This window comes from Anopheles ziemanni, chromosome 2 (assembly GCF_943734765.1).
Source record: "Anopheles ziemanni chromosome 2, idAnoZiCoDA_A2_x.2, whole genome shotgun sequence".
Lineage (NCBI taxonomy): Eukaryota > Metazoa > Arthropoda > Insecta > Diptera > Culicidae > Anopheles > Anopheles ziemanni.
In genome coordinates, this window is record NC_080705.1 from 49,823,284 (window position 1) to 49,895,372 (window position 72,089).

General features: G+C 43.8%; 2 protein-coding genes across 2 annotated transcripts; both read left to right on the plus strand.

The window, feature by feature from the left end:
• The first annotated feature begins 2,803 nt into the window (after positions 1-2,803).
• LOC131293767 (uncharacterized) lies at positions 2,804-3,310 on the plus strand. The gene has a single exon (XM_058321827.1). The coding sequence runs from the start codon at positions 2,804-2,806 to the stop codon at positions 3,308-3,310; it is 507 nt and encodes a 168-aa protein (XP_058177810.1).
• Positions 3,311-24,213: 20,903 nt separating this feature from the next.
• LOC131293768 (ATP-dependent DNA helicase PIF1-like) lies at positions 24,214-59,717 on the plus strand. The gene is made up of 4 exons (XM_058321828.1): positions 24,214-24,459; positions 24,537-24,933; positions 25,026-25,468; positions 59,532-59,717. The coding sequence occupies exons 1-4, from the start codon at positions 24,214-24,216 to the stop codon at positions 59,715-59,717; spliced, it is 1,272 nt and encodes a 423-aa protein (XP_058177811.1).
• The last annotated feature ends 12,372 nt before the right edge of the window (positions 59,718-72,089 follow it).

Below are 72,089 nucleotides of genomic sequence, written 5' to 3' on the forward strand. Positions count from 1 at the left end.
AAAATGTCAAACTTTACGATAAAATTGTTAATTAACAGATTGCATCAACAGTTCTTCCAATTCCCGAAACATAAAAGGCAACCCTCGTAGATTGCTCTGATTTAGAAGGCAATCACACCGGTGCTCATTCGGCGAACTGTATTGAAACCACATTAAAAAAATTCGAAATTGACGAAAAGATAATTAGTATTACAACGGATAACGCGCGCAACATAAAACTTGCCGCATCTATTTTAGAACGGAAACACTTCCCATGTTTCCCTCATACACTTATTTTGTGGTAAAACAAGCCATTAAAGTAAGTATTAATGATTTAGTAGAAGAAGTAAAACAGATGGTTACTCATTTAAAAAAAAGTTGCCTGGCAACGCAAGACTTTACGAAGTCCAAAAAAGTTTAAATATGGAGGAACTGAAACTTAAACAGGATGTACCAACTCGTTGGAATTCTAGTTAGACTATGCTGGAAAGGTTTCTGAAAAATAGAATTACGTTAGGAGTTTGTATAGACACGTTAAAACTGAAATGTAGTTTAAAAAACGATGATTGGGAAACAATGACCCAAGCTATTACAATTTAAAAATACTAGGTATAACGGCCCGGTTACACGGGCCCATGTTGATGATAGAATTTGCATTAGAATCTAGTAAAATTGTGGTAAATTGAGTTTCTCAAAGCTTCAGCCCAGTTAGAAGATTGAACCTGTATCAAACTGTGAGATGCCAAATTCAAATTCCCAGTTATTCTGATATGATAATGGCTCACTGGCTGCAGTATGGCATTCTCATGGCTGAATGGTAATGAAAAGTTTATCGGACCAAACAGAAGAATTGTTGATTACTGAAGACTTTACCTGAGGAATGTGTTTTACATTGTCCGGATAGAATAATTTCCTGATTATCATAATGCCAAATTCAGCCAAAGAAAAATAACAGGGCCAATACCAAAATAACAGGAAAAATGTGGCCAACTTTAGAATCACGCAAGAAATATGATTTTCTCCTGTGATTTTCTGAATCCCGTTGATAATCAAATGGTCAAGCCATAGGGACTGAATGGCTGAAGCTGTGCAATTGTGCTCTTCTCACCATCTTAATTTAAAAACCGTTAAATTTAAAAATACAATGCAATAGGTATAGTCTCCGGTGAATTACCATACAAAGACGTACATTTTGCACCATTTTAAGTGCATCGCCTTGTTCAAGTAAGGACATCAGCCGGAAAATATCACACATATCAATCATTTCAAACACTACTTTTTTCGAGTGCTCGTTTTATGAATTTTGCTATCAAAGTATCCTTTCGTTTTCTCAAGCGAGCTGATTGCCATGGTGATCAAAGTACAGAGAAACGTAGACGATAGGCTCTGTAAGCAGACAGCCGTAGACTTTGTAAGTTAATAGGTACGGTCACACGAGACGAACCTTTGATGGCGAACCTTTCGCACACTATTACAAACGAATGCCAAAAAAAGATCTCGAACCTTTTAGCGTTCACACGTAACGAATCTTTGATGTAGTTTCATTGATAGTTGGTAAGAATAAATCAAAGTAAGCATTGTAAACAAATGGGGAAATCGAACGGAACGTCAAAAAGGTTCGCGGCAAAGGTTCGTGCTATCCACCAAAATCGGTGAACCTTTTCTGCTCGAAAAAGGTTCGCGAACTCTGCTCGATTCACTAACACATTCAAGAAAAGGTTCGACCGTACCTAATGCTTAAGGTTCCGCAAAATTGGCTGTGGATTGTTTAGGAAATTTTCTAATTGTGTTTTTTAGAGGCGCGTGTGTGTTTTCGTGTGATAGACGGTTCAGAAATGTGTGTTTTGGGAACTGACCTGTAGTGCGTTTTTGTAAGAAATTTTTTGTGATTGTGTTTTTGTTTCGGTGGTAGTGTTTTGTGTCGAAAACTGTGATATATGTGCTTGTCTTTAATTGTTTTTTATATTATTTGTGTTTGAACCTCTCGAAGAATTGTTCGTGCATTTCCGGTATTAGAAAATACACAGCAAAAGTGATTTAATTAAGCTGAGCCACCTTGGTTGCGATCGGCCAGTCGACGAGAGCAGACGTGCTTTTGGATGCTCCGCAGCTAACAAGTGGGAACTTGCGTGTGTGTGTGCGTGTGAGTGTGAGCACTGGTGGAGTGATCTACAGAAGGTGCAGAGCGAGAGCAACGTATACCGGCAAGTGACAGTAGCGCATTGGGACAAGAGAGTAGAGATTTGGGACGAGACGACGGGAGGCCGAGATACGGAGGTACCTAACGGTAAAGTAACGGTGAAATAACGGCTTTTGACTCCTGTGTAGCAGCGTGGGCCAGAGCGCGTCGGTGCGGGTGAGCTTGGTACCACGAACCAGAAGATGCGAGCTTCGACCCGTTTGGCCGAAAAGCGACAGGGGACAGCAGCAGAAGCAGCAGCAGCAACAGCAGCATCCGGACCAGCAGCAGCAGCAACCGGAGCAGCAGCAGCAGCATCCGGACCAGCAGCAGCAGCATCCGGAGCAGCAGACGGCCCCCAAGCGCGGCCAACATGCCTGGCAGCTGGTTGAAAACCGAAAAAATGGAAGTGCTAAAAACAAAGGGGAGAAAATAAAGGTTCCCCGCGTTCACGCTAGACCAGATGCCATCCTGGTCAAGATCGCCGAAGGAAGAAGCTACAAGGAGGTGCTAACAGCCCTTCGCACTGACCCCAGGCTAAAACAGGTAGGAGAGGCCAGCAAGCGAGTTCGGCGGACGGGCGAGCACATGCTAGTGGAACTGACCAGGGAGAGCTCGAGGGACTCCACGGTATTGGCGGAGAGAATGGAAGCTTCGCTTGAGGGAAAGGCGACTGTGACCACCCTTAGACAAACCGTCACGGTCGTAATCCGCAACGTAGACGAGGTGGCAACGCGTGAGGAGATCCGCGATGCACTCGAAGAGCAACAGCGCGTCAACATCAGCGCGTCGGCGGTTCGTTTGGGAGCGGTACACCGGGGTCTTCGCAAGGCGTTTATCCGGGTGGCAGCAACCGAGGCGACCACCTTACTAGAGAAAAGGCTGCGTATCGGATGGACGTCCTGCACGATAGCAGAGAACACCGAGTCCAAGAAGTGCTTTAGATGCTTCCACAGTGGACACATCCAACGTCACTGCGAAGGACCGGACCGCTCGGGTCTTTGCATGATCTGTGGCAACGAGGGTCACAAAGCAGCCCAGTGCTCGAGCGAGCGTCGCTGCTTGGATTGCGGGGTCGAGTCGGGATCGGATCATGTTACCGGCCACGTTCGATGCCCTAAGCGCTCCAGTTTCAACAAAAAACGAGTATGAAACACCTGCAGATTAATATCAACCATTGCCAAGCCGCCCAGCAACTAATTTATCAGACGGCTCTGCAGAAAAACTGTGAGGTTATATTAGTGTCGGATCCATACAAAGTCCCGCGCGAAAATGCCAACTGGGTGGTTGATGTGGGTGACAGAGCTGCAATCCTCGTACTGGGAAGATACCCAGTCCAAGAAGTAATATCCACACAACACCAAGGATGCGCTGCAGCAGTGATAAACGGCACTCTCTACGTGAGTTGCTACGCACCACCCAGTTTTTCTCCGGAGGATTATGAGGCCTTGATTGCTCACGTTGAGGCGTTGGTCGTCGGGCGCAGCAGGGTAGTAGTTGCGGGTGACTTCAACGCATGGTCCACCAGCTGAGGAAGCAGAGCAACCAATAGAAGAGGAGAAAAGCTAGAAGAGGCAATGGAGAGTGCGGGGATGCTGTTGCTGAATGTCGGAACTAGTCCCACCTTCAGCAGGAACGGAGGGGAGTCGGTAATCGATGTAACCTTTTGCAGTCCATCCATGATACGCGGGGCAAAATGGGAAGTTGGAGACGACCACATGCAGAGTGACCACTTCCCAGTGTTCTTCGAAGTGGGAATGATTTCCAACAATGGACAGCGACGACCGCAGCACCTAACAAGAGAACGCTCACTACTGCCAGCTAGGGCATGGAAAACCACCTTCTTCGAAAAGGAAGTCTTTGCAGAGGCACTACATGCAGAGGACATCTACGGCCAGGACCTGCGGGCAGAGCAATTAACCAGAGCGGTATCTAATGCCTGTGACGCGACCATGCCACGTCGCTCTACGGCAAGGGGTCCCAGGAAGGCTTTTTGGTGGAACGAGGACCTAGACAACAAAAGGGACCGTTGCAACAGAGCTCGCAGGGTACTAAAAAGAGCTGGAACTCTCGATCGGATGGACCCCAGGTTGGTGGAATACCGGACAGCAAAGAAGGAGCTAGCGATAGCAATCGAGGCGACCAGACAACAATGCTTCGAAGAACTATGCGCAGAGGCCGATGTAAACCCGTGGGGATCTGCCTATCAGGTCGTAATGCGTCGGATGAGATGCCCACGAACTGCTCCAGAGAGGTGTCCCGAAAAACTCCGCCGGATAGTGGACACACTCTTTCCACATCATCAACAGCAAACATGGCCGCTCCCTCGACTGGAACCGGTCGCTGAGGTGGCGGAGATTCCTACAATCACGGAACAGGAACTCTTGTCGATCGTAGACCGATGGGTGTCGCGCAAGGCGCCGGGACTCGACGGCATCCCAAATGTTGCTGCAGCTGAGACAGTACGATCCCAACCGGCAGCGGTGAGAGCTATGCTTCAAAAATACCTGGAAGAGGGTCGGTTTCCGGACATTTGGAAACAGCAAAGGTTGGTTCTCATACCAAAAGCAGGCAAACCACCGAACGACCCAAGCGCATATAGACCAATATGTTTGCTGGACGCGTTCGGAAAGCTCTACGAACGAGTTATCACCAACAGGCTCACGGAGTATTCGGAAGGGGCGAACGGACTGTCGGGACTGCAGTACGGGTTTCGTCGAAAGCGTTCCACAATCGACGCCATCCGTTACGTCATCGAACAGGCGAGACCACACCGCAATCGGTACCGGTATGGCGGACGCTTCTTTGGGCTTATAACTCTGGACGTACGAAACGCCTTTAATAGCGCCAGCTGGGAAGCGATAGCCTCGGCGTTGAGGAGATTGCAAGTCCCCGGCTACCTCTACAGAGTCATCGGAGACTACTTCTCCAACAGGCTCCTCCTCTATGAGACCAACGAGGGAGTAGAGAGACGCGGCATCACGGCGGGGGTTCCACAGGGTTCTGTCTTAGGACCAATACTGTGGAATATAATGTATGATGGCGTTCTTCGGCTGGACCTTCCTCAAGGTTGCGGCATCGTGGGTTTTGCGGACGACATAGTACTTACGGTCGTAGCAGATAACATCCCGATGCTAAACACTACGGCAGAAGTGGCAGTCCATGCAATACAACAGTGGATGTCAAGTGTAAAGCTTCGATTGGCGCTACAAAAGACGGAGCTCCTGGTCTTCCACAGCCAGCACAGGAGCTTGCATGAGCTGGCCAAAATATCCGTCGAGGGTGTTGATGTCCTAGAGCAGCCTGCGATTCGGTATCTTGGAGTTACCTTGGACACCAAGATAACGTTCAAACAACATCTAGAAACCGCAGCAAAGAAAGCAACCTCGGCCTTCCAGTCTCTCAACAGAATCATCAGCAGCAGATGAGCCCCACGCAGCAGCATTAAGAGAATCCTGGTCAGCGTGGTAGAGAGTATCATCCGATACGGCGCCCCGGTGTGGCAAGAATGCTTAAGATACGACTCGTACCGAGCAATACTGCAGAGAGCGCACAAGCCTGCGGTAAACAAGGTCGCGTGTGCCTTCAGCAACGTTTCTTACGAGGCAGCATGCGTCATTGCGGGGGTGGTGCCAATACATCTGGTAATCCGCGAGGATGCCCGTTGCTACGAACTGCGGAACAGCGGGAGAGATCCGAAGGAAGTTCGGAGAGAAATGAAGGCGGAGACGATGATACTCTGGCAGGAACAATGGGAGGCTGCCGGGCACGGACATCATACCCGCGAATGCATCCCAGATATCTCCAGATGGACAACAAGGAAGCACGGAGAGATCAACCGACACCTAACGCAGGTGCTGACGGGGTTTGGTTTTCTCCGCGCCTACCAACACCGGGTCGATAACGCTGAGTCACCAACATGCCCAGCATGCCCAGCAGAACAAGAGACAGCAGACCACGTGCTTCGCATCTGCCCTCGGTTCAACGCGGAAAGACGACCTCTCCAACGGCCCGATGGATCATATCCAACACTACGAGAATTATGCGACGACATGTGTGCGAGTGAGGATGTGTGGCAGGCAGCCTGCTCCACCAGTAAAAGCATTATGACGAATCTACAGCGGATGTGGAACTACGAAAGCCCCATGCCAGCCAGGAGACGACAGCGACAACGATAAAGAGATGCACGTTAAAACGAGCCATGATGCCATGCATCACCCAAGGCGAGATGTACCAACATCACCCCCACCCATGCCATATCAGTTAAGACGGGATCTGGGTGGAGCCAGGGTTTAGAGGCCGGGGTTAGGTTTTAGTCCGTAGAAATCAGACACTCCCCACCTGTCGTGCCAGGTGGGCGCCTTTTGAAGGTTTCCTCCCAGAAAACCAAAAAAAAAAAAAAAAAAAAAAAAGCTGAGCCACCTTGCCCGCGCCCTTTGAACACGGATTAGGTGCACATTTTTGTTTTTACCATGTTGAACAATTAATTATCAATCAAGTGTTCCCTTAATACATCTGATCAACCGAACACATAGTGCCCGGGAACGGAATTTTACAACATTTAGAACCATTTTGCAAAACCAGTTTTCCTTTTTTCCAATCGAGTTGGTTTCCCCAGGTCAACTGTGATTGCTATAGTGATCCTTCAGTTTTTCCCCAACGAAGCTGATTGCTATGGTGATCAATGCAATGCAATGGGATGAGCGTTTTGAGAATTTCCATAAAAAGATGAGGTGTTGCAACGATTTTAGTGCGTTACTTTATCCAAGTAGGAGCGTTATCCTTGGAGCGTGACGTTAAGGATTTTTTATAATAAGATTTTGATGAAGCTACGCAACATGCGTCTGCTGAAAAGGTTGCCACATTGTCCAAAATGGACCTTTTAATTCGTGTTTAAAAAAAAAATCAATGATTATAAGGAGAAAACAAAACTCATTCAAGAGCAAGTAAGTTTACTTATTACATCGCTAATTGAGGGCATATCAAGTAGATTTGAGTCGATAGAAGGAAGATACGTATGTCACTAAATCAATGATACTAGATCCTAGACTGAAAAAGAATTCGTTAGCAAATGAACCGGAACGTTTTGAAGAAGCCTACGAAGCAATCAAACATGAAATAACACCTCTATTTGAAAATACCACTACCCGAAGCCACACAACCACAACAGAAAGAAGTACCAGCAGACTCAATATTCTTCGATTTTTTATCGAATGTGAATTATACTGACGTAAATGTAAGCCCTCAGATAGCTGCAAAAAAGGAATTAGACAGTTATTTAAAATTAAACAATACTAGATTTAACGATGATCCGATTGCATGGTGGAAAACTGAAGGAAAACAATTCTCAAAATTAGATGATTTATTTTTAAGGCGATTTTGTATACCTGCAACATCCGCGCCCAGTGAGCGCGTAAAAGCAGGCAGTATATATACGAAGAAGCGCAACAGGTGCACCAAAACGGCTGCAAGAAATCTTATTCATAAAACGAATTTATTCAAGCATCAATTAACACGTTCTGTACCGCGTCACCCAAATATGGGTGAAGGCTATGTTTCCTGGGGGCCCGCATCACCCAAATATGGGTGACGCGTTTGCTTTGCGGCATTCGCAATCCTACGAACGATTGCAAAGCAGAATTTGCGTTTTTGGCCCGCAGGAAACTATACCGTTTTGTGCTTGGTACGGAACGTGTTAAATGCTGCTTTGTAAATAGAGATTAGCCTCACGGCCACGACAGCTGAAAAATAATTTTCAACCGAAAAAAACGGTTTTTTTTCGCTTCACTATCGTTTTCACGACGCTTACCGTGGCCGGGCTCTTTATGGTAGGGCACTCTCAACACTGTCTTTTATCTGAAGATTTTAGATGAAATTGATAATTCTTTGATTAATTTATCAAATAAACGTTCAATATTTGGTAGAATCGGTGATAATACGCACAACGGCAGAACAGTTTGCTTAGATTTGAGCTGTCAAAACATTTTCACCCTTTTTTCGCTACCATTTTCGTGGTCCATCCACAGATTTTGAAAAACTTTTTCGGCACTCACAGTCGCGAAAAAGTGAGTGCCGAAAAAGTTTTTCGCCTCTCGTGGCCGTGAGGCTAATGGAGGAAATTTCTTTCTTGTTATTTAATACCTAAACTTAGAAAACCATCAACTTCAGAGAGCAATCCCACTTCACCAGCAGTTGTTGCGGTACAGGAATCAATGGTAATTAGACCCATAATTACTATAGAAAACTTTGTAAGCCTTGATTTTCCTAGCTCTCATCAAGAGCAAATCAATTTTGATTGAAAATTTTGAAATTGATAGTAGAAGAAGAAGGATTCAAAGATTTCGTGAAGACTTTAAATCCTTCTTATAAGCTGCCCTGTAGAAAGAGGAAAGAGTGGTTCGTTGACGAGTGCAGGCGGGCACTATCCGAGAAGAACGCAGCGCGCGCCCGAATGCTGCAGCGCGAAACCCGTCAGGACGTGAAACACTACAAACGATTAAGAAGCGCCGCTTCGAGGAGTCGGATGAACAACTGATGCAGCAGCTGACTCAGTCGAGGGAAACTCGCCAGTTCTACAGGATGTTGAAGGAGACACAAGGCGGCTTCACGCCAAATGTCGCAATGTGTCGTGACGAGTAGGGCAACATTCTTACGGACGAGCGAGAGGTGATCGAAAGGTGGAAGTGCTACTTCAACGGACATCTGAACGGAGCGGAATTAGGGGAGTCCAGCAGCGGCGCAGGCAGAATTGAGCAGCACATTAGCCAGGAGGTAGATGACGATGTGCTCCCACCATCCTTGGACGAAGTCACTAGTGCCATCAAGCAGCTGAAACAGAACAAAGCAGCTGGCAGCGATGGGCTGGTGGCAGAACTATTCAAGATGGGTTTGGTAGAGCTTGCCGTCAGTATGCAACAGCTAATTGTGAAAATCTGGGAGCAGGAAAGGCTACCGGATGACTGGAAGCTGGGTGTCATCCACCCAGTGTACAAGAAGAGTGACAGAATGGACTGTGCCAACTTTCGAGCCATCACAGTTCTCAATGCTGCCTACAAAATCCTATCCCAGATACTCTTCTGCAGACTCGCGGCCCTTGCTACAGATTTCGTGGGAAGCTACCAAGCTGGGGTTGTTGGAGGCAAATCCACCACCGACCAGGTCTTCACTCAACGGCAAATCCTCCAGAAGTGCCGGGAGCACCAGATCCCGACGCACCACCTCTTCATCGACTTCAAAGCGGCCTACGATACCATAGACAGGAAGGAGCTATGGACGACCATGCGGCAATACAGCTTTCCCGAGAAGCTGGTACGTCTGCTGGAGACCACAATTTTTTTTTTTTTTTTGACGAGGGTTCACATTGGCGTGGCCCCGTGAGACAACAACCAACATTACTCCCTCCTCTTGTCTTTCGCCTTCCGTCACGCTATGCACATACACGGTAGAAGCAATGACGGAAGAGGCATCTGTCCTTAGGCTAAAATCTCAGTTTACGGACGCTGTGGCACGCAACTAACTCCTGAAGGGTGAAAGCGCGTGTTACTAAAGGTCTAACAGGTACTACCCTGACTACCAGGGGCTATTTCCCAAGCCTAAAGCAACGGACTCGGTGCAGTGCAACTTAAGCAGCTCAGAAGATCGATCCGACAGCTGACTTATCTGACACCACTACCTACTAAAAACCCGTAGATGGACTTGCTCTCAGGTTCATATACCATACGGATCGTCAGCCCGCAAAACTAGGCTCCTGCCTAGTCTACGTGCTGGGTTTCCGGTACATGACACCTCTGATCTGATGTTGTGATTGTTGGCCCGCAAAACCGAGCTCCTGCTCGGTCTACGTGCCGTCCACGTACTGCACCCGCTGGTGCTATCCTTTGGCCTGGCTGGTCTTGTGCCAGGCCCTTGGCGAGTCTATCGTTTGGCCTGGCTGATGTTCTGCCAGGGCCCTTGGCAAATCTAGTTTCTAGATTGACCTGGTCATAGTTAGATGGGTATCACCTTGGTGCGGCACTTCACCGGTGCATCCCTTACCAACCAGTCTCTGGTCGCCCTATAGCCAGACTTGCCTTCCTCCACACCACGAGCGACCCCAGCGATCTGCTTGCCGGTTAAAAGGGGATTTTCAAATTTGAATCACATTCTACACATCTGTAACCGGCCGCCCCTGGAAAGCAAATCAACAGTTCATTCGTAGCCAGGGTCACTCGCAGCTCGCGCATCAGTCTTGGTCCTGCGCCCCGGGGAGCGACAGAGCACATCGTGACCTCGACTTCTGCGACTTATGTCCTGAATCTTCCAGGAGAGTGAATCCCTTCCGAAACACTCCCTACGTCTTCACGGTCCAGTCCGCTGACATAGGGTCCGTCCATCCTAACCTCCGGAGAGGCTAAACAGACCAGAGGGCTAGATACCTAAAACCAGGATTAAAGGTACCTTACAAGGTACCCGATCCGTCTGCGGCACACTACCAAACCCCATCCCGGCAATTGAAACGCGCGCTATCAATCCCGGATGCAAGGCTGAGAGCTCACCACCTTCGGGAGTGTCACTCTGATAGTGCACGGGAGGTCGGGTAAACCTCCCACCCAGATCTCTGTTCGTCTTCCCCCCCCCCCCCCCCCCCCACCCGTCCCCCCCCCCGTCCCCCCAGCAAGGGGTTCCAGTGGCGCCACGAGGAGGCCAGTATTCCAGGCGTTCACGCCGTCTCACCGTTTGACCGGAATGACCCCGCAATAACTGCGAGCCCGCGGAGGGCCACAATGGAGGGGGTGCTGTGTAAGGTGAGGATTTCGAACATGCTGTCGAACATGACTCTCCTGCCTTCAATTCAACATCGCTCTGAAAGGTGTCATCAGGAGCGCGGGCTTCAACATCCGTGGCACGATTTTCACAAGCTCTCTCCAATTCCTCGGTTTCTCGGATGACATCGACATCATCGGGCGGAACACTAGGACGGTGTGCGAGGCGTACACCCGACTGAAAAGCGAGGCCGCAAGGATTGGATTGATGATCAATGCGACGAAAACAAAGTACCTGCTCGTCGGAGGCTCTGACAGTGACAGAGGGGAAGCAGTGTATCAGAGGACGGCGGCGAACTTGAGGTAGTAGAGGAGTTTTGCTACCTCGGCACTGTCATAACTCCGGACAACAACGTAAGCTGCGAAATCCGGAGGCGCATTGTTCAGGGGAATCGTGCCTACTATGGGCTCCACAAACTCCTGAGTTCCAGATGGCTTCTCCCACGCACTAAGTGTGCCATATACCGCACGCTGATCAGGCCGGTCTTCTCTATGGGCACGAATCTTGGACTCTGCTCACGGAGGACGCTAACGCTCTCGCAGTCTTCGAGCGGCGCGTGCTCCGGTCTATCTTTGGCGGCGTGTGTGAGCAGGGCGTGTGGAGGAGAAGGATGAACCACGAGTTAGCTGAGCTGTATGGCGAGCCGGACATCCTGACGGTGACGAAGGCCGGCAGGATTCGTTGGTTGGGGCATGTCATCAGGATGCCGGACTCATGCCCCACGAAGAAGGTGCTCACCAGCGACCCGCCCGGCACGAGACGACGAGGAGCTCAGCGAGCTCGGTGGATGGACCAAGTGGAGCAGAACCTGCGAGAAATCGGATGCGAGCGGGGTTGGAGGGCTGCAGCCATGGACCGAGCAACCTGGAAAACGATTGGTGACCAGGCCATGTCAGCACGACGTGCTCAACTATGAGCGGGCCAGAAAAGAAGAAGAAGAAGAAGAAGCTGCCCTGTAGGAAAACCTTAACAAACTCACTTACACCGATATTGTATAGTGAAACACTAAAAATAGTGGAAAGTGAAGTCCAGAAAGCAAAACTACAATAAAACGAGTTTTTATGCAGTCACCGCTCATTTTATAAATGAACACAGCAAATTATCGTCTTATTTGCTGCGATGTTCCGAATTTCCTGTAAGCCACACCGGTGAAAATATTGCAGAATGGCTGAGGAACGTCATGGTAGATTTTAAAATCGTCGTAGCAATAGTAACGGACAATGCTGCAAACATGAAGTCAGCCGTCCAGAGTCTTAACATCAGTCAGTTAAGTTGCTTTGCGCACACACTTAATTTAATAGTGCAAAAGAGTTTGAATACCTCTTTTGAAAAAAACCATAGATGAAGTGAAGGTAATAGTGTAAAATTTTAAAAAAAGTTCAAAGGCTACACATAAGTTAGCTCAAATGCAGCAACATTTAAATCTACCAAACTTAAAACTAAACCAGGAAGTGCCAACTCGGTGGAATTCCACCTACGATATGTTAAGTAGATTTATAGATGATAAGGAAGCATTATTGTCCTGCATAGGAGTTCTTAATATAAAAAAAACTTTAGAAGAAAGGAAGTGGAATTTGTTAAAGCAAGCTTTAGACATTCTGCAACTATTTAAATTAGTAACCGAAGATGTTTCAGCTGAAAAAACAATAACCACATCTAAAATGGGAGTGCTTTGTAGGATATTATTGCATGAAATGCAAAAAGAAGTGCAGAAAGAAGGTTTAGAAATGGAGATTAAATAATTAGTTAATGAACTAATAGCAGGTTTAAGAGAAAAATTGTCCAGTTTTATTAGCAATCAACTAGTTTCAAAATCTATTTTACTGGATCCTAGACACAAGCGCGATGGTTTTTTTAAAGACCAACAGAAATACCGCGAGACGTACGATTTAATTTTAATTAACTAGGTTTTTTAGGCCAGGTACCTGGCCCGTCAGCAGTTCCTGGCTCATCTACCGGCCCATTAAAGGTTCCATGTCGTTCCCGTTACAGTTTCTTGGTCTTTCTGCCGAAGGTATATTTTATTGACAATTGCCGAGCAGTTAGTGGGTTCTAATACAAATATGAATTGCGGGATCAAAACTAACGAAATAATCTGACCCGCTCCCTGTTCGACCAGTGCCTGATCTTGGCGCACAGAATTTATCCCTTTAACTGAAGCCCCCATCGACATAAATGTAAAAGCACTGTGTTGTAACTACAACTTTCGGATTTCGAAGAAGTTCGAAGCGAATAATTATTTTAGACTTAGTCAACTCGTCAAAATTAAGTTAATTCATCCGTTTTCCTGATCCTAACCCCCATTTCTTTTCGGATTTATATATCGTCCCGGGCTCCGGTTCAAACATTTGAACTATATAGTTCTAAACTAATATTCCCAGTCCGCAAGAATCAGTCGGGAGCTTTAATATTTGTATGTATTGTCCTATCTGTACACGGGCGAGCAGCTCACTCTGCTTCCCTTTCATTCCTCTCCAACACCCCTCTCCCACAAAGTTGATGAGGCGAGATTCTCACTTGGCTCATTCTGCGTCGTTCTCTGTTCGAAGCGTCGAACGGCGCAATTAAAAATAAGCTTTACTACTTTTGTCTCGTTTTTATTTTTTCCCTCGCTTCCACATCTGCGGAAGGGTACCCCCTGCGATTTACGATGTGTAAATATGTATAGGTTTAGCTTCAACCATTCGCTCGCACCAGCAGACGCACACCAGCAGACGCGTACCGCGTTTCTGGATTTCTCTTCATTCTTTCATTCGTTTTCAGTGCGTTCACATGCGTGCGATATACTCTTCAGTCTATCGCTGCTAGCCGACGCGGTAGCATGCCATAGATGGCAGCGGAATTTCGTTCGTGGACACGCTTTATTAAATGTCCGTATCGACCATGAAAACACGCTGCGGTCTCAATCGTAACCGTAACTTGCCACGCGGTATATGCCTCTTCTTCATGTGTAATTCTTACCTTTCAGAACATTTCAACTAGAACAAAATTACATATGATCTTCGCTCAGGATAAAACTGTTTCCTAAACGTTTCATTATGTTTCTTGCAGTACCTTACAGTCAAGGACAAAGTTTTAGTTAATTTTTTGAATGCAAAAAAAATGACCGTTTTATTAATTTTATTTTTATGGGGTGAAGAAAGCCTCAGAGACGAAAGTGGTGCAAGTAAAAAAGTTGTAATTTATTGTTAACCAAAACTTTGTCGGAGACCTCAATTAGCTATCTTCAACCGTTTGCCCGTTAGAGCCGAAAAACGGTTTCCCTTTGGGTCACGAACAAATCGATTACATCAGCATGTCGTCAAATGATGCACATTCGATTTCTGAAACAAAAAAAATTACTGAAAAATTCTATATTTGGACTTAGAATTTTTTTTCGTGATGCCTGAGCGCATCAAAACCTATTTTATATTGGACGCAAGAACGGTGATTGTTGGAGCCAGCGATGGCCTAACGTGTACAGTTTGCTATTTTCAGAAGGAAGGAACGGAATCGACGCGCGACGACATCGCACCGCATAGAAGACCCCCGCCGCATGCATGCATGGAAGAAAGTGTGCGCAGATCGGACGGAGCACGCACAGCCAGCCGACTGAGACTGCATCGTACCAGCGCTGTGGACATACTGCCGAACAGACACGCGCGATAGATTCGGGAAGTCAAGCTGGCTAAGGAAAGAAAGAAGGAAGAGATGAGACAGAGAAGAGGCGCGAACGGTGACCGAGCCACGGGTGCACGACCACCAACGCAGAAGTCAATGCGAAGCAATCGCGGGGCGTGGCTGGTCAAAGCTTACGCTCCGAGCTTTTTTCCAAAGTTTTGCCAATTCCTACAGGGCATGAAGGCAGAATTTTTCCCACAAACATTTCCCATTTCACATCTAACATCTACCACCTCCCATCTCTCACCTCCCACCATCCAACACCCACCACCCAGCACACCTCCCAAATCTCACCTTTCACCTCCCACCAACATACCTCCCACCTCCCATCACAAACTACATACCTCCTGCCACAAATCACCCATCTCCCATCTCCCATCTCCCATCTCCCATCTCCCATCTCCCATCTCCCATCTCCCATCTCCCATCTCCCATCTCCCATCTCCCATCTCCCATCTCCCATCTCCCATCGCATTCACACTGCCTCTCTTTCTCATAACCTCTCTCCCCTTTTAATCATCTCTCTCTCTCTTTCGCTCTCTGGCTATATCTATCCCTGTCCCTATGCCTCACCTTATCATACTTTCCATTTTTATCTCTCTTTTTCCCACTATGACTGCCTCTATCTTTACTGCTTGCCTCTCTCTTTCTCGTTCTACCTTTTCCTATTTCTTTTTCTCACTCTTACACACACTAACAACTCAAAATTCCAACAATTGCGCACAGAAGGGTCGGTTTTGTTTAGCAGGCCCAGTTTTCTGATTTTGAATTAGTAGCGACATCGAATCAGACTTCGATCGAATAAGGGTTACTTTTCACGTGCGTGTTTATTGGGCCATGGTCGACCCTCGGAAGGAAAATTATTACATAGGATGTAGCAACTTTGAAGGCAAAGCAAAAACGTGCAGAAGATGAATTGGTTAGGGACTTAGTCGAGGAATGCCTAGGCAAAGCGATAGACCGCTTGTGGGGAGAATACGACAAAAAAAAAGAATGTTAAAAGACCAACAAATAACCCCAAAGCAGCAGCCATTTACGAACTAGATAGCTACATGAAGCACGAAGATGCAATGCGGAACGAAGATCCACTGGCGTGGTGGAAAAAAACCAGATGTACTACCCCAACATGTACAATATAATGTTAAAACTAATGTGCATCCCAGCGACGTCGGTTCCCTGTGAACGAATTTTTTCCAATGCGGGAAATCTTATAACAGATAGGCGAAATAGGATGGCGACAAAGAATGTTGAGGAGATTAGTTTTTTGAAGCACAACTATGGTCGCTAAACAAAACTGTTTCTAATGTACCTGTACCAAAACAAAATGGAAATAAACTAACGCATCGAAATTTGAAACAAATGACCTTTGTTTTTGATAATTCAAATAGAGCAACATTATAATAATTTATCCTCCCAAGCAGGTTCTTTGCACCCAGTTCCGCGGAGCTGTTCCGAAGTCTGTGAAGTTCCACTCCGTTCCAGGCCTTTGAAAAAAATCCCATTTCTATGCTAGACTGGTTTGAACTACATGACTATTTAAATTCCCACTATGGAGCTTTCTCCCGTCCATTCGTCTCACCCCCTCTGCCTTGTCCTTCGCGCCCCTCTGGCCTATATACACCAGCCAAACCGGCTATGACAGCCGCGTGTTCGTGCATGTTATCATTTTATTTTTTATTGTAAAATCTGCGCAATATGTTTCTGTGTTTTGCCATCGATCATTTTTAGATAAAATATGCAGCGTTTCAACAACGTTGCAATAATGTGGATAGCATATCATGTGTAGACATATCCTATATAATAATTTTCCTTCCGAGGGTCGGCCATGGCCCAATAAACACGCGCGCGAAAAGTAACCCTTATTCGATCGATGCCTGATTCAATGTCGCTACTAATTCAAAATCAGAAAAATTAGCCTGTTAAGCAAAACCGACCCTTCTGTGCGTTGTTGTTGGAATTTTGTGCTGTTAGTGTGTGTAAGAGTGAGAAAAAGAAATAGGGAGAGGTATAACGAGAAAATGAGAGAGAAAGAGAGAGACATACGGTAAAGATAGAGGCAGACATAGTGGGGAACAGAGAGACAAAAATGGAAAGTATGACAAGGCGAGGCATAGGGATAGGGATAGATATAGCCAGAGAGAGAGAGAGATAAATAGAAAGAGAGAGATAATGAGAAAGAGAAAGAGACAGTGTGAATGCGATGGGAGATGTGGTAGGCAAATTAAGAAAGAGTACGATGGAGAGAAGAGAGATTGTTGATGAGGGATGGAAGATGGGAGATGGAAGATGGGAGATGGAAGATGGGAGATGGGAGATGGGACATGAGAGATGGGAAAGTTGGGGACAAAGAGTGGTAAACAAATAAAGAGCGGGATGAGAAGTGGGAGAGATATAGAGATAGAGCGAAAGAGAGAAAGAGAGAGAGAAAGAGAAAGAGAGGAAGAGAGATGAGATAAGAAAGAGAGAAAGAGAACGAAGTTGAGAAAGCGAAAAAGATAAAGAGAACAAAATTTAGAGAGCGAGAGAGAGAATGAGAGAGAGATAGGGAAAAGAAAGAAAGAGACAGAAAATGAGCGGCATAGGACGGTATGTCTAAGCTGACTTAGCGATTATGTGAGAAGGAGTGAGAACAATTGCGCTCGCATACAGGATTAGCTTACAACGCATCCAGTTGATTCGAACTCGCATCTCTATGCATGTGTTAACGGATCTACCACTACAAGAAAACAAAACAAGAACGTGAGCAGTGGGGATCGCTATCCGCGGCAGAGCATACGGTGGACCGATCCGAGACTGCAGTTGTGCGAGCAGGTAACTTTACCTTCCGCGAAACGAACAAGGCAAGAAAAGGGAGATAGTTCCTTCCGCGAAACACAGAAGGTGGGGGATAGCAAGCGGCAGAGTGTGCCGGCCGTCGAGCTGCTACTTCGCGCCTTTTATGAATCATCACACACATGGAAGGATTCTCCATTAGAAACAAAAGAAAGAAAAAATCGATGGGGGGAATAGTGAGCCACAGAACGTGCAGCGTATGCGGCACTGATGGCACAGGGAGAGAAGGATGTGCCCCTCATCGCATCGCAATAATATGGATTATCATGCGTAGCAGGAGTGTTATGCTCAGTTTACACGGGACGCAAAAGCCTGATAAAACACGAGCAAATGTCAGTTTTGCTGTCATTTTTTTTTCGTTTCGTGTCGCCGCTACTATTCGTGAGCCGATCCAAATGAAAGCGCAATCAGTAATGATTTGAGTGCTTAACTGTAAAACAATAGCAGAGAGGTAATGTGTCCACCGAAATCTTATCAACAAACATTGAACATCATCACAAACAACTATTTTCCATCCACTTGGAATCAATACTAGGTGCACACATTTTAGCCTACTCCTTTTTTAACTCGACGACCGAGAAACAAATTTGCGCAGATTTTGACAACCGTAGTTAGTCAGTTAGTGTCAGACTGACAATATTTTACCGTTTGCAAAGGTTGCTTTGTGGTTCATGTTCGACCCACACTTTAAAAAGTGGCATAACCACAGGACATGCGTAGGCTTGCATGTACTGCGTAGCACAGAAACTGGTACAATATGCTGTAACTCGGTTTAAGTACATGTCTTTGAAAAACCTCCTACTAACCGGGCTGTTTGATAAACACGTTTGATTTGGTATTTGGTAACATTTTTCGATATAACTGTAATTTTACATTTATATCGATGGGGGCTACAGTCAAAGGGAGATATCCTGTGCGCCAAGATCTGGCTCTGGTCGAACAGGGAGATGGTCAGCTTACTTCGTATCTTATCGATGGTCCCGCAATACGTATTTTAAACCCCCTTACCGTTCTGCAATTGCCGATACAATTGAAACCATAACGGGACGACATGGAACCATCAAAAATGCGGTAGGGGAACCAGAGACTGCCGACGGGCCAGGTACCTGGCCTAAAAAACCTAGTTCAAGCTATAAACCACCGTAAACTCAACCTTACGATGGACAATACCGAGTTATCAAACAGAAAAAGAAAGTCTTCATAGTTGAAGTGAACGGCAAAGCAGCAGCCATTTCAATTGACCGTTTGAAAGCAGCTTTTATTATCGAATAATCGACAGCAAACATTTCGAAGGGGGGAGTAATGTAGCGAACATAGTAATATCGAAACAGGTAGGCTAAGTAAAACATTATAAGTCAAGCAAGCTGTGCAACAGCATATTAAGAGCAAACCCGCAGCTTGCAAGCAAGTTTAATCTTGGCTTACAACTGAGAAGCATTAAATAAATATAGAACACACTATAGATTCATCAGAACCACCAACGGTGGCATCCACGCCAGCTTGGATGGCTCGATATGCCACTCCACCGGATGAGACCCCCGATGACAAAAAAAGCGGCTACAACGGAAGCGGAATGCGGAATACAACTATCGCCGACGAGCCGCAGGAACAGTCTCACATCGAAAGCGTAGTGCAGAATCCTACTATCGCTGAAGTGCCGCGGGAACAGTGCCCCCGGCACCTACAGCGGCCTCGATGGGAACGGTAAGTTGCCACAGTGTGGACGTTAGATTTGTGGAACCAGCCACTTCCAATCCAACATCTTGATATCCACCACAGCCACAGCCGCCAGTATAAATATCATCATCGCGCACTGAAGCCCGAGACGTAGAAGCTGCATCCACGCCAGCCCATGTTCCTGAATGTCATCTCCCGATTCGGCAACGCTCGGAGAAGCCATATTGCAGTATAGACTTCAACAGCGGAACTGCAGTGGTAGATTGAAGGTGGCACTTAGCGACCTGGATAGCTACAACCGTCCGGAGAGACATAGGCTGAGTGCTCTCAACGACGACGCATTCATGCGCAACATTCGCAGGTATAATATATATTTTTATGATTCGAACAGCGAGGAACATAGTGATCGAATGGTGGACTCGCGTCTGGCATACACTCCGAAACTCGATCGAGCAGTAGTCCAACGCATCCAAAACATTCTGCAAGGATGCAACCCACTTGCCGCGTAGTTTCACCATGCTTTCGAGCGGATATGCGGATCGGAGAATTTGATGCTGCGGATACACGCACGATTGCCGGGCGCTACAACCAGCACTTGACCAGCGCCGCTACAACCAGCCTATCGTGGTTGAAGTCGCTGGCATTTTTCTCTGCTCCGAGCTAGGCAATCCACGTGATGTTGTGCTGCAAGATCGTGACACCGGATATCTTAACCGGGTATACGAGTCACATCAGCTGTTCGAAGCCATGCAGTATCCGCTCCTGCATCCTGCATGTTTGGCATACCAAAACAGCCAAGATTCGACGTTAGCGCTTCACGACATCCGGGCACCATCGCGGCAAATTTCTCCCCGCGAATATAACGAGTACCGACTGTGTTTTCGGTGAAAGGATATGTCTCTCATTCACCGCTTATGCAGCAATACTGCGTGGACCAATGTTGCAAGATCGAGGAGCAGCGCTTGAAGTTCCAGCGAGAAAATCAGGCGCAGCTACGTGCCGACGCCTACGGTGGTCTTATGGGTTTGGGCGGCCGAGTCACCGTACAGCCAGGACAGGAACCACGCACACTGGATCAGATGGGTACGCGTATCATCCTATCTACCACGTTCCCCGGTGGCGACCGATACATGCGCACTCAGTATCAAGACGCTATGGCCATCGTACGGACGATCGGAAAACCCGACCTCTTCATCACGGTCACGTGTAACCCGAACTGGCCGGAGATTACTAAGGCGTTGCTGCTCCGCCAGAAGGCCACCGATCGACCTGATCTAACGGCGCGTGTGTTTCGGCTAAAGTTGAAATCCCTGCTGGAGGACCTGTTGGCCGGAGTGCTTCGCCTCGAAATAGCTCGAATCCACGTGATAGAGTACCAGAAGCGTGATCTTCCGCACGCTCAAAGCCTTGTGATCCTTGCTGAAACCGACAAGCCACGGTCTGTAAGCTGGAAAACGGCTGCTCCTTGCATGAAAGATGATGTGTGCTCGAAACGGTTTCCCAAGCCGGTTTGCGAAGAAACACGCAAACGGAGGACGAGTATCCGATGTACCGACGTCGAAACGATGGCCGGACCGTTGTCGTCAAAAACGTAGCGCTGGACAACCGCCACGTATTGCCTCACAACCTGTGGCTGTCGCATAAGTATAATTGCCACATAAATGTAGAGGTGTGCGCGACCATCAGCAGCGTTAAGTACCTTTATAAGTACGTGTATAAAGGACACGACCTGGCGTTTCTACTACCGAACCAGTGGACGAGATACAGCAGTATATCCACGCACGGTACATTTCCACATCGCAGGCTGTCTCGACGATCTGCGGATTCGAGGTTCAGGGCAAAACGGTGACAGTTGCAAACCGTTACATTCAAATTTGGTCGCACCCAAATTATGTTGTTTGCAACTTGCAAGCCAGTTGTCGGAACTTAAAAAAGATCGCCGGGTCACCTTTGCCCGGTCAGCTGATAAGCAGGAATGACCGCGATCGGCTAGCGATCGTCAGTCGGGCGCGTGAGAACCATAGGAGAAAGGACATAAATAGGAGCCAAGAAGGAAAAGGGCTACACTCTTGGCTCAGAACGGATGAATAAAGCGAAATTTTTTTTAACTGCCCGCATTTCTGCGTGTTAGAAGAAATCGCTTACTTTTATTGAAGTTATTGAATCCGATATATGCCCAGACACGGTTTTTCCAGCTGACGGCAAACGATTCTTACGCGCGCAGGCTGACATATCAGGACATCCCAGACTACTACCGGTACGCAAAACCGTCAACTACATAGCGGCTGTCGTGGCACGATGGAACGGGCAAACAGTGGATCCGCCGTATCCAACAGAACGGTATCGTTGTTGACCGAATGGTCTATTGCCCTATCTCCTATGGAACGTTACTCCGTATACTGCTTGACGAGTCGGAGTGGGATCGGTCGAACCAGGAAGCCGTATCATTCCAGATGCCATCCCAGCTGCTTCACCTGTCCTAATACTATCGGAAGGTAAGCCACTGAACCTCCACAGCCTGCGGAAAGCATACGCCGATCATCTGTGCGAGGACTACCATCGGCAACATCGAGAGCGCTACTCGCTGGACGATTCCGAACAAAATCACCCTTTGCGTGCGGAGGAACACTTCTGGGCTTTGCGGTCGATTGACCAGTATTTACTAGAGATGAGTCCAACGAGCGGGAACTGTACGGATCGATCCCATCCTAGGCGCGAGCGACGGATCCCGATTCACAAAGCAGCGATCCGGCGGATCAGACGGATCGTCCGTTCAAGCCAAAATCTTGCATGAGACAGTTTTCTCCCTCTCTGACCTCACAAACTCTTTCTTCGTGGTATCAGTGTCCTATGGCAGTTCAAAGAGCCGCGGTAGTTTTACTCACCAATCAACTTACTCACCAAACTCCCAAGGGAAACAAGTCGACGATTTCATTCTCATAATCACGATCTCATTCAATAAAAAACCTGGGCCCCATTCTAGCGGGACGTTAAGTCGACTTAAGTCTCACTCTTTCTCAGTGAATAAAAAAAGGAGAGACAGCTCGATGATTCGTCCACGATCCGTCCACGATCCGCCCACGATTCGTCCACGATCCGTCCAAGATCCGTCGGATCGCCCATACATTCAAAAATCTGGAGAAGTCTATGCCTGTGGGTCGTTTAGTACTACTCTCACTGACTTTGGAAGGGGGACCTGTCGGCGATCCGTCCACGATCCGTACGTTCCGGCATTTATTCAAAAGCCTGGGGGACCTTGAGCGATTCGTTCACGATCCGTCCACGATCCGTCCGATCGCACATACATTCAAACGTCTGGGGGACTCATGCCAAGCGAACATTTTGTCTCTTTGCTCACCATTGTAGCCAAGCTTGGGGAATACGTAGGTTGCCTTTTAAGTTTCGGGATTTGAAAAAACTGGTGATGCAATCTACCAACTAACAATTTTAACGTAAAGTTTGACGTTTAAGAGGTTATACGTTCTCAGAACGTTTTGACATACGAGCGCTATTTGTGTTGTTAAAAAAATGTTAAAAGTTTTATCTCTATCAAGGTCGGAGTCCACTCCGAGGTGAATTTCGTGAAGGCCGACCAAAATCAGTTGTTGTTCCGAAAAACATTGATGCTGTACGTGAACGGATATAGCAAGATTGTCTCTATCTCACGATAAGTCACATGACAAACTTAGGTATTACTGGGACCAGCATATACTTAATATTGCGTGAACATTTCACTGTCAAAAAAAATTTGTCCGCATTGGATCCCAGACAATTGGCCAATCTCTCAAAAAAGACTCGTGTTGATTGAAACTTTAAACATTTTTTTAACAACACAAATAGCGTTCTTATGTCAACACGTTCTGAGAACGTATGACCTCAAAAACGTCAAACTTTACGATAAAATTGTTAATTAACAAATTGCATCACCAGTTTTTCCAAATCCCGAAATTTAAAAGGCAACCCTCGTAGGTGAGGTATTCCTTTCTTTCTTCTATCCTGGTTTGTTATTTTCATTTTCGTCTATCGCTCTTTAATCGACCTTCCTTGGAGCCAATTGATTTGAAATTTTAGGTCAAGTTCATTCATTGACGAATGCGCACGTTATTTTACTGTTATTTTGGTCATTCGTTTTGCGTGTGGTCGCTTCAACCACTGTCGATACATTTTACTCTCCCGCAGGAAAGGGGACAAAGCTACCGAGAAATTAAATGAATGAGTGGAAAACTATGAAAAATTTATCGTCGCCCCGTCCCCCTTCAGGCGTAATGAGTATAATATCAATCAGCTAAACAATCCATTTGCATGGGGTATGCCAGGTTCAGAATGTATGGGTGATCCGACGGATCGTGAATGAATCGCCCAAGGTCCTCCAGGCTTTTGAATACATGCCGGATCCGCACGGATCGTGGACGGATCGCCGACAGGTCCCCCTTCCAAAGTCAGTGAGAGTAGTACCAAACGTCCCACAGGCATAGACTTCTCCACGTTTTGGAATGTATGGGCGATCCCACGGATCTTGGACGGATCTTGGACGGATCTTGGACGGATCGTGGACGGATCGTGGACGGATCGTGGACGAATCATCGAGCCAAGGGAGACTTTTATTCACTGAGAAAGAGACTTAACGTCCCGCTAGGAAGGGGCCCTGGCTTTTATTGAATGAGATCGTGATTATGAGAATAAAATCATCGACTTGTCTCCCTTTGGAGTTTGGTGAGTAAGTTGCTTGATGAGTAAAAATACTACCGTGGCTCTTTGAACTGCCATAGGACACTGATACCACGAAGAAAAAGTTTGTGAGGTGAGAGAAACCTATGTCACTTGGCGGTATTTTAACGTGTTGAGAATGTATTTTTTTTTTCTCACGATCCACGAACCGCCAATGGATCGCGGATCCTCATAGGGATCGATCTAGGATCGCTCAGTTCGTGGAAATGAATCGTCTTGTGCATCTCTAGTATGTACGTGGGACGACGCCCCCCAAGACATTGGAAACGTTTCCCAGTATGCCACAGCTCTTACAGCATGCACAGGATGCAGAACGCTTTTACAGCATCACTGGATTGGATAGAATGCTCCGTAACATGGAAAGGTTGAATGCCGAACAGCGTGCGGTGTACAACACCATCACTGAAACGGTGGATCGGAGCAGTCAAACAGAGCAGAGCGAAGGACGTGCGGCAGACGAGGAAAGTGGAAGCCTATACTTCCTGGATGGACCCGGTGGCACTGGGAAGTCGTTTCTACTCGAGACTATCCTGGCACACACCCCACGTCAGACGAAGATTGCGCATCAGCCTCCAGTGGATTCGACGCATTGCTTCTCACTGGTGGGAAAACAGTGCATTCTACGTTCAACCTCCCTTTAATTTTGGACGAAACTTCCCATTGCAACATACCCGCCTAGTTGCAGCTGGCGGACTTAATGCGACAGGCGACTCTGATCGTGTGGGACGAAGCATCGATGAGCAGCCGGTATGCGCTCGAGGCCGTGGACCGACCGCTTCAAGATATCGTCGGAGTACGTCGTCCGTTCGGTGGGAAGGTTGGGTTGCTGTGTGGAGATTTTCGCCAAATCTTACCGATCGTGCCCAGAGGAACGGATGCGCAGGTGGTGCAGCACTGCATCAAACGGATTCCGCTATGGCACCTCTTCTATGTGTTGCGGTTGTGGGTGAACATGCGCGTCCAAAAGGTTCCGAATGCACAGGATGCTAATGATGTTCAGGAGTTTGCCGATTTTCTGCTTCGCATCGGTGAGGGTCGGCCTCAAACGCTTCAGCGATTAGACACCAGCTTCGCCAGTAAGCAGAGCGACGTTCTATAGTTGATCGGTCACGTCTACCCAGATCTTGGTCTTGAATATAAGCACTCCGGATTTTTTTTACCGACCGAGGCATCCTGTCACCACGGAATGTCGACGTGACCGCAATCAACAACAGCGTGTTGGAAGGGCTAAATGAACAGGAAGAGCTGTATCTGTCCGTCGATACGTTGGTGAATAGCGAGGAACAAGAAACGCTAATGCTGCCGACCGAATTTCTAAACTCGCTGAACATGAGCGGCATTCCGGTGCATAGGTTACGGTTGAAGCGATATTCGCCGGTACTACTTCTCCGTAATCTCAACACCGAGCGTGGATTGTGCAATGGGACGCAGCTGCAGATCGTGTCACTTAGACCGCATTGCCTACATGCACGGATTCTGACTGGCAAGTGGCAGGTTGAAGACGTATCGTTGCCCCGTATCTTCTGCGACAGCAATGATGCGACCTTGCCGTTTCAGATCCGTCGCAAACAGTTTCCAGTGCAAGTGTGCTTTGCGATGACCATCAACAAGGTATAAGGTCAATCGCTTCACCATCTCGGACTCAGGCTGCAATGTGTCATTAGGGTAAGTTCTTACACGCAAAGTGCTTATAAACGTAACACCTAATTTAATTCTATTCTTTTCAAAATAATTAACCAGCAATTGAAGAACACACGATCGAGCGGATGTTAATAGTATTGACGTGATTATCCGATCACAACGCAGCATCCACTACCTGGGCGTGCTGGTGGAGGATCATCTCTCCTGGACGCCACACGTGAAACACGTCGCTGAAAAGGCCACGAGACTGGTTAAAGCACTCCGAATTCTGATGAGGAATCACACGGGACCGTCGAGTGCACGGCGACGAATGCTGGCCAGTGTGGCGACATCGGCTATGCGATACGCAGCACCTGTGTGGCACGGGGCGCTGAAGCGGCAAGTAAACTGTCGGTTGCTGAAGCAAGTTGATCGCACCTCCGCAAAGATGGTGGCAAGCACGTTCAGGACGGTTCGATACGAAGTGGCCAGTGTAGTAGCCAGCATGCCCCCGATATGTGCATTGATAGAAGAGGACCATCGCTGCCACGAGCAGCGGAGAACCACCAACGTTGCTCCTGGCCAGATAAGGAAAGATCAGCGATCGGAGACCATGCGGAGATGGCAGGACGAGTGGGACAACTTAGCCGAGCAGCCTAACGCCAGCAGGTATGTGAGGTGGGCACATCGAGTGATCCCGCAAATAACGCCATGGGTCGCACGGAAACATGGAAGGGTGAACTTCCATTTGTCGCAGGCTCTTACGGGACACGGATTCTTCCGAGAGTACCTGTTCCTTAAGGGGTTCACCCTATCCCCGGACTGCACCCATTGCGTAGGCGTAGTAGAGAACGTGGAGCACGTGCTGTTTTCCTGCCCGCGGTTCGCAGATGTACGGCAACGACTCCTTACTGACCAACAGGACCTCGTACTCACTGCCGAAACGCTGGTGAGCCACCTTCTCAGTAGTCGCCGAAACTGGGACAGAGCAAACGAGGCAGTACACAGCATCACCAGGGAGCTGCAGCGCTCCTGGCGAGCGGAGCAACAGCACCGATCAACGGCAGCAGCAGCGGAAACGAGAGCGGATGCTGCGGCAGCAGAAGCGAGGCGAGTGAGAAACAGGCTGCGTCGACCGGGCGGATACTCGCGCCGTCGCCCGGCACTCACCGCCAGACTCAACGCCATGACGCCCGTGGACAGATCAAACTGGCTTCGGGAGTTGCGCAACATCCGTGAGCGAATCCGTCGCCTGAGGAACAGGACTGTCCAGCGAGCTACGCACCACGCGCTCGAGCGCAGGAACGACGCAATGCTGAGGCGACACGAGGCTACGAACCAGCAGGAACTGCAAGACGCACAGCGAGACCTCGTAGCAGCGGAAGCAGAGCTCGTAGAAATCCGAAGGGACCAACGACCCCTCCACACGTACTTTTCCAAAGCTCTGCTTTTAAAACATTCCCAAAACTGTATACTTTATACAAGCGTCGGATTTGCATCCCGGCTTCGTCGGTTCCATGCCTAAGGATCTACTTTCCAAACCAGGGAACATAATCGTCGAAAAAAGAGAACAGACAAGTGCAAAAACGGCTACAGGAAATAAGGCTCATACAAGAAAACTTTTGGTTCGTAGAGCCAGGCTGGCTATTGATATTTATCTGAACCATGTGAACCATGTGAAAACAACCCATTGAAATATTTGAATGAATCTCTTCGAAAGATTCAAAGTACCCAACATTAATCGAATGATGTCGCAATCGCCCAACAATGGTAATAGCCAAAATAAAGATTGGTAGATGTATCGTAATCTTTATAATTCTAACGTATTCTAATTTCAAACTGCGTGCTAAAAGTGGCGCTTGGAATGAGAAGTAATCTCGAATCCTTACGGGGAGTCGTGAGAAACAAGTGTACAGCAAGTAATTATTGACGAGAAAATCAAGTCTACAGCCCACATTGATAATTTGATTTAAAAAATGGCTAAGCGTTGTGGTCTCTTTCAATTAAGGGGTGGGACCTATGCTTGGTTAGTAGGATTCTGTTATAAAACTCTCTGATTATGCCATACCTTGGCTTTTGTTCGTCAATCCTGTTTCTAGCTTCCCAGACCCAAGTTGACAGGCTACAAGGTTGCAAAATAAAGCCATGAGATATGTATAAGGTTGTATTCGGTTCAATTCGTCTCTATCGACTATGATCAACATCTTGCAATGTGAAACTAAGAAACGTGTACCAAACTGTGATATTCGTTCATAAGCTTCATCAGGGTCATTTACATTAACCGAGAGTGCCGAGCCATACTACGATAAGTAGTATTCAGCGTAGGTTTACTGAATTAGCTCTTTATTACGCACCGTGGTTCAGGCCTACTAATCAGATATGCTATCGTGATCGTTGCTCACTATTAGGTTTGCAACCCCTGTCCTATAGGCGAAATGGGCCCAAGCTACGTTTATAGCCAAACTATTAAATAACGAAATTGACGCACCATCCCTACTAGATAAACTAAATATTTCTGCGCCGGAAAAGGCCCTGAGATTCAAAGACGCTATCAGAGTCCCGCATACAAGTACGGCATATCATATGCAAGTATCCGATTATCGCTATGTCTAAAATGTTTCATATATTCAGCGCCTACCATGATTTTAATGTTAGCACGGCTCGTTTCAAAAATAACATACTGTTAAGATGGACGTCTAGCACTAATTAAAAATGTTCAGTTTATGATTTTGTTTTAAATTGGATGAATTGGAAGATAGTAAACTTAGATTTAATACCAATTTTAATTTCAAACAGACCTAATTGTCCATTGAATAAAACTAATAGTAATAATAATTTATTATTATTATTTATAAACTACCAACCACAATTGTCAATGCGGACACACCACCTGAGTTTAAAAAATTGTGTGCGGCTTATGTTTTTATAGGGTATGTTAGGAATTAGGATAGAATGTATTGTATGTGTACACAGCATTCCACAATCAGATGATGATGATTAAGAATTAAACTTAATGTAATTTTTATTTTAAAACTAGCTGATTAACCCGATTTCATCCGGGTAGAAAGAAATTCCAAACGAAAGAGTGTTTTCATTCAGTATCTTGAGTTTTGCAATCTTAAATTTAGCGTTTTGGGGATTGTGATATTTTTTAGTATTACCTTTAGTCGATGAAACCATGTTAATATACATTTTACATTCGCTATCTAATTGTGCTTCCACCTTGGTTCAACCATTTAAAATTCATCAATTGAAGCAAGTATGAGAAATACCCCAGTTAAGCCCTCACCCCACGATATGTACCGTCGCCCGGCACTCACCGCCAGACTCAACGCCATGACGCCCGTGGACAGATCAAACTGGCTTCGGGAGTTGCGCAACATCCGTGAGCGAATCCGTCGCCTGAGGAACAGGACTGTCCAGCGAGCTACGCACCACGCGCTCGAGCGCAGGAACGACGCAATGCTGAGGCGACACGAGTGTAGCAGAATGTTGTAATCTGCTAACCGAACTCAAGCAACAAAGAAAGAATGAATCAATTCTAAGAAACACAACAATGTCAGGGAAGCAACAAACTAGAGATTCAGATTCAGAACAAAACGTGTCACAACACGTTCACAATAATATGTTGCATTAACTAAACCGAATTATGGATTGATGAATTCACGCACAATCCAATACGATACAACATTGTACGCATAAGACAAATAGCCGAAAACAGCGCGAGCAGGAATCAACATTGTTGATAAGCGTAGCGTGCTGTAAGATGATGTAACCAATCTTCAATTGTTTACACGATCAGCATCAGAACAGAACACACATCTTAGAATCAGAAGCAGGCCAAAATACTACAATGAATCAAATATCGAGATAACTAAGTTCAAATTAAAACATAGTAGTGCAGATCAAGTGTTACGCAACATGTAAAACAAACATACGTCCATCCAGTTACAACAAATAACCATAGCACCATAGCCTTACCAAAACTAACAACAGTGTACACAAAATGTAATAAGTAGGTCACAAAAAGAGGTATAAATAAACTGACCAGACCGAACACGATATTCAGTAAACCAGTCACCATTCAGAAGTTGACCGGTCATCATCATAATCAAATCGGCTGGAAACCAAAAACTTTAGTGCAGTGGATTATTTAAAAGTTATCACACGAGGCTACGAACCAGCAGGAACTGCAAGACGCACAGCGAGACCTCGTAGCAGTGGAAGCAGAGCTCGTAGAAATCCGAAGGGACCAACGGAGACTGTCACAGCAGGAAAATCGGCCCCGACAACGACGTCATCAGCGATGACACCGTAAGGACATCCCGATGACAGCAGAAAGAAGGCAGGGGTAAACTGAGCCAAACATGGGAGCAAGACGCGCACCAAAGCGCACGGAACAACCAGCTCGGAAAGGTTTTTAGGAGGTAGTGGTGGGAGTCAATCAGCGGGGGCAACCCGTCTGCTGTATCTCACAGAGTCCGTTCCCCAGGGCGTGGTACCCCTTACCTTGGTAAGGAGCCCGACAGTCCCTCAGGAACATCCCCTATCAGATCAGACGCTATCAGAGTCCCGCATACAAGTACGGCATATCATATGCAAGTATCCGATTATCGCTATGTCTAAAATGTTTCATATATTCAGCGCCTACCATGATTTTAATGTTAGCACGGCTCGTTTCAAAAATAACATACTGTTAAGATGGACGTCTAGCACTAATTAAAAATGTTCAGTTTATGATTTTGTTTTAAATTGGATGAATTGGAAGATTGTAAACTTAGATTTAATACCAATTTTAATTTCAAACAGACCTAATTGTCCATTGAATAAAACTAATAGTAATAATAATTTATTATTATTATTTATAAACTACCAACCACAATTGTCAATGCGGACACACCACCTGAGTTTAAAAAATTGTGTGCGGCTTATGTTTTTATAGGGTATGTTAGGAATTAGGATAGAATGTATTGTATGTGTACACAGCATTCCACAATCAGATGATGATGATTAAGAATTAAACTTAATGTAATTTTTATTTTAAAACTAGCTGATTAACCCGATTTCATCCGGGTAGAAAGAAATTCCAAACGAAAGAGTGTTTTCATTCATTATCTTGAGTTTTGCAATCTTAAATTTAGCGTTTTGGGGATTGTGGTATTTTTTAGTATTACCTTTAGTCGATGAAACCATGTTAATATACATTTTACATTCGCTATCTAATTGTGCTTCCACCTTGGTTCAACCATTTAAAATTCATCAATTGAAGCAAGTATGAGAAATACCCCAGTTAAGCCCTCACCCCACGATATGTACCGTCGCCCGGCACTCACCGCCAGACTCAACGCCATGACGCCCGTGGACAGATCAAACTGGCTTCGGGAGTTGCGCAACATCCGTGAGCGAATCCGTCGCCTGAGGAACAGGACTGTCCAGCGAGCTACGCACCACGCGCTCGAGCGCAGGAACGACGCAATGCTGAGGCGACACGAGTGTAGCAGAATGTTGTAATCTGCTAACCGAACTCAAGCAACAAAGAAAGAATGAATCAATTCTAAGAAACACAACAATGTCAGGGAAGCAACAAACTAGAGATTCAGATTCAGAACAAAACGTGTCACAACACGTTCACAATAATATGTTGCATTAACTAAACCGAATTATGGATTGATGAATTCACGCACAATCCAATACGATACAACATTGTACGCATAAGACAAATAGCCGAAAACAGCGCGAGCAGGAATCAACATTGTTGATAAGCGTAGCGTGCTGTAAGATGATGTAACCAATCTTCAATTGTTTACACGATCAGCATCAGAACAGAACACACATCTTAGAATCAGAAGCAGGCCAAAATACTACAATGAATCAAATATCGAGATAACTAAGTTCAAATTAAAACATAGTAGTGCAGATCAAGTGTTACGCAACATGTAAAACAAACATACGTCCATCCAGTTACAACAAATAACCATAGCACCATAGCCTTACCAAAACTAACAACAGTGTACACAAAATGTAATAAGTAGGTCACAAAAAGAGGTATAAATAAACTGACCAGACCGAACACGATATTCAGTAAACCAGTCACCATTCAGAAGTTGACCGGTCATCATCATAATCAAATCGGCTGGAAACCAAAAACTTTAGTGCAGTGGATTATTTAAAAGTTATCACACGAGGCTACGAACCAGCAGGAACTGCAAGACGCACAGCGAGACCTCGTAGCAGTGGAAGCAGAGCTCGTAGAAATCCGAAGGGACCAACGGAGACTGTCACAGCAGGAAAATCGGCCCCGACAACGACGTCATCAGCGATGACACCGTAAGGACATCCCGATGACAGCAGAAAGAAGGCAGGGGTAAACTGAGCCAAACATGGGAGCAAGACGCGCACCAAAGCGCACGGAACAACCAGCTCGGAAAGGTTTTTAGGAGGTAGTGGTAGGAGTCAATCAGCGGGGGCAACCCGTCTGCTGTATCTCACAGAGTCCGTTCCCCAGGGCGTGGTACCCCTTACCTTGGTAAGGAGCCCGACAGTCCCTCAGGAACATCCCCTATCAGATCAGACGCTATCAGAGTCCCGCATAGAAGTACGGCATAGCATATGCAAGTATCCGATTATCGCTATGTCTAAAATGTTTCATATATTCAGCGCCTACCATGATTTTAATGTTAGCACGGCTCGTTTCAAAAATAACATACTGTTAAGATGGACGTCTAGCACTAATTAAAAATGTTCAGTTTATGATTTTGTTTTAAATTGGATGAATTGGAAGATTGTAAACTTAGATTTAATACCAATTTTAATTTCAAACAGACCTAATTGTCCATTGAATAAAACTAATAGTAATAATAATTTATTATTATTATTTATAAACTACCAACCACAATTGTCAATGCGGACACACCACCTGAGTTTAAAAAATTGTGTGCGGCTTATGTTTTTATAGGGTATGTTAGGAATTAGGATAGAATGTATTGTATGTGTACACAGCATTCCACAATCAGATGATGATGATTAAGAATTAAACTTAATGTAATTTTTATTTTAAAACTAGCTGATTAACCCGATTTCATCCGGGTAGAAAGAAATTCCAAACGAAAGAGTGTTTTCATTCAGTATCTTGAGTTTTGCAATCTTAAATTTAGCGTTTTGGGGATTGTGGTATTTTTTAGTATTACCTTTAGTCGATGAAACCATGTGATTATACATTTTACATTCGCTATCTAATTGTGCTTCCACCTTGGTTCAACCATTTAAAATTCATCAATTGAAGCAAGTATGAGAAATACCCCAGTTAAGCCCTCACCCCACGATATGTACCGTCGCCCGGCACTCACCGCCAGACTCAACGCCATGACGCCCGTGGACAGATCAAACTGGCTTCGGGAGTTGCGCAACATCCGTGAGCGATTCCGTCGCCTGAGGAACAGGACTGTCCAGCGAGCTACGCACCACGCGCTCGAGCGCAGGAACGACGCAATGCTGAGGCGACACGAGTGTAGCAGAATGTTGTAATCTGCTAACCGAACTCAAGCAACAAAGAAAGAATGAATCAATTCTAAGAAACACAACAATGTCAGGGAAGCAACAAACTAGAGATTCAGATTCAGAACAAAACGTGTCACAACACGTTCACAATAATATGTTGCATTAACTAAACCGAATTATGGATTGATGAATTCACGCACAATCCAATACGATACAACATTGTACGCATAAGACAAATAGCCGAAAACAGCGCGAGCAGGAATCAACATTGTTGATAAGCGTAGCGTGCTGTAAGATGATGTAACCAATCTTCAATTGTTTACACGATCAGCATCAGAACAGAACACACATCTTAGAATCAGAAGCAGGCCAAAATACTACAATGAATCAAATATCGAGATAACTAAGTTCAAATTAAAACATAGTAGTGCAGATCAAGTGTTACGCAACATGTAAAACAAACATACGTCCATCCAGTTACAACAAATAACCATAGCACCATAGCCTTACCAAAACTAACAACAGTGTACACAAAATGTAATAAGTAGGTCACAAAAAGAGGTATAAATAAACTGACCAGACCGAACACGATATTCAGTAAACCAGTCACCATTCAGAAGTTGACCGGTCATCATCATAATCAAATCGGCTGGAAACCAAAAACTTTAGTGCAGTGGATTATTTAAAAGTTATCACACGAGGCTACGAACCAGCAGGAACTGCAAGACGCACAGCGAGACCTCGTAGCAGTGGAAGCAGAGCTCGTAGAAATCCGAAGGGACCAACGGAGACTGTCACAGCAGGAAAATCGGCCCCGACAACGACGTCATCAGCGATGACACCGTAAGGACATCCCGATGACAGCAGAAAGAAGGCAGGGGTAAACTGAGCCAAACATGGGAGCAAGACGCGCACCAAAGCGCACGGAACAACCAGCTCGGAAAGGTTTTTAGGAGGTAGTGGTGGGAGTCAATCAGCGGGGGCAACCCGTCTGCTGTATCTCACAGAGTCCGTTCCCCAGGGCGTGGTACCCCTTACCTTGGTAAGGAGCCCGACAGTCCCTCAGGAACATCCCCTATCAGATCAGACGCTATCAGAGTCCCGCATACAAGTACGGCATATCATATGCAAGTATCCGATTATCGCTATGTCTAAAATGTTTCATATATTCAGCGCCTACCATGATTTTAATGTTAGCACGGCTCGTTTCAAAAATAACATACTGTTAAGATGGACGTCTAGCACTAATTAAAAATGTTCAGTTTATGATTTTGTTTTAAATTGGATGAATTGGAAGATTGTAAACTTAGATTTAATACCAATTTTAATTTCAAACAGACCTAATTGTCCATTGAATAAAACTAATAGTAATAATAATTTATTATTATTATTTATAAACTACCAACCACAATTGTCAATGCGGACACACCACCTGAGTTTAAAAAATTGTGTGCGGCTTATGTTTTTATAGGGTATGTTAGGAATTAGGATAGAATGTATTGTATGTGTACACAGCATTCCACAATCAGATGATGATGATTAAGAATTAAACTTAATGTAATTTTTATTTTAAAACTAGCTGATTAACCCGATTTCATCCGGGTAGAAAGTCGCAACGCCGTGTAGACCTGCCGTTACCTATCACTCTTTCACTGCCCCACATCAATAACACGTCATGCATTTGATAAGACCAATAGTACGCCATAATATTCGGTTAAGCTGAAATGGACCAAAAAGCAGAGTCATTAAAGATTCAATCGTACCTTTCCACATATTTCATAGTAATTTTCAACTCACCACATTATTTGGAAGGAAATTTGCCGTCATTTAAAATTCAAATCGGTTTATGAACATCACATTGCACATATTTCTGACGAAACGAAACATTATAACATACCAGCCAGCCACTGTTTACGTAGAGAACGTGGAGCACGTGCTGTTTTCCTGCCCGCGGTTCGCAGATGTACGGCAACGACTCCTTACTGACCAACAGGACCTCGTACTCACTGCCGAAACGCTGGTGAGCCACCTTCTCAGTAGTCGCCGAAACTGGGACAGAGCAAACGAGGCAGTACACAGCATCACCAGGGAGCTGCAGCGCTCCTGGCGAGCGGAGCAACAGCACCGATCAACGGCAGCAGCAGCGGAAACGAGAGCGGATGCTGCGGCAGCAGAAGCGAGGCGAGTGAGAAACAGGCTGCGTCGACCGGGCGGATACTCGCGCCGTCGCCCGGCACTCACCGCCAGACTCAACGCCATGACGCCCGTGGACAGATCAAACTGGCTTCGGGAGTTGCGCAACATCCGTGAGCGAATCCGTCGCCTGAGGAACAGGACTGTCCAGCGAGCTACGCACCACGCGCTCGAGCGCAGGAACGACGCAATGCTGAGGCGACACGAGGCTACGAACCAGCAGGAACTGCAAGACGCACAGCGAGACCTCGTAGCAGCGGAAGCAGAGCTCGTAGAAATCCGAAGGGACCAACGACCCCTCCACACGTACTTTTCCAAAGCTCTGCTTTTAAAACATTCCCAAAACTGTATACTTTATACAAGCGTCGGATTTGCATCCCGGCTTCGTCGGTTCCATGCCTAAGGATCTACTTTCCAAACCAGGGAACATAATCGTCGAAAAAAGAGAACAGACAAGTGCAAAAACGGCTACAGGAAATAAGGCTCATACAAGAAAACTTTTGGTTCGTAGAGCCAGGCTGGCTATTGATATTTATCTGAACCATGTGAACCATGTGAAAACAACCCATTGAAATATTTGAATGAATCTCTTCGAAAGATTCAAAGTACCCAACATTAATCGAATGATGTCGCAATCGCCCAACAATGGTAATAGCCAAAATAAAGATTGGTAGATGTATCGTAATCTTTATAATTCTAACGTATTCTAATTTCAAACTGCGTGCTAAAAGTGGCGCTTGGAATGAGAAGTAATCTCGAATCCTTACGGGGAGTCGTGAGAAACAAGTGTACAGCAAGTAATTATTGACGAGAAAATCAAGTCTACAGCCCACATTGATAATTTGATTTAAAAAATGGCTAAGCGTTGTGGTCTCTTTCAATTAAGGGGTGGGACCTATGCTTGGTTAGTAGGATTCTGTTATATAACTCTCTGATTATGCCATACCTTGGCTTTTGTTCGTCAATCCTGTTTCTAGCTTCCCAGACCCAAGTTGACAGGCTACAAGGTTGCAAAATAAAGCCATGAGATATGTATAAGGTTGTATTCGGTTCAATTCGTCTCTATCGACTATGATCAACATCTTGCAATGTGAAACTAAGAAACGTGTACCAAACTGTGATATTCGTTCATAAGCTTCATCAGGGTCATTTACATTAACCGAGAGTGCCGAGCCATACTACGATAAGTAGTATTCAGCGTAGGTTTACTGAATTAGCTCTTTATTACGCACCGTGGTTCAGGCCTACTAATCAGATATGCTATCGTGATCGTTGCTCACTATTAGGTTTGCAACCCCTGTCCTATAGGCGAAATGGGCCCAAGCTACGTTTATAGCCAAACTATTAAATAACGAAATTGACGCACCATCCCTACTAGATAAACTAAATATTTCTGCGCCGGAAAAGGCCCTGAGATTCAAAGACGCTATCAGAGTCCCGCATACAAGTACGGCATATCATATGCAAGTATCCGATTATCGCTATGTCTAAAATGTTTCATATATTCAGCGCCTACCATGATTTTAATGTTAGCACGGCTCGTTTCAAAAATAACATACTGTTAAGATGGACGTCTAGCACTAATTAAAAATGTTCAGTTTATGATTTTGTTTTAAATTGGATGAATTGGAAGATTGTAAACTTAGATTTAATACCAATTTTAATTTCAAACAGACCTAATTGTCCATTGAATAAAACTAATAGTAATAATAATTTATTATTATTATTTATAAACTACCAACCACAATTGTCAATGCGGACACACCACCTGAGTTTAAAAAATTGTGTGCGGCTTATGTTTTTATAGGGTATGTTAGGAATTAGGATAGAATGTATTGTATGTGTACACAGCATTCCACAATCAGATGATGATGATTAAGAATTAAACTTAATGTAATTTTTATTTTAAAACTAGCTGATTAACCCGATTTCATCCGGGTAGAAAGAAATTCCAAACGAAAGAGTGTTTTCATTCAGTATCTTGAGTTTTGCAATCTTAAATTTAGCGTTTTGGGGATTGTGGTATTTTTTAGTATTACCTTTAGTCGATGAAACCATGTGATTATACATTTTACATTCGCTATCTAATTGTGCTTCCACCTTGGTTCAACCATTTAAAATTCATCAATTGAAGCAAGTATGAGAAATACCCCAGTTAAGCCCTCACCCCACGATATGTACCGTCGCCCGGCACTCACCGCCAGACTCAACGCCATGACGCCCGTGGACAGATCAAACTGGCTTCGGGAGTTGCGCAACATCCGTGAGCGATTCCGTCGCCTGAGGAACAGGACTGTCCAGCGAGCTACGCACCACGCGCTCGAGCGCAGGAACGACGCAATGCTGAGGCGACACGAGTGTAGCAGAATGTTGTAATCTGCTAACCGAACTCAAGCAACAAAGAAAGAATGAATCAATTCTAAGAAACACAACAATGTCAGGGAAGCAACAAACTAGAGATTCAGATTCAGAACAAAACGTGTCACAACACGTTCACAATAATATGTTGCATTAACTAAACCGAATTATGGATTGATGAATTCACGCACAATCCAATACGATACAACATTGTACGCATAAGACAAATAGCCGAAAACAGCGCGAGCAGGAATCAACATTGTTGATAAGCGTAGCGTGCTGTAAGATGATGTAACCAATCTTCAATTGTTTACACGATCAGCATCAGAACAGAACACACATCTTAGAATCAGAAGCAGGCCAAAATACTACAATGAATCAAATATCGAGATAACTAAGTTCAAATTAAAACATAGTAGTGCAGATCAAGTGTTACGCAACATGTAAAACAAACATACGTCCATCCAGTTACAACAAATAACCATAGCACCATAGCCTTACCAAAACTAACAACAGTGTACACAAAATGTAATAAGTAGGTCACAAAAAGAGGTATAAATAAACTGACCAGACCGAACACGATATTCAGTAAACCAGTCACCATTCAGAAGTTGACCGGTCATCATCATAATCAAATCGGCTGGAAACCAAAAACTTTAGTGCAGTGGATTATTTAAAAGTTATCACACGAGGCTACGAACCAGCAGGAACTGCAAGACGCACAGCGAGACCTCGTAGCAGTGGAAGCAGAGCTCGTAGAAATCCGAAGGGACCAACGGAGACTGTCACAGGAGGAAAATCGGCCCCGACAACGACGTCATCAGCGATGACACCGTAAGGACATCCCGATGACAGCAGAAAGAAGGCAGGGGTAAACTGAGCCAAACATGGGAGCAAGACGCGCACCAAAGCGCACGGAACAACCAGCTCGGAAAGGTTTTTAGGAGGTAGTGGTGGGAGTCAATCAGCGGGGGCAACCCGTCTGCTGTATCTCACAGAGTCCGTTCCCCAGGGCGTGGTACCCCTTACCTTGGTAAGGAGCCCGACAGTCCCTCAGGAACATCCCCTATCAGATCAGACGCTATCAGAGTCCCGCATACAAGTACGGCATATCATATGCAAGTATCCGATTATCGCTATGTCTAAAATGTTTCATATATTCAGCGCCTACCATGATTTTAATGTTAGCACGGCTCGTTTCAAAAATAACATACTGTTAAGATGGACGTCTAGCACTAATTAAAAATGTTCAGTTTATGATTTTGTTTTAAATTGGATGAATTGGAAGATTGTAAACTTAGATTTAATACCAATTTTAATTTCAAACAGACCTAATTGTCCATTGAATAAAACTAATAGTAATAATAATTTATTATTATTATTTATAAACTACCAACCACAATTGTCAATGCGGACACACCACCTGAGTTTAAAAAATTGTGTGCGGCTTATGTTTTTATAGGGTATGTTAGGAATTAGGATAGAATGTATTGTATGTGTACACAGCATTCCACAATCAGATGATGATGATTAAGAATTAAACTTAATGTAATTTTTATTTTAAAACTAGCTGATTAACCCGATTTCATCCGGGTAGAAAGTCGCAACGCCGTGTAGACCTGCCGTTACCTATCACTCTTTCACTGCCCCACATCAATAACACGTCATGCATTTGATAAGACCAATAGTACGCCATAATATTCGGTTAAGCTGAAATGAACCAAAAAGCAGAGTCATTAAAGATTCAATCGTACCTTTCCACATATTTCATAGTAATTTTCAACTCACCACATTATTTGGAAGGAAATTTGCCGTCATTTAAAATTCAAATCGGTTTATGAACATCACATTGCACATATTTCTGACGAAACGAAACATTATAACATACCAGCCAGCCACTGTTTACGTAGAGAACGTGGAGCACGTGCTGTTTTCCTGCCCGCGGTTCGCAGATGTACGGCAACGACTCCTTACTGACCAACAGGACCTCGTACTCACTGCCGAAACGCTGGTGAGCCACCTTCTCAGTAGTCGCCGAAACTGGGACAGAGCAAACGAGGCAGTACACAGCATCACCAGGGAGCTGCAGCGCTCCTGGCGAGCGGAGCAACAGCACCGATCAACGGCAGCAGCAGCGGAAACGAGAGCGGATGCTGCGGCAGCAGAAGCGAGGCGAGTGAGAAACAGGCTGCGTCGACCGGGCGGATACTCGCGCCGTCGCCCGGCACTCACCGCCAGACTCAACGCCATGACGCCCGTGGACAGATCAAACTGGCTTCGGGAGTTGCGCAACATCCGTGAGCGAATCCGTCGCCTGAGGAACAGGACTGTCCAGCGAGCTACGCACCACGCGCTCGAGCGCAGGAACGACGCAATGCTGAGGCGACACGAGGCTACGAACCAGCAGGAACTGCAAGACGCACAGCGAGACCTCGTAGCAGCGGAAGCAGAGCTCGTAGAAATCCGAAGGGACCAACGACCCCTCCACACGTACTTTTCCAAAGCTCTGCTTTTAAAACATTCCCAAAACTGTATACTTTATACAAGCGTCGGATTTGCATCCCGGCTTCGTCGGTTCCATGCCTAAGGATCTACTTTCCAAACCAGGGAACATAATCGTCGAAAAAAGAGAACAGACAAGTGCAAAAACGGCTACAGGAAATAAGGCTCATACAAGAAAACTTTTGGTTCGTAGAGCCAGGCTGGCTATTGATATTTATCTGAACCATGTGAACCATGTGAAAACAACCCATTGAAATATTTGAATGAATCTCTTCGAAAGATTCAAAGTACCCAACATTAATCGAATGATGTCGCAATCGCCCAACAATGGTAATAGCCAAAATAAAGATTGGTAGATGTATCGTAATCTTTATAATTCTAACGTATTCTAATTTCAAACTGCGTGCTAAAAGTGGCGCTTGGAATGAGAAGTAATCTCGAATCCTTACGGGGAGTCGTGAGAAACAAGTGTACAGCAAGTAATTATTGACGAGAAAATCAAGTCTACAGCCCACATTGATAATTTGATTTAAAAAATGGCTAAGCGTTGTGGTCTCTTTCAATTAAGGGGTGGGACCTATGCTTGGTTAGTAGGATTCTGTTATATAACTCTCTGATTATGCCATACCTTGGCTTTTGTTCGTCAATCCTGTTTCTAGCTTCCCAGACCCAAGTTGACAGGCTACAAGGTTGCAAAATAAAGCCATGAGATATGTATAAGGTTGTATTCGGTTCAATTCGTCTCTATCGACTATGATCAACATCTTGCAATGTGAAACTAAGAAACGTGTACCAAACTGTGATATTCGTTCATAAGCTTCATCAGGGTCATTTACATTAACCGAGAGTGCCGAGCCATACTACGATAAGTAGTATTCAGCGTAGGTTTACTGAATTAGCTCTTTATTACGCACCGTGGTTCAGGCCTACTAATCAGATATGCTATCGTGATCGTTGCTCACTATTAGGTTTGCAACCCCTGTCCTATAGGCGAAATGGGCCCAAGCTACGTTTATAGCCAAACTATTAAATAACGAAATTGACGCACCATCCCTACTAGATAAACTAAATATTTCTGCGCCGGAAAAGGCCCTGAGATTCAAAGACGCTATCAGAGTCCCGCATACAAGTACGGCATATCATATGCAAGTATCCGATTATCGCTATGTCTAAAATGTTTCATATATTCAGCGCCTACCATGATTTTAATGTTAGCACGGCTCGTTTCAAAAATAACATACTGTTAAGATGGACGTCTAGCACTAATTAAAAATGTTCAGTTTATGATTTTGTTTTAAATTGGATGAATTGGAAGATTGTAAACTTAGATTTAATACCAATTTTAATTTCAAACAGACCTAATTGTCCATTGAATAAAACTAATAGTAATAATAATTTATTATTATTATTTATAAACTACCAACCACAATTGTCAATGCGGACACACCACCTGAGTTTAAAAAATTGTGTGCGGCTTATGTTTTTATAGGGTATGTTAGGAATTAGGATAGAATGTATTGTATGTGTACACAGCATTCCACAATCAGATGATGATGATTAAGAATTAAACTTAATGTAATTTTTATTTTAAAACTAGCTGATTAACCCGATTTCATCCGGGTAGAAAGAAATTCCAAACGAAAGAGTGTTTTCATTCAGTATCTTGAGTTTTGCAATCTTAAATTTAGCGTTTTGGGGATTGTGGTATTTTTTAGTATTACCTTTAGTCGATGAAACCATGTGATTATACATTTTACATTCGCTATCTAATTGTGCTTCCACCTTGGTTCAACCATTTAAAATTCATCAATTGAAGCAAGTATGAGAAATACCCCAGTTAAGCCCTCACCCCACGATATGTACCGTCGCCCGGCACTCACCGCCAGACTCAACGCCATGACGCCCGTGGACAGATCAAACTGGCTTCGGGAGTTGCGCAACATCCGTGAGCGATTCCGTCGCCTGAGGAACAGGACTGTCCAGCGAGCTACGCACCACGCGCTCGAGCGCAGGAACGACGCAATGCTGAGGCGACACGAGTGTAGCAGAATGTTGTAATCTGCTAACCGAACTCAAGCAACAAAGAAAGAATGAATCAATTCTAAGAAACACAACAATGTCAGGGAAGCAACAAACTAGAGATTCAGATTCAGAACAAAACGTGTCACAACACGTTCACAATAATATGTTGCATTAACTAAACCGAATTATGGATTGATGAATTCACGCACAATCCAATACGATACAACATTGTACGCATAAGACAAATAGCCGAAAACAGCGCGAGCAGGAATCAACATTGTTGATAAGCGTAGCGTGCTGTAAGATGATGTAACCAATCTTCAATTGTTTACACGATCAGCATCAGAACAGAACACACATCTTAGAATCAGAAGCAGGCCAAAATACTACAATGAATCAAATATCGAGATAACTAAGTTCAAATTAAAACATAGTAGTGCAGATCAAGTGTTACGCAACATGTAAAACAAACATACGTCCATCCAGTTACAACAAATAACCATAGCACCATAGCCTTACCAAAACTAACAACAGTGTACACAAAATGTAATAAGTAGGTCACAAAAAGAGGTATAAATAAACTGACCAGACCGAACACGATATTCAGTAAACCAGTCACCATTCAGAAGTTGACCGGTCATCATCATAATCAAATCGGCTGGAAACCAAAAACTTTAGTGCAGTGGATTATTTAAAAGTTATCACACGAGGCTACGAACCAGCAGGAACTGCAAGACGCACAGCGAGACCTCGTAGCAGTGGAAGCAGAGCTCGTAGAAATCCGAAGGGACCAACGGAGACTGTCACAGCAGGAAAATCGGCCCCGACAACGACGTCATCAGCGATGACACCGTAAGGACATCCCGATGACAGCAGAAAGAAGGCAGGGGTAAACTGAGCCAAACATGGGAGCAAGACGCGCACCAAAGCGCACGGAACAACCAGCTCGGAAAGGTTTTTAGGAGGTAGTGGTGGGAGTCAATCAGCGGGGGCAACCCGTCTGCTGTATCTCACAGAGTCCGTTCCCCAGGGCGTGGTACCCCTTACCTTGGTAAGGAGCCCGACAGTCCCTCAGGAACATCCCCTATCAGATCAGACGCTATCAGAGTCCCGCATACAAGTACGGCATATCATATGCAAGTATCCGATTATCGCTATGTCTAAAATGTTTCATATATTCAGCGCCTACCATGATTTTAATGTTAGCACGGCTCGTTTCAAAAATAACATACTGTTAAGATGGACGTCTAGCACTAATTAAAAATGTTCAGTTTATGATTTTGTTTTAAATTGGATGAATTGGAAGATTGTAAACTTAGATTTAATACCAATTTTAATTTCAAACAGACCTAATTGTCCATTGAATAAAACTAATAGTAATAATAATTTATTATTATTATTTATAAACTACCAACCACAATTGTCAATGCGGACACACCACCTGAGTTTAAAAAATTGTGTGCGGCTTATGTTTTTATAGGGTATGTTAGGAATTAGGATAGAATGTATTGTATGTGTACACAGCATTCCACAATCAGATGATGATGATTAAGAATTAAACTTAATGTAATTTTTATTTTAAAACTAGCTGATTAACCCGATTTCATCCGGGTAGAAAGAAATTCCAAACGAAAGAGTGTTTTCATTCAGTATCTTGAGTTTTGCAATCTTAAATTTAGCGTTTTGGGGATTGTGGTATTTTTTAGTATTACCTTTAGTCGATGAAACCATGTTAATATACATTTTACATTCGCTATCTAATTGTGCTTCCACCTTGGTTCAACCATTTAAAATTCATCAATTGAAGCAAGTATGAGAAATACCCCAGTTAAGCCCTCACCCCACGATATGTACCGTCGCCCGGCACTCACCGCCAGACTCAACGCCATGACGCCCGTGGACAGATCAAACTGGCTTCGGGAGTTGCGCAACATCCGTGAGCGAATCCGTCGCCTGAGGAACAGGACTGTCCAGCGAGCTACGCACCACGCGCTCGAGCGCAGGAACGACGCAATGCTGAGGCGACACGAGTGTAGCAGAATGTTGTAATCTGCTAACCGAACTCAAGCAACAAAGAAAGAATGAATCAATTCTAAGAAACACAACAATGTCAGGGAAGCAACAAACTAGAGATTCAGATTCAGAACAAAACGTGTCACAACACGTTCACAATAATATGTTGCATTAACTAAACCGAATTATGGATTGATGAATTCACGCACAATCCAATACGATACAACATTGTACGCATAAGACAAATAGCCGAAAACAGCGCGAGCAGGAATCAACATTGTTGATAAGCGTAGCGTGCTGTAAGATGATGTAACCAATCTTCAATTGTTTACACGATCAGCATCAGAACAGAACACACATCTTAGAATCAGAAGCAGGCCAAAATACTACAATGAATCAAATATCGAGATAACTAAGTTCAAATTAAAACATAGTAGTGCAGATCAAGTGTTACGCAACATGTAAAACAAACATACGTCCATCCAGTTACAACAAATAACCATAGCACCATAGCCTTACCAAAACTAACAACAGTGTACACAAAATGTAATAAGTAGGTCACAAAAAGAGGTATAAATAAACTGACCAGACCGAACACGATATTCAGTAAACCAGTCACCATTCAGAAGTTGACCGGTCATCATCATAATCAAATCGGCTGGAAACCAAAAACTTTAGTGCAGTGGATTATTTAAAAGTTATCACACGAGGCTACGAACCAGCAGGAACTGCAAGACGCACAGCGAGACCTCGTAGCAGCGGAAGCAGAGCTCGTAGAAATCCGAAGGGACCAACGGAGACCGTCACAGCAGGAAAATCGGTCCCGACAATGACGTCATCAGCGATGACACCGTGAGGACATCCCGATGACAGCAGAAAGAAGGCAGGGGTAAACTGAGCCAAACATGGGAGCAAGACGCGCACCAAAGCACACGGAACAAACAGCTCGGAAAGGTTTTTAGGAGGTAGTGGTGGGAGTCAATCAGCGGGGGCAACCCGTCTGCTGTATCTCACAGAGTCCGTTCCCCAGGGCGTGGTACCCCTTACCTTGGTAAGGAGCCCGACAGTCCCTCAGGAACATCCCCTTACCCTCTTCAAGGGTCTGGGGGTGCCACAGCGTCCGTAAAGAGAGATTTTTCTCCTTTCCAAATCCCCCCCCCCCCCCCCCCCCCCCCACCCCCGAATGATCGCTCTACCACGACGGTGCACATGCGCATAGGGAACAGGGTACGTGCGATCGCCAGGAGGCGATCGATCACTAAAAAAAAATGTTAATAGTATTGGAGAAAAATGGTGGCGTATCGACAGATGGACGGAGTGCAATTGGGCGTCGCGGAATTGTATGCAAGGTAAGTTTCTACAAATAAAGTAAATTATAAATGTACCATTCTATACAATTCTTTTCAATTGCATTTCACTCATCAGCAAATATCGGTATAGTATTGCAAACCAATGATGGTGGTGCCATGAGCATGGTCGAAAAGTGGAATCCGAAAAATGTTCGTGATTTTAAATCATCGTTTGAAGAGGTGTCTTTAAGGAAAGTCCTTACATGCGTAGTGCTTAACAAATGAACCATACTACATAATACTTGTTTTACTTTCCAGTCTTCAGTCAAAGGCCGCATCAGGAATGTATTTTCAGCAGTAGCAACAGCACACAGCCTCGCGCCGATCCTGAGTGGGAAAGTGGGAAGTGGGAACCGACGAGACCAGCCGCAACCCTCTGACGGCGGTATGTCGTCGTGTAGGTGCCAACCGCCATTGATGTTGCCTATTAGGAGCTTTCTAGCGCAAGGGCTTCACGAGAGCCTAATCGGCTTTCGGCGTCAATGCTCTTCAATGAGCCATACCACAACCACTGGCTCAAACCCCGCACCAGTGGTGAAGCGTCAACATGGAATGGTAAAACAACCTTCTAAATAGTAACATGGCCCGTCCACCGCCATACTGACAGCCAGATTTTTTCAAAGTATTTAAATGATGTAACTTTACAATAAAAATTTACTTCATTAGATTAGCTTGGTTAACTATTTTCTTATCACCAACAAAAATTTGTCTATTTTTGTAGTGCAAACGATATTTATATTCCACGGCTTAGTTTAAGACGGCGTCCCATTCTTCGGATAGAAAAAAAAAACTTTGTGGATGCTTATAATTCATTACTGACTCTTCTATACTATCCTTTTTGAACTACCGTTGCATACTATGAAGAATCAGCTTCGGTTTAGATTTGATCGACTCGACTTAAGACTGTTAAATGTGCACTGATACTATATCATACAAGGGCATGTTAACACGTTCCGTACCGCATCATCCAATTATGGGTGGTAGCAGTTCTGGTTCTAAAAAGTTTTTCACCCATAAATAATTGAAAATGCAACATACAAATTATTTGAATATTTTATATACATTTTTTGGGAAGCTAAGTTTTTGCTTGGCCTTCGAAAACAATCGGTTTAACAAATGTTATAAACAAATTTTCATTAAAACAATTGTACTAAAAATTATGCTAAAACGCTTGATACGCAACGCGTTAAGTCAACTATGGCGAACATGTACTAATTTATTAATAAATAAAATAATCAAAATAGACGAGCATCAAAATGTACAGTACAGAGGCATAGCTGTACTCGATAGTACATCTGTCCGCAAACAATATGTTTTCGTCATCACAACGAATTGCAAACATTGTAACATCCTTCTATTAAATTATTGAAAGTACTATAAACCTGGAAATTTTACTACAAACATGGCATACACTTTTCTTTTGTTCATATGGATCATCCGTTTTTCTTTTGTTGGAGAAATCGTTAAAATCAAACTAAGGTATAGTTACGTGAATAATGCGAGCATACAGATAAGGTACGGAAGTTTAACACAATAGCATTCATAATTGATTTTCTAACCCGAATAAAAATATGCAATCAAACAAATAAATGAATAATTTGTAATTATTGAACGCGAGTGATACATACATCTCCATCTTAGTGATAAATTTTTGTTGGTAAATATGATGCGCTAATTATGGCACCCGAACAATAAAAATGTGATTGCATTGCGCATCAATTTGAATTGTTTCCGATGATACCCGGATGTAATGATGATTGACACTTACCTACCTTCTTCTACTTACCGGTGAACAAAATATCCTTAGCCCTTGTTATCACACTTTTTTACATTGAAACGCTGGTCGTCGGCTCGAGCATGGAAACTGAAAAACAGCCAAAAGAATAAAAAACAATTCACAAACTGTGTTACTAGATGTTATAAACAATCTACGTGTTGAACATAAATATTAAGAGTATATCTCATGAGGTTCGTGATAGTATAATATACTGGAAGAAAAATTACTTAAAAACTGACTGCTCCGTAGGCATGTCCTATCTGATATCTGCCTGATGCCTGAATTTTTAGTAAATTAAACTACAATAAATTCGAACTTTTTCGTCAAACTGAAAGAATTGTATAATGTTTTAATAACAGAAATCTAAAGATCAAAAGAACGTTAAAGTTCGTAACTTCGGCATAACTAAAATTTCTTAAGAAATGGGCGTAATGTGAAATGCAATCTGGTGACACCAGATGTTATTTATATTCTAGAATCTGTCTAATTTTTGAAGATAAACCCAACACAACAAAGAACAATGTTTGTACACTTACCTTTAATTGCAATGGTGAAATTATCCGTTGCACATTAGCTAACACTTTTTCCTTAGCGCAGTTCTACACGGCGCTGCGATAATCCTTCGACCGGGAGTTTCTGCCTTCTGAACACCTTTGACGTACGAGTTGGCCGACTTAGGCAATTTTGTTTATTACTTTGGCACTTCCGTGTTCCCGGAAACCCGGTCGCAGAAAAGTCGCAACGCCGTGTAGACCTGCCGTTACCTATCACTCTTTCACTGCCCCACATCAATAACACGTCATGCATTTGATAAGACCAATAGTACGCCATAATATTCGGTTAAGCTGAAATGAACCAAAAAGCAGAGTCATTAAAGATTCAATCGTACCTTTCCACATATTTCATAGTAATTTTCAACTCACCACATTATTTGGAAGGAAATTTGCCGTCATTTAAAATTCAAATCGGTTTATGAACATCACATTGCACATATTTCTGACGAAACGAAACATTATAACATACCAGCCAGCCACTGTTTACACTTCTTCCTTCATTGTCAACATAGCGAAATAATCCTATTATCGCGCCTACGTGAGGAACACCAAAGCTATTACGTGCGACTTATTACTTGTCGCCTAAAATCTTCACGTAAACCCAAGCTAGTCGCCAAAATTAATCTTTTGGTATTTCTTCTAAAACGAATAACATTAAAATTTCAATGCCAATAGTTTCGGTGATCAACCTAATAAATAACCAGCTTACTCACCATTAAATTAGGTTTCCATCTTTTGTTCTGCCGCCAAACAATATGAAAATCCTGGAACAATGTGTATTCAGTACATTTTCTGCACCTGTAAAAGAAACAAAAACATGAGAATTATGTAAAGCTAGACTAAACCTGTACAGCTTCTCATGTAATTCTCAATTGAAGTTAAAATATAGTTTGATAAAAGCTTCGACAAATACAGTAACATCCGTACAGTACAGTAACTCATTCAATTGCTGAATTGATACGGATTGAAAACTTTTGTGACACGATTTCAAGATTTATTAACGCCCAACAACAATTGGCTACGATCATTGAAACGAAAGAATAAAGCGAACACTCAATTCTTTTTACACTTCGCTTTTCTACACCTTAGGAAAGATTCAAACTTGTAAAATGATGCACATTCGTATTTGTAGGTACCCAAACTGTGCCATTACACTTTCCACCGTCACTAGCGCAACTTAAAAAACTAAGCACAAATTTGCAATGAAATGTTCAAGTTGGCAAACGCCTTACCTAGCATACAAGCCTTCTTCTGAATCATATGTGATCGGAACAACAAATCCGCGGCTTTCTACACTTGATGTACAAACATCACATAGCATGAGCTAGCACCCTGACGTACACTATCATAAAATCTCTATTCACTTTACAAAACTACGGCCGGCAAACACAATAAAAAATTTACAAGTTAGCCACCGCCCCGCTTAACAATCAAAGCCTACTTCAGAGTAATTGTATCAAACCGGAACTAGAAAACCGCGTATTGCTACAGTTTTCTACACTTTGACATTTGGTAAACGATCCAAACATACGAAATAATTTTTCAAGCAAAATTATATCGACTCGTCATTGACAGTGAAACATTTCATATGAGGCAATGTTTTCCCAAATGTAAAACGGCCGTTTGCTTTACTACAAATTAATACGTTTGGAAATGCTATTCCCGGATGATAAGATTCAATTTTTTGCAGCTGTCATGTAGTTACATCAATTGCTTACAGCATGGAAACTTAAGTTTTTCCATGGCAGATTGCTGGGACTCTTACTGGAACTACATAGTAGCAGCAACAATTTAAATTTCTGTCAACCGGTGTTTTGAATGTGCTCAATCTTTATCAAAAATTATTTTTATGTAACCCGAAACAAACCTCGACAAAAGAATATCATTCTACCACCAACGGTATGTGCAATTTATTCACACCCCACGGAGAACCTTTTTTCTAGATCTTCATTAGCAATTTTGAATAAATAAAAGCCGAAAAAACTCATTTCGACCATTTTTGCTTTACATCGAGCTAGCGGGATGATGAAGAATTGCATCAAAAAACCAAAACCGTCAACATATAGAAAACCAATTTACTAAAAAGTAGCAGTTTGTGGATTTGAAAAATCTTCAAAACTAGTGCAGTTATAGCATTTTAAAAATAAGGGTCAAAATGACCCCTAATGGCCTTATCACACTGGTCACCACTGCACGATGGAGCGGAGCCGGGATAAAAATCAAAAATTCATTTTTGGATTTCAGAAAAATGAGAAATGTTTTCTTAAACTACAAGATGAAACTAAGAAATGACCCAAAAACTAGAGCCTCTGTTCTTCCAGGTTCTAAGAAACAGCCCGTCAAAGTCAAGATTTGTGAAAATATTGCATGAAAAACTGAAAAAAATCCATCAACTTTGAAGGTTTGTAACTCCTATAATAATGGTCGGAATCGAATTTTAAGCACAGTTTTGGAAAGGTTTATTGTCATGCATTAAAATTGTTGACAGTTTAAGTAAATTGAAATTGAATGTCACAAAATATTAAGCATTGTTTCGGAAAACTCTTGGAAAATTTATCAATTTTCTGTTTTTAACCTTACGCCATCGCTAAGGATTGTGAAAGATTGTAATATGATGCATACTTACTTATAGTCTAGAATGTTTTGTAACAATAAATGGTAGTTTTTTTTGCGCATACGCGCGCATCTTTACGTTATTCTGTACATTATATGTGAAGCTTATAGTTTATCACCTACTAGGCGTCTCCATCATGCCATACGCAGCATCATGTGTGGTAAGAAATATATGAAATTCTCATTCCATGAAATATAGGTCGATGATCGTATCGTAAAAATGTGAAGCAGGGTAGGGTTTGAACATCACGTAAAAAGGGAAAGACAAGCCAAGTCAATGGCAAAGATTGAAATTTGGTTAGAATGAGAATGAAAATGTATAAGGTCGCTTTTACTTGTTTTACAGCTCACAAACCCATCTTTTTATACCCAAAATTCATATTAATAATGTACCCTACACTAACATTTTATTTAGTTTGTACCCTTACCTGTAAAAGTTGAAATTAATCTTCAAGACTTGGTGAATCACACTGCGTGTGGAATAATTGAAATGCAAAAAGCAAAAATCTTGCAGCACCGTTTCTTTGTGTGATTCACTAAGCGTCGTATTATTGCGCTTGTGGGGTATTGGCGGATCTAGTGGACACAGCATTTGCAATCAACTGTTTCATGGCTCCGGAGAAAATACTGCATCAGACAGTGATTTACTAGTATCGGCAATAACTCCTATCCGTCATTCGTTCATCAGTGACAATTCAGATATCATCTGGATAAACTTGATGCCCCAAAGTGTTGGTTCTGCAGGCCAATTGTGATCAAGTTTGCGAATGAGTCAAAAGAAAAAGTTATACAAACAGTAGATGAAATCAAAAGCCAAATAACCAGGTTAGTTCCTTATACAATTCAGCTAAATGAAACAAGTTAAGTGACGGTAAATTATTCATTTTACATGAGTTGAATTAATGGAAAAATTTTGGCATATTTAACTGACACTATGTATACGCAAACATGTTGTATATATGGTGCAAAACCAATAGAAATGAACAGTGTAGAGCAGTTATAAAATGGATTTATTCCATATCCTGAGAATTTATCTTGTGACTAATATAAGACTACACTGCACTGTTGGATGAGATTTTTCGAATGATTGCCTCACATTTCGTACAGAATTGAATTTAAAAAACGGAAGGTTACTAAAAATTAAAAAAACATGTACAATGATCGAAAAACAAATTGTATTGTAAAAGATGTACAAGGAATTTGGTGTTAAAGTAGATGAACCAAGGTAAATGGGTGGAAATAGTACGACGGGAAATGTTTGTTGTAGGGCTTTTTCAAACATTGAAAAATTGAGCGATATTTTGCAAATAGAAACAGAACTTATAGAAAGGTTTCGAAATATTTTAATAGCCATCACCTGTTCACAGCCTTTAAATCCAAAAACTATTACTCTATATTGCATAGACACATACATGTTTACATACATCATTACAATTGGTACAAATAGTTCAGAAGTTATGTCCGCGTTAGATGCTTTAAATATCAATTATTTTGCAAATAATAATATTTTGAATGAAAGTTTTTTGTAAATTTAGTTTGTTTTGTAACAAACTAAAAAAAATTTTAAGTCAATGTAAAAAAAAAGATTGAAAAGTTAATGCACCCATAGAAAAGTCCAAAAATATGAGGTTTTTGCAGCGCCACCTGGCGGGATTGGCCAGAAACATCATAATTTCGTGTAATTTAATAGTACTACACGATATTACAATGAAAAACTTGCAAAACATTTGATTCCGAATTTTATCCCGCAATTTGCTCTTTTCGCTCCATAGTGCACTGGTGGCATTGGTGTAGCCACTGTACTGTCAAACGAGGGGGCCGCTGGTACAATGAGCTTGCTCAATACACCAGTTTGACTGTCCAGTGCCTTCGCCAAGCCACCATTGGTGACCAGTGTGATAAGGCCATAAAAAGCAATCTAGGTATAGTCAAGTAGGTTCTCGGAACTGGGCGAAGAGAAAAATCTGAAATTTTTGTTTTACCGCGTGACCACATTAGGTGTACCATACCAAAATCTTGGTACGGTCGAGCTCCAGCGTACCGTGCCAAATGCAACCCAGCACTTCTGGGGTTTCTGACGATGGTGTGCTCGACAGAGCTCAATGAAGTGCTCGACTTTTCATATTGGTAAGAACTTGTCGAGCAGTTATCAGTTGATTTTCCTGTTGAAAATAATGGCTAAACCTCAAACGGTGGTCGCAGTGGTGAGCGTGAGCCAGCCGTTAATTTCGGCTACGCAATCAATCTAGGGGTGCGGTATGAGGGGGGCCCGAGGGCCTCGTTGCGGGCGCTCCTTTTTGACACTGATCGGTTACGCTCTCTGTGTCTAGTTATGGGTTCATCCCGCTAGGCAATTTCGAGCAAATCGTCCTCAAAAACGTCCTCCATGACACAAACATCGAACAGTTTTGTATGGTGAGGAGGACAAGGAGGACGATTGCTCGAAAAACGTCCTCCTTTTGTTTCATCCCCATACAAAAATGGAGGACGTTTGTTCGCGCGGAGGACGTTTTGAGAACGATATTTCGAGCTGCCTAGCGGGATGTTTACACATAACGCCGTTTTCGTTACAACTTCAATTTTGCGGCTGACGTGAAAGAAAGTGTGATTTACAAGGAATGTTGCTGGATCTTGTAGTTGATATGACAAACCCTGTATTTTCATCCATAGAGTAAAGTTGTCATATTTCATCAATATTGTGGTTTGAAAAAATAAAAATAACAGTTTTAACTTCCATCATGATTCTCAAATATACTATTTTCGTATCAATCAACGCCCTGCGAACGGTTTTGCTCGAATCAGTTCATATTACAGGCGAGGGGTAGGGAGAATCCCATCTCCACGACCCTCTACTGTGGACAAGATCGAGATAGCTGCTATTAATGCTATGCCCTGACTCTTTCTTGCTCATTGGGTCATGTACTTGCTGTTAACGAGAAATAAAAACCGGTTGATGGTGTGCGTGAAGCGGAAGGCATATGCATTGTATGCGTGTTGAGGATTCTCTTTCAATGCTTTCTACAGTGTGCAAAAAGAGCATGCCTCAAATGTGCTATCTTTTTCACTCTTATTGGACCTGTGTTTGTTTGTATGTGTTATGATTTTTTTTCTATGTTATTGGCACAGCTGATTGCTGAGCAATGTGGCGGTCTCCAGATTTACAAGCGTTCGAAATTTTTAGCAATCGCTGTACGGTTCTGTTTGTTTCAATAATGTGAATGGTGATTATTAACCAAAGGCTTTGGGTCACTTCTATGAACCGAAATCCGATGGACCTTTACTCAAGCTGACACGAGCATACGTAAATTGAATTTACCTTAATCAACCCGTACAACATGCATACAGCGATTAACAGCATTATTGCGGTTGTTGTGTTAATGTGATAACGCAATGCTACCATATTTCAACCCATTGCAATTCATAAATTTTCAATCTTTATTTTAATATAGTTCTTTCATTCATTCAATTCTATAGTAAATCGTACGAAGAACAATGAAAATGAAGAAGTAAAACGACAAATAAAGAAATTACTTAGTTTCATGCATGCAATTTCATTCCATTAGCTTCACGCAATTTCATTCCGCAATCAAAACAATCCCCATGCACGCATCGAACACAAACACCATTCATATAATTGACTACGAACAGCTGAGCAGAGCAAAGTCGTGCGCCGTGATGGGAGAGAGAATGGAACGTCAAATGACAAATAGCCCAGAGTAATTATAGCACTGACTTATCCTATCGAGACAACAGGACGACAAAATAGTAGAAAAAGACGCATTGGTGAGAATTGAAGACGAGCTGGGAGAAAGAGTGGGGCTGTACATAGTAGAGAGCGGAATACGAGAGCAACTATGTTTTTGCTCTCTTTTTGCCTGGCGCGCTTGGTGTGCGTGTCACCTCTGGCTCAACGCTGTGTGCGTGTAATCCGACGCCTCGTTAAGCGGATATCGGGGGGTCCGAAAGAAAAAGCAAAAAACTGCTAGATATTCAGTGTACCGCCGTTCGCTGGGCGTTTTGGAGATGTTCTGCGCAAATTAACTGGTAACTGCTCAACAAGTTCTAACGAATATGAAAAGTCGAGCACCTCATCGAGCTCTTTCGAGCACACCATCGTGATCTTTCGAGCACACCAACCCAGAAATGCTGGGTTGCATTTGGTATGGTACGCTGGAGCTCGACCGTACCAAGATTTTGGTATGGTACACCTAATGTGGTCACGCGGTAAAACAAAAATTTCAGATTTTTCTGTTCGCTCAGTTCCGAGAACCAACCTGACTATACCTAGGGGTGTGAATAAATTGGACATACCGTTGGTGGTAGAATGATATTCTTTTGTCGAGGTTTGTTTCGGGTAACATAAAAATAATTTTTGATAAAGATTGAGCACATTCAAAACACCGGTTGACAGATATTTAAATTGTTGCTGCTACTATGTAGTTCCAGTAAGAGTCCCAGCAATCTGCCATGGAAAAACTTAAGTTTCCATGCTGTAAGCAATTGATGTAACTACATGACAGCTGCAAAAAAATGAATTTTTGTCATCCGGGAATAGCATTTCCAAACGTATTAATTTGTAGTAAAGCAAACGGCCGTTTTACATTTGGGAAAACATTGCCTCATATGAAATGTTTCACTGTCAATGACGAGTCGATATAATTTTGCTTGAAAAATTATTTCGTATGTTTGGATCGTTTACCAAATGTCAAAGTGTAGAAAACTGTAGCAATACACGGTTTTCTAGTTCCGGTTTGATACAATTACTCTGAAGTAGGCTTTGATTGTTAAGCGGGGCGGTGGCTAACTTGTAAATTTTTTATTGTGTTTGCCGGCCGTAGTTTTGTAAAGTGAATAGAGATTTTATGATAGTGTACGTCAGGGTGCTAGCTCATGCTAGTGATGTTTGTACATCAAGTGTAGAAAGCCGCGGATTTGTTGTTCCGATCAGATATGATTCAGAAGAAGTCTTGTTTGCTAGGTAAGGCGTTTGCCAACTTGAACATTTCATTGCAAATTTGTGCTTAGTTTTTTAAGTTGCGCTAGTGACGGTGGAAGGTGTAATGGCACGGTTTGGTTAACTACAAATACGAATGTGCATCATTTTACAAGTTTGAATCTTTCCTAAGGTGTAGTTACTGTACTGTACGGATGTTACTGTATTTGTCGAAGCTTTTATCAAACTATATTTTAACTTCAATTGAGAGTTACATGAGAAGCTGTACAGGTTTAGTCTAGCTTTACATAATTCTCATGTTTTTGTTTCTTTTACAGGTGCAGAAAATGTACTGAATACACATTGTTCCAGGATTTTCATATTGTTTGGCGGCAGAACAAAAGATGGAAACCTAATTTAATGGTGAGTAAGCTGGTTATTTATTAGGTTGATCACCGAAACTATTGGCATTGAAATTTTAATGTTATTCGTTTTAGAAGAAATACCAAAAGATTAATTTTGGCGACTAGCTTGGGTTTACGTGAAGATTTTAGGCGACAAGTAATAAGTCGCACGTAATAGCTTTGGTGTTCCTCACGTAGGCGCGATAATAGCATTATTTCGCTATGTTGACAATGAAGGAAGAAGTGTAAACAGTGGTTGGCTGGTATGTTATAATGTTTCGTTTCGTCAGAAATGTGTGCAATGTGATGTTTATAAACCGATTTGAATTTTAAATGACGGCAAATTTCCTTCCAAATAATGTGGTGAGTTGAAAATTACTATGAAATCTGTGGAAAGGTACGATTGAATCTTTAATGACTCTGCTTTTTGGTTCATTTCAGCTTAACCGAATATTATGGCGTACTATTGGTCTTATCAAATGCATGACGTGTTATTGATGTGGGGCAGTGAAAGAGTGATAGGTAACGGCAGGTCTACACGGCGTTGCGACTTTTCTGCGACCGGGTTTCCGGGAACACGGAAGTGCCAAAGTAATAAACAAAATTGCCTAAGTCGGCCAACTCGTACGTCAAAGGTGTTCAGAAGGCAGAAACTCCCGGTCGAAGGATTATCGCAGCCCCGTGTAGAACTGCGCTAAGGAAAAAGTGTTAGCTAATGTGCAACGGATAATTTTACCATTGTAATTAAAGGTAAGTGTACAAACATTGTTCTTTGTTGTGTTGGGTTTATCTTCAAAAATTAGATAGATTCTAGAATATAAATAACATCTGGTGTCACCAGATTGCATTTCACATTACGCCCATTTCTTAAGAAATTTTAGTTATGCCGAAGTTACGAACTTTAACGTTCTTTTGATCTTTAGATTTCTGTTATTAAAACATTATACAATTCTTTCAGTTTGACGAAAAAGTTCGAATTTATTGTAGTTTAATTTACTAAAAATTCAGGCATCAGGCAGATATCAGATAGGACATGCCTCCGGAGCAGTCAGTTTTTAAGTAATTTTTCTTACAGTATATTATACTAGCACAAACCTCATGAGATATACTCTTAATGTTTATGTTCAACACGTAGATTGTTTATAAAATCTAGTAACACAGTTTGTGAATTGTTGTTTTTTATTCTTTTGGCTGTTTTTCAGTTTCCATGCTCGAGCCGACGACCAGCGTTTCAATGTAAAAAAGTGTGATAACAAGGGCTAAGGATATTTTGTTCACCGGTAAGTAGAAGAAGGTAGGTAAGTGTCAATCATCATTACATCCGGGTATCATTGGAAACACTTCAAATTGATGCGCAATGCAATCACATTTTTATTGTTCGGGTGCCATATTTAGCGCATCATATTTACCAACAAAAATTTATCACTAAGATGAAGATATATGTATCACTCGCGTTCAATAATTACAAATTATTCATTTTTTTGGTAAAAGAGTAAATGAGGCCCCGGGCTAGATTCTCCTCTTCCTGCTGGTTCACATTAAGCGCCTGAAGCTATGCAAAGCGCGACACATGCATTCGTTTCGAATTTTTGAACGCTAACGGTTCGCTTAAAAGACCATAACGGTTTAAACTAATCACGCAGTGGAGGTTGAATGCTGGTTAATATACTTTTACATGTTGAGTTACTAGTAAGTAAACTATACCACACATGATGGACAGCATCAAACAATGAGTTTAGCCGAAGAAATGATTTGGAAACGGCGGCGCGCCCGCAGCGAGCGAAGCGAGCGGACTGCGCTAGGTCTACCGAAAAAGAGAGTTTGTTATAGTTTTGAGAAATAAGGGGGGCCCGTGGGCCCCCCTCATACCGCACCCCTAGGTTGATTGCGTAGCCGAAATTAACGGTACACACTACGGTTCAAATACTCGTAGGTTGAATTTAACGAATTAATGTATCACCAATTGCATACATTCAGTTTAAACGTCCACAAGAGGTGTAGCCACGATCGAAAACATGGCGGCCGGGGCCTCATTTACTCTTTTACCTTTTTTTTTTTATTGCATATTTTTATTCGGGTTAGAAAATCAATTATGAATGCTATTCTGTTAAACTTACGTACCTTATCTGTATGCTCGCATTATTCACGTAACTATACCTTAGTTTGATTTTAACGATTTCTCCAACAAAAGAATAACGGATGATCCATATGAACAAAAGAAAAGTGTAGCCATGTTTGTAGTAAAATTTCCAGGTTTATAGTACTTTCAATAATTTAATAGAAGGATGTTACAATGTTTGCAATTCGTTGTGATGACGAAAACATATTGTTTGCGGACATTGATGTACTATCGAGTACAGCTATGCCTTTGTACTGTACATTTTGATGCTCGTCTATTTTGATTATTTTATTTATTAATAAATTGGTACATGTTCGCCATAGTTGACTTAACACGTTGCGTATCAAGCGTTTTAGCACAATTTTTAGTACAATTGTTTTAATGAAAATTTGTTTATAACATTTGTTAAACCAATTGTTTTCGAAGGCCAAGCAAAAACTTAGCTTCCCAAAAATTTCATATAAAATATTCAAATAATTTGTATGTTGCATTTTCAATTATTTATGGGTGAAAAACTTTTTAGAACCAGAACTGCTACCACCCATAATTGGATGATGCGGTACGGAACGTGTTAACATGCCCTTGTATGATATAGTATCAGTGCACATTTAACAGTCTTAAGTCGAGTCGATCAAATCTAAACCGAAGCTGATTCTTCATAGTATGCAACGGTAGATCAAAAAGGATAGTATTGAAGAGTCAGTAATGAATTATAAGCATCCACAGAGTTTTTATTTTCTATCCGAAGAATAGGACGCCGCCTTAAACTAAGCCGTGGAATATAAATATCGTTTGCACTACAAAAATAGACATATTTTTGTTGGTGATAAGAAAAAAGTTAACCAAGCTAATCTAATGAAGTAAATTTTTATTGTAAAGTTACATCATTTTAATACTTTGAAAAATAATCTGGCTGTCAGTATGGCGGTGGACGGGCCATGTTACTATTTGGAAGGTTGTTTTACCATTCCATGTTGCCGCTTCACCACTGGTGCGGGGTTTGAGCCATTGGTTGTGGTATGGCTCATTGAAGAGCATTGACGCCGAAAGCCGTTTAGGCTCTCGTGAAGTCCTTGCGCTAGAAAGCTCCTAATAGGCAACATCAATGCCGGTTGGCACCTACACGACGACATACCGCCGTCAGAGGGTTGCGGCTGGTCTCGTCGGTTCCCACTTCCCACTTTCCCACTCAGGACCGGCGCGAGGCTGGGTGCTGTTGCTGCTGCTGAAAATTCATTCCTGATGCGGCCTTTGACTGAAGACTGGAAAGTAAAACAAGTATTATTTAGTATGGTACATTTGTTAAGCACTACGCATGTAAGGACTTTCATTAAAGACACCTCTTCAAACGATGATTTAAAATCACGAACATTTTTCGGATTCCACTTTTCAACCATGCTCAAGGCACCACCATCATTGGTTTGCAATACTATACCGATATTTGCTGATGAGTGAAATGCAATTGAAAAGAAATGTATAGAATGGTACATTCATAATTTTCTTTATTTGTAGAAACTTACCTTGCATACAATTCCGCGACGCCCAATTGCACTCCGTCCATCTGTCGATACGCCACAATTTTTCTTTAATACTATTAACATCCGCTCGATCGTGTGTTCTTCAATTGCTGGTTAATTATTTTGAAAAGAATAGAATTAAATTGGGTATTACGTTTATAAGCACTTTGCGTGTAAGAACTTATCCTAATGACACATTGCAGCCTGAGTCCGAGATGGTGAAGCGATTGACCTTATACCTTGTTGATGGTCATCGCAAAGCACACTTGCACTGGAAACTGTTTGCGACGGATCTGAAACGGCAGGGTCGCATCATTGCTGTCGCAGAAGATACGGGGCAACGATACGTCTTCAACCTACCGCTTGCCAGTCAGAATCCGTACATGTAGGCAATGCGGTCTAAGTGACACGATCTGCAGCTGCCATTGCACAATCCACGCTCGGTGTTGAGATTACGGAGAAGTAGTACCGGCGAATACCGCTTCAACCGTAACCTATGCATCGGAATGCCGCTCATGTTCAGCGCGTTAAGAAATTCGGACAGGATGCCTCGGTCGGTAAAAAAAATCCGGAGTGCTTATATTCAAGACCAAGATCTGGGTAGACGTGACCGATCAACGATAGAACGTCGCTCTGCTAACTGGCGAAGGTGGTGTCTAATCGCTGAAGCGTTTGATGCCGACCCTCACCGATGCGGAGCAGAAAATCGGCAAACTCCTGAACATCATTAGCATCCTGTGCATTCGGAGCCTTTTGGACGCGCATGTTCACCCACAACCGCAACACACAGAAGAGGTGCCATAGCGGAATCCGTTTGATGCAGTGCTGCACCACCTGCGCATCCGTTCCTCTGGGCATGATCGGTAAGATTTGGTGAAAATCTCCACATAGCAACACAACCTTCCCACTTAACGGACGACGTACTCCGACGATATCTTGAAGCGTTCGGTCCACGGCCTCGAGCGCATACCGGCTGCTCATCGATGCTTCGTCCCACACGATCAGAGTCGCCTGTCGCATTAAGTCCGCCAGCTGCAACTAGGCGGGTATGTTGCAATGGGAAGTTTCGTCCAAAATTAGAGGGAGGTTGAACGTAGAATGCACTGTTTTCCCACCAGTGAGAAGCAATGCGTCGATTCCACTGGAGGCTGATGCGAGAGCAATCTTCGTCTGACGTCGGGTGTGTGCCAGGATAGTCTCGAGTAGAAACGACTTCCCAGTGCCACCGGGTCCATCCAGGAAGTATAGGCTTCCACTTTCCTCGTCTGCCGCACATCCTCCGCTCTGTTCTGTTTGACTGCTCCGATCCACCGTATCAGTGATGGTGTTGTACACCGCACGCTGATCGGCATTCAACCTTTCCATGTTACGGAGCATGCTATCCAATCCAGTGATGCTGTAAGAGCGTTCTGCATCCTGTGCATGCTGTAAGAGCTGTGGCATACTGGGAAACGTTTCCAATGTTTTGGGTGGCGTCGTCCCACGTACATACTGGTCAATCGACCGCAAAGCCCAGAAGTGTTCCTCCGCACGCAAAGGGTGATTTTGTTCGGAATCGTCCAGCGAGTAGCGCTCTCGATGTTGCCGATGGTAGTCCTCGCACAGATGATCGGCGTATGCTTTCCACAGGCTGTGAGGGTTTAGTGGCTTACCTTCCGATAGTATTAGGACAGGTGAAGCAGCTGGGATGGCATCTGGAATGGTACGGCTTCCTGGTTCGACCGATCCCACTCCGATTCGTCAAGCAGTATACGGAGTAACGTTCCATGCTGGAGATAGGGCAATATACCATTCGGTCAACAACGATACCGTTCTGTTGGATACGGCGGATCCACTGTTTGCCCGTTCCATCGTGCCACGACAGCCGCTATGTAGTTGACGGTTTTGCGTACCGGTAGTAGTCTGGGATGTCCTGATATGCCAGCCTGCGCGCGTAAGAATCGTTTGCCGTCAGCTGGAAAAACTGTGTCTGGGCAGATATCGGATTCAATAACTTCAATAAAAGTAAGCGATTTCTTCTAACACGCAGAAATGCGGGCAGTTAAAAAAAATTTCGCTTTATTCATCCGTTCTGAGCCAAGAGTGAAGCCCTCTTCCTTCTTGGCTCCTATTTATGTCCTTTCTCCTATGGTTCTCACGCGCCCGACCGACGATCGCTAGCCGATCGCGGTCATTCCTGCTTATCAGCTGACCGGGCAAAGGTGACCCGGCGATCTTTTTTAAGTTCCGACAACTGGCTTGCAAGTTGCAAACAACATAATTTGGGTGCGACCAAATTTGAATGTAACGGTTTGCAACTGTCACCGTTTTGGCCTGAACCTCGAATCCGAAGATCGTCGAGACAGCCTGCGACGTGGAAATGTACCGCGCGTGGATATACTGCTGTATCTCGTCCACTGGTTCGGTAGTAGAAACGCCAGGTCGTGTCCTTTATACACGTACTTATAAAGGTACTTAACGCTGCTGATAGTCGCGCACACCTCTACATTTATGTGGCAATTATACTTATGCGACAGCCACGGGTTGTACACCAATACGTGGCGGTTGTCCAGCGCTACGTTTTTGACGACAACGGTCCGGCCATCGTTTCGACGTCGGTACATCGGATACCCGTCCTCCGTTTGCGTGTTTCTTCGCAAACCGGCTTGGGAAACCGTTTCGAGCACACATCATCTTTCATAGCGCCCTGATACTGAGTGCGCATGTATCGGTCGCCACCGGGGAACGTGGTAGATAGGATGATACGCGTACCCATCTGATCCAGTGTGCGTGGTTCCTGTCCTGGCTGTACGGTGACTCGGCCGCCCAAACCCATAAGACCACCGTAGGCGTCGGCACGTAGCTGCGCCTGATTTTCTCGCTGGAACTTCAAGCGCTGCTCCACGATCTTGCAACATTGGTCCACGCAGTATTGCTGCATAAGCGGTGAATGAGAGACATATCCTCTCACCGAAAACACAGCCGGTACTCGGTATATTCGCGGGGAGAAATTTGCCTCGATGGTGCCCGGATGTCGTGAAGCGCTAACATCGAATCTTGGTTGTTGTGGTATGCCAAACGTGCAGGATGCAGGAGCGGATACTGCATGGCTTCGAACAGCTGATGTGACTCGTATACCCGGTTAAGATATCCGGTGTCACGATCTTGCAGCACAACATCACGTGGATTGCCTAGCTCGGAGCAGAGAAAAATGCCAGCGACTTCAACCACGATAGGCTGGTTGTAGCGGCGCTGGTCAAGTGCTGGTTGTAGCGCCCGGCAATCGTGCGTGTATCCGCAGCATCAAATTCTCCGATCCGCATATCCGCTCGAAAGCATGGTGAAACTACGCGGCAAGTGGGTTGCATCCTTGCAGAATGTTTTGGATGCGTTGGACTACTGCTCGATCGAGTTTCGGAGTGTATGCCAGACGCGAGTCCACAATTCGATCACTATGTTCCTCGCTGTTCGAATCATAAAAATAGAGCTGCGCGTACCTCGGCGCATGCTCCGCACGATGGCCAAGTGTACCGATGCGATGACCAAGTGACCCCTGAATTCGGTAATTATACACCCCGAACTGGCCAGCGACTTCTTCGTCCTGTCGTACACGATCCGCTGGACGCATCGATGCCCCCATTGAGGTAAACGAGAATGCGTTGTTATACCTGCGAATGTTGCGCATGAATGCGTCGTCGTTGAGAGCACTCAGCCTATGTCGCTCCGGACGGTTGTAGCTATCCAGGTCGCTAAGTGCCACCTTCAATCTACCACTGCAGTTCCGCTGTTGAAGTCTATCCTGCAATATGGCTTCTCCGAGCGTTGCCGAATCGGGAGATGACGTTCAGGAACATGGGCTGGCGTGGATGCAGCTTCTACGTCTCGGGCATCAGTGCGCGATGATGATATTTATACTGGCGGCTGTGGCTGTGGTGGATATCAAGATGTTGGATTGGAAGTGGCTGGTTCCACAAATCTATCTGCCACACTGTGGCAACTTACCGTTCCCATCGAGGCCGCTGTAGGTGCCGGGGGAACTGTTCCCGCGGCTCTTCAGCGATAGTAGGATTCTGCACTACGCTTTCGATGTGAGACTGTTCCTGCGGCTCGTCGGCGATAGTAGTATTCCGCATTCGGCATTCCGCTTCCGTTTTAGCCGCTTTTTTTGTCATTGGGAGTCTCATACGGTGGAGTGGCATATCGAGCCATCCAAGCTGGCGTGGATGCCACCGTTGGTGGTTCTGATGAATCCATTCCTAATTACAACATTTGTGTAGCGTAAGTTCAGAACTGGAAAACCTTCCTTATCTTTACCTGTACTTACTTTTTCTGTTCGTTAACGGAATTGATCAAAAATCACTTTCTATTTCACAAAATTAACTTCGTATTGGGAGAACACAATGTACGCGATTGCGACACCAAGAAGTTGAATGTTCAACTTGAGCGACTTTTAAAGCAGTTCAACAAATTGCTATAGCGAACAGCAAAATCCTCTACCGTTCTGTTGCCTTAGTAACCCGAACGCGTAGTTAAATCTCAAAGGATGTTTACACAAAAAATGTTCGTTTTGGTTGAAAAGCAAACGATCCCACTCTTTTCTGTAAATGTAAATAAAAACATAATTTAAGGTAGTAGCTAGACTTGATTTTTTAATTTCCAATCAAAATTTCATACTTATTTAATATTTTTACTTACGCTCTACATTCATTTAATCAACTCTGTTTAATAAGAACCAATCTCGGAGTGCTAGGATAGCTGCCATAGAGAATTATTTCGATATTGGCTCTTGTACCAATCGAGTGATTATTATGTGTCATAACGACCGGACCTGATAGGATTTTTATGTTTCGGGGTTGACCACTTTTTTTTTTAAGTTTTTATGCATTTACCTTCCCGGATGTCGTAAAATATGAATCGGACAGAGATAAACGATAGGAGATCATTAATGAAAGAGTGTGCTAGCAATACCCGCATATTTTGCTCCCAGATTATGACTGTGCGTTGGCGTTCTCGCTCTAGCACACTTGAACAGATAGCGTGCTGATCTGCTTCAGCAGCTCTTCCGGGAGAGCGCAGTGTGACATTGAGAGATCGAATGTTGTGTTCTCTCGCAGCAGTGTTAAACGAGAGCACTTCTTCAGTGTTCATAGCAAACGTTTAAACAGAATGCAGTCGTACTCTTACTCCTTGATAATTGGTACTCGGGCATCGCGATCCTGTTCACAGCAAAGTAAAACGAGTTGCAGTAACAGGCAGTGAATTTCTACTCCTTCCTTAAGTTTGATAATGAATTATTACACTCCGACTCAACTAACTTAATGACAATTTTCATATCCTATATAATAATTTTCCTTCCGAGGGTCGACCATGGCCCAACAAACACGCGCGCGAAAAGTAACCCTTATTCGATCGAAGTCTCATTCGATGTCGCTACTAATTCAAAATCAGAAAACTGGGCCTGCTAAACAAAACCGACCCTTCTGTGCGTAATTGTTGGAATTTTGTGCTGTTAGTGTGTGTAAGAGTGAGAGAAAGAAATGGGGAAAGGTAGAACGAGAAAGTGAGAGAGAAAGAGAGAGACAAACAGTAAAGATAGAGGCAGTCATAGTGGAGAACAGAGAGACAACAATGGAAAGTATGACAAGGCGAGGCATAGGGATAGGGATAGATATAGCCAGAGAGCGAAAGAGAGAGAGAGATGAATAAAAAGGGAGAGAGATTATGAGAGAGAGAGGCAGTGTGAATGCGATGGGAGATAGGAGATGGGAGATGGGAGATGGGAGATGGGAGATGGGAGATGGGAGATTTGTGGCAGGAGGTTTGTGGTTTGTGATGGGAGGTGGGAGGTATGTTGCTGGGAGGTGAAAGGTGAGATTTGGGAGGTGGGTGGTGGGAAGTTTGAGGTCGACGGTGGTAGGTGGGTGCTGGGTGGTGGGTGTTGGGTGGTGGGAGGTGGGAGGTGGTAGATGTTAGATGTGAAATGGGAAATGTGAGATGGAGAGGGAGAGATAGAGAGAGAGAGAGAGAGAGAGATAGTGAGAGAGAGAGATATAGAGAGAGAGAGAGAGAGTGAGAGAGAGAGAGAGAGAGAGAGAGAGAGAGAGAGAGAGAGAGAGAGGGGGTGAGAGAGAGGGAGAGGGAGAGAGAGAGAGAGAGAGAGAGAGAGAGAGAGAGAGAGATGAGAGAGAGAGAGAGAGAGAGAGAAAGACAGACAGAGGGAAAGACAGAAAGAGAGAAAAGAGATAGAGAGAGAAATCCAACGGCATTGGACGGTATGTCCGAGTTCACTTCGCGATTATGTGAGAGGAAGTGAGAACAATCACGCTCGCATACAGAATTAGCTTATAACGCAGCCAATCGATTCGTACTCGAATCTCAATGCATGTGTTTGCGGATCTACGAATACAAGAAAACAAAAGAAGAATGCGAGAAGTGGGGACCGCTATCCACGGCAGAGTATACGGACGACCGATCCGAGAGTACTGTTGTTCGAACAGGTAGCTTAACCTTCCGCGAAACGAACAAGGCAAGAGATGGGGGTCGTTCCTTCCGCGAAACACAGGAAGTGCGGGATAGAAAGCGGCAGAGTATGCCGAACGTCGAGTCGTTACTGCGCCTTTCGCGAATCGTCACACACATGGAATGAATTCTCCATTACAAACGAAAGAAAGGAGAAACTGATACGTGGGGAATAGTGAACCCCAGAATTTGCAGAGAATGCGGCACGGCTGGCATGGAGAGAGAAGGAGGTGCAATGCAATTGACATCTCAGAATTGTTTTAATACTGTTTGAGAGGATTCTTACTATTGGCCGAAACAATGCGCAATTCACATCGCAATTCGCATTTACGGATTATCATGCGTAGTAGGAGTGTTATGCTTAGTTTACACGAGACGCAAAAAACATTTTTTTGTAAACCTTTTTTTCACACGCTGGCCGAAAAACAAATGTGCGCAGATTTTGACCGTTGACTGACTCACTAATAACATTTTACCGTTTGCAAAGGTTGCTTTGCGGTTCATGTAAGCTAAGCATAAAAAGTGGTGCAACCACAGGGCATGCGCTGTGGAGCACAGAAACTGGTACAATATGCTGTAACTCGGTACAAGTATCTGTCTTTGAAAAATTTCCTATTAACCGAGCTGTTTGATAGACGCGTTTAGTTTTTTGGTAACATTTTGCGATATAACAGTGTGTCAAAACGACAGGGCTGCATGCGTGATAGCGTGAGAATTGAGGAGTGAGAACGGAAACGCTCACTCGGGACTAATATTAGTTTAGAACTATATAGTTCAAATGTTTGAACCGGAGCCCGGGACGATATATAAACCCGAAAAGGACTGGGGGTTAGGATCAGGAAAACGGATGAATTAACTTAATTTTGACGAGTTGACTAAGTCTAAAATAATTATTCGCTTCGAACTTCTTCGAAATCCGAAAGTTGTAGTTACAACACAGTGCTTTTACATTTATGTCGATGGGGGCTTCAGTTAAAGGGATAAATTCTGTGCGCCAAGATCAGGCACTGGTCGAACAGGGAGCGGGTCAGATTATTTCGTTAGTTTTGATCCCGCAATTCATATTTGTATTAGAACCCACTAACTGCTCGGCAATTGTCAATACAATATACCTTCGGCAGAAAGACCTAGAAACTGTAACGGGGACGACATGGAACCTTTAATGGGTAGATGAGCCAGGAACTGCTGACGGGCCAGGTACCTGGCCTAAAAAACCTAGTAAAAGAATAAATCCTGTTTTCGCTGTTCAAGTAATACGTAAAAGTACAAATTAAATTAAATGAAAAAATAAATTTTCAAAATAAAAGTTTTTCCGTAAACGTACTAAAAAATAAAAAATAATGTATGTTAAATGAGATATGTATTTATGTATCAGTTCTTCGTTTTTGTCGTTATTCGCATAACATCGTGGATGGCGATCGAACTGAGAGCAATGATAAGAACTGACACATTAACGAGTTGGTCGGTCCTACACGCCAATACCGAGTCTAATGGAAAGTGGTGTGTACGATGCTGACAGCTTGGAGAAAATGAAACACATAATCTATGAACAAGGGGATAGAAGAGTCACATCATCAGTAATGCACAAAATCTAACCTGGACAACATCCCAATCTGCAAGGATATTCATTCGACTCCTTGGCAACGGAGAAAGTAATCAACAACGCATTCAACAAATATTTGTCCAAACTCATTATTTGGTCCGCCTAATTGATGGATGGAGGAATGTAGATTGATCACCATTTAATCTCACCTTTTGTGCAACTGCATACAGTTGCGCGAGCAAATTGGGTGGCAAAACCCTGTATGCGCTGCTGCCAAAACGAACGATAGTGACAGAAGGGATAAAAGAACTGTCAGTCGTGTAACCGTATTGCATAACGACGTCGGTAATTACGCCACGAAGAAAAACGTGTCAGTTAGAAAAAACGGAAGTCCCTCATCGACTGAAATCCGCTGAGTGAACCGCGAACGCCATACAAATTCCACTTTTGTTGCGCAGCCGTCTGAGTAAGCAGATTGCAAATTGAACATGATTGGAAAAATAGTAGCGGGCATATATAAAATAGTGAAGGCGATCGGATCGGGCTCGTATGCTCGATGAAGTGTATGCATAAGTTTGAGGATCCTTAAGCGTCTGTGTGGGCTTCTCAATCTTTTGCATGGGTGAGCGGTGGGCCATTATCATCTCCATCATCATAGCAAATTATCTCATGTTGTATGCAATCTCAAGTTTGCTTGCAAGTGTGCTATGCAACCAGTAACCTGCTGCTGGAATAGGGAAAACTATCTAAACCAACATTCCCGCAACAGAATAACTGAATTAACGTCTTCATGGTCGGTCCTAATGCGCTTGGTTCTCGGTTTGAAGTCACTAACTTGCCACGAATGTTTAGTATTTTCAGTTTTTCCACAAATATGAAGCATGAACAAAAATATCGAAGGGTATTCGAAGCATGAACAAAAATATCGAAGGGCATCCCCCTATGCCTGAAGGCGTTGTACTGCTGCTGGGTTCGACCCATCATCGACTACGCTTGCGTTGTCTGGTCACCCGCGGGCGTCACAGCGATGGACAGGTTGGAGGGTGTGCAGAGGAAATTTACGCGTCTTGCCGTCAAGCGATTCCTGAATGACCCCTCTGCTACCTTGCCTTCCTACCCGGTCCGGTGCCGTTTGCTGGGGCTGGTTAGCGTCAAGGATCGCCACAGCCACGCTCGCTCGTTGCTGATCGCTAACATTCTGCATGACCATATAGACTCTCCTGGCCTTCTCGCAGCCATTCCTTTCTACGTCCCGTCCTACAGGTTGCGAGTCCGTCCTCCTCTTCACATTCCTACACGCCGGCCTCTGTTTGCCCAGAATGACCCATGGCTAAGTGCGTTGTCTGACTTTAACGCCGTTGGTCACCTGTTTGACCACCACACGTCCTTGGTCAGTTTCCGTTCTCGTCTCCTGTCCACCGTTTCCTAATCTTTATTCGTTGCCCCTATCCCGTACCCGTTGTAACTCCCCTAGTATGTGTTTATCCCTCTGTTAAGTTTTTAAGTTTGGACTTTGTATAGGCTCATGGCGAACAATTTGATAGTAAAATAATAATAATAATAAATATAATAATTTACCAGTGGCGTCTCGTGAAAAAATGAGATGGTTGTGCACTTTAAGAAAAAGTAATACCCACTTAGGTAAACCATACCATGGTTTATTAGAACCAGAACGACACGACACACGACGACGAATTTTGTTAGGATGTTGAGTGAAATAAGAAATAGTTTGAGGAATCATTAATGGTCTATTGATACTAAATAAATGTACCTAAAAACGAGTTAAAGAGCTCATCTACGATGTCCTGCTCAATGTCGATGTACAAATTGACTGGTAATCTCACGCTAAATAGAACAATTGCATGAAAAATCCTTCGAATGAAACTGGGTGCACCAGCAGTATTGCCCAGTCCAGCGTGCCTGCTTAGACATTTTTTAATATGGTTTAAATTGTTGGCTGTATTTGCGTGTTTGCTTCTTCGATTTTTTTCCAACGTTTTATTTTCTTTCAAATTTACTTCACCAACATCAATATCTACTCGATAAATATATCCGCGGTTAGTCAATGCTGTGAATCAAATTCTTATTTGGCAAGTCAAACTCACCTCGGGTCCGGCCTGGGTACAATCTAATGTGCACAGGAAAGGCACCTATACATTGACAATTTTACATGGACGCATTCAACACATGCACGAGAGAACTAATGTGTACATATACGATTGGCTGGTGCACTCGCAAAAGTGCCCACCCGTAAACAAAACTGATCGACTTTCCAACTGGATTTTGACTCTTACTATTACGAAAAATAGCGCTTCTTCGCCGTTCGTAATGAGAATGATATTATGAGAATGTGGTTAAGATACGATATGGTTTTTATTTGATTAAGATGCTCGTTTGTAGCAGCGGTACACCAGCAGAAGTGCCCAGCGCAGCATTGTATAGCGTTAAGTAGATTTTGAACACAACTGTTGCGCGTGAAAATAACAATACCATAACTAAACAAATAATTTTGTGATTCATTTTAAAAATTCATGACTGCGCAGTGCACAGGTTGCTCAGGTGGACGAGACGCCGCTGGTATTTACTTTTGACAAAAAGTACCGACAGTTACATAGCATTGATTGCTATAGCAACCAGCTTGATTTAGGAAAGAGTAAAGATACTTGGATTAACAAAAAACTTTTCATGTTGAAATTGTGTTTTGAAGCAATTTAAAATTTTCGCGCGGCACCGGACCCGGGCCTTATGAAATACGTTCAATAGAGTCAAGTAAAAAAAAATACTCAACACCGGGTAACTAGCAATGGTCTTCGTATCATTTAACAAAAAAAAAGAAAAACAAAATGCACCACCGGCAGAAGTGATGGCGAATTTTCTTAGAACTGTTTTCTCCAATACACGATTCTTCAAGTGCTTCGAAACACATACAAAACACAAATTCATGTAAAATACAATCACACACCAAACAAAAATATCGCCATGATGTACAAATCAACCAGAACGAAATCCAGAGCTCACTCCGATGGACCAACACGAGGAAAATGAAGGATTTAATTGATCCACATTTCTTAGCAATAAATATTTCAAAAGATATGAAAGATTAATATGAAGTCGTACAATACCGATTTAAATGGTTCGACTAGTGAACAAGTGATAACTGGACTTGGAATAAAACGTTGAATGTTATATTTGATTTGGGGGTCCGCGACAGCCGAGCGGTAGCGCCGGTTAGAAAATCGGCCCATGAGCGCCGGGGCTCACCACCTCGACGGCGTGGGTTCGAATCCCAACCGAGACCGGACCCTCCGCTGTACGAGAGAACTGACTATCCACGTACAACAGGGAAACAAGTCTCGTAAGCCCTTAACGGGCAGGCATGACCAAGAGGTCTTCTCCATTTATCTTACCCGGCTTAATTCGCCTGTGTGAGATGACCTGCAGGCACATCTTATAACATATCCCACTTTCAATTAGGGATATGTTTTCCATTCCTTCTGATTTCGCCTGTGTTCTACGAGGGCTGACAATAAAGTAAGGTCTCCAATTTTTTTTTCATAGAAAATGACATTTATTTACAAAAAGCGATACACCGTTGGAAAGGCCAAGGTCTTGGCTACTTTTCTACATAATCGCTATTTTTTTCCAACACCTTGCGCATCCGCACGATGAACTTGTCTATGCCGGCAGAATACCACTCTCCGTCCGCTACGCGCAGCCAGGTGTTGACCTCCGAGATGTTTTTTCAGGGCGGGGAACATGTGGTAGTCACTTGGGGCCACGTTGGGACTATAGGGAGGGTGATCGATGATGTCCCAGCCAAATTTCTTGAGCAGGTCAAGGGTAACGTTGGCTGTATGCGGGCGCGAGTTGTCGTGGTGAAATTTCACTCCTTTGCTCAGCAATCCCGGGCGTTTGTTTTTTATGGCACGACGAAGCTTTTCCAGGGTCTCACAGTACCTTGCTGCATTGATAGTGGTTCCCCTTGGCATGAAATCCACCAACAATACCCCGTGGCGATCCCAAAACACCGTAGCCATCACCTTGCCGGCTGACAGTGTCGCCTTAAACTTTTTGGGTTTCGGAGAATCGCTATGGCGCCATTGTTTGGACGACTCCTTTGTTTCGGGTGTGTAGTGATGAGCCCACGTTTCATCCCCCGTAACAAACCCTTCCAAAAAATCATCGCCTTCCTCTTCAAAACGGGCCACAACTTTGGTCGCACATTCCACGCGCCGCTTCATGTGGTCTTCGGTCAGCTGTTTCGGCACCCATCGGGCAGAAACTTTGTGATACTGCAAGTTGTACACACTCCTCCAAGCTTCTCTTCCAAGTCCCTAATTGTCGCACGGCGGTTTTTGAGCATTTCTGCCTCCACTGCTTGAACAATCGCATCCGAGATCGACGGTCGGCCACTTCTCTCCTCGTCGCGAACATTAGTGCGCCCGGAATTGAACTCGCGGCTCCACTTACGCACGTTTTTTATGTCCATACACTTTTCCCCGTAAACTTCAACTAGTTGACGATGGATTTCAATAGGTGTCACCTTTTTCGCACTCAAAAAGCGTATTACAGAACGCAATTCGCACTTGGACGCTGACGCGAGGGGTACCTCCATCGTTGACGGCTGCTCAGCCAAGACTGAGCGGTCGGGGAAGCCTCGCCCAGCAGCAAAGTGGTAGTGGGGGAACCAAGGAACACGGCGGTGTTGCCAGATTTCGCC

What these genes read in the sequence shown, in the direction of transcription:
- LOC131293767 (XM_058321827.1), top strand. Translation starts at nt 2,804, where the DNA reads ATGGAAGCTTCGCTTGAGGGAAAGGCGACTGTGACCACCCTTAGACAA.
- LOC131293768 (XM_058321828.1), top strand. Translation starts at nt 24,214, where the DNA reads ATGGAAAGGTTGAATGCCGAACAGCGTGCGGTGTACAACACCATCACT. An exon ending in ATTAGACACCAGCTTCGCCA is followed by an intron (nt 24,934 to 25,025) that starts GTAAGCAGAGCG and finishes TTACCGACCGAG; the next exon opens with GCATCCTGTCACCACGGAAT. An exon ending in TTGCGATGACCATCAACAAG is followed by an intron (nt 25,469 to 59,531) that starts GTATAAGGTCAA and finishes GACACATTGCAG; the next exon opens with CCTGAGTCCGAGATGGTGAA.